This window comes from Conger conger, chromosome 10, assembly GCF_963514075.1.
Source record: "Conger conger chromosome 10, fConCon1.1, whole genome shotgun sequence".
NCBI classification, from domain to species: Eukaryota; Metazoa; Chordata; class Actinopteri; order Anguilliformes; family Congridae; genus Conger; species Conger conger.
In genome coordinates this window covers 25,513,358-25,584,456 of record NC_083769.1, presented here as the reverse complement: position 1 = coordinate 25,584,456, position 71,099 = coordinate 25,513,358, and the positions used below count along the sequence as shown (strand labels likewise).

The 71,099-nt window shown below is 42.4% G+C and overlaps 4 protein-coding genes across 8 annotated transcripts in view; 3 read left to right on the top strand and 1 right to left on the bottom strand.

The window, feature by feature from the left end:
- Positions 1-17,163, bottom strand: part of LOC133139296 (solute carrier family 26 member 9-like) — a 17,503-nt gene extending 340 nt beyond the window's left edge. The window contains exons 1-19 of the mRNA XM_061258734.1: positions 17,039-17,163; positions 16,576-16,715; positions 13,692-13,802; positions 13,130-13,305; positions 11,957-12,121; positions 11,564-11,716; positions 9,697-9,779; positions 9,122-9,269; positions 7,026-7,139; positions 6,218-6,295; positions 5,954-6,049; positions 5,467-5,573; positions 4,987-5,056; positions 4,707-4,799; positions 4,425-4,550; positions 3,552-3,788; positions 2,436-2,490; positions 1,745-1,876; positions 182-246 (exon numbers count right to left, since the gene is read on the bottom strand). Of these exons, the coding sequence (XP_061114718.1) occupies positions 182-246; positions 1,745-1,876; positions 2,436-2,490; positions 3,552-3,788; positions 4,425-4,550; positions 4,707-4,799; positions 4,987-5,056; positions 5,467-5,573; positions 5,954-6,049; positions 6,218-6,295; positions 7,026-7,139; positions 9,122-9,269; positions 9,697-9,779; positions 11,564-11,716; positions 11,957-12,121; positions 13,130-13,305; positions 13,692-13,802; positions 16,576-16,715; positions 17,039-17,163 (2,274 nt within the window). The remainder of the gene's footprint in view (positions 1-181; positions 247-1,744; positions 1,877-2,435; positions 2,491-3,551; positions 3,789-4,424; positions 4,551-4,706; positions 4,800-4,986; positions 5,057-5,466; positions 5,574-5,953; positions 6,050-6,217; positions 6,296-7,025; positions 7,140-9,121; positions 9,270-9,696; positions 9,780-11,563; positions 11,717-11,956; positions 12,122-13,129; positions 13,306-13,691; positions 13,803-16,575; positions 16,716-17,038) is intronic.
- Positions 17,164-21,721: 4,558 nt separating this feature from the next.
- Positions 21,722-45,154, top strand: LOC133138269 (6-phosphofructo-2-kinase/fructose-2,6-bisphosphatase 2-like). Of its 5 annotated transcripts, none has more exons than XM_061256875.1 (17): positions 21,722-21,875; positions 23,204-23,371; positions 26,066-26,191; positions 26,667-26,763; positions 28,731-28,797; positions 29,143-29,217; positions 29,761-29,817; positions 29,983-30,107; positions 30,663-30,870; positions 31,310-31,456; positions 31,584-31,688; positions 31,779-31,908; positions 35,041-35,103; positions 35,213-35,277; positions 37,024-37,215; positions 39,924-39,946; positions 41,156-45,154. In XM_061256875.1, the coding sequence occupies exons 2-17, from the start codon at positions 23,284-23,286 to the stop codon at positions 41,208-41,210; spliced, it is 1,623 nt and encodes a 540-aa protein (XP_061112859.1). In that variant the 5' UTR covers positions 21,722-21,875; positions 23,204-23,283; the 3' UTR covers positions 41,211-45,154. The 5 variants fall into 5 exon arrangements, with proteins under 5 accessions (XP_061112859.1, XP_061112860.1, XP_061112858.1 ...); XM_061256876.1 differs by lacking the exon at positions 21,722-21,875 and adding an exon at positions 22,095-22,456; XM_061256874.1 differs by lacking the exon at positions 21,722-21,875 and adding an exon at positions 22,101-22,428.
- A 1,249-nt stretch (positions 45,155-46,403) lies between these two features.
- On the top strand, positions 46,404-56,254 carry LOC133139143 (complement receptor type 1-like). Its single transcript, XM_061258482.1, has 8 exons — positions 46,404-46,816; positions 47,464-47,667; positions 48,158-48,346; positions 49,770-49,866; positions 52,046-52,119; positions 54,448-54,627; positions 54,776-54,952; positions 55,456-56,254. The coding sequence occupies exons 1-8, from the start codon at positions 46,759-46,761 to the stop codon at positions 55,521-55,523; spliced, it is 1,047 nt and encodes a 348-aa protein (XP_061114466.1). The 5' UTR covers positions 46,404-46,758; the 3' UTR covers positions 55,524-56,254.
- Positions 56,255-59,210: 2,956 nt separating this feature from the next.
- LOC133138822 (ubiquitin thioesterase OTU1-like) lies at positions 59,211-67,910 on the top strand. The gene is made up of 3 exons (XM_061257903.1): positions 59,211-59,285; positions 61,845-62,070; positions 63,271-67,910. The coding sequence occupies exons 2-3, from the start codon at positions 61,866-61,868 to the stop codon at positions 63,984-63,986; spliced, it is 921 nt and encodes a 306-aa protein (XP_061113887.1). The 5' UTR covers positions 59,211-59,285; positions 61,845-61,865; the 3' UTR covers positions 63,987-67,910.
- The last annotated feature ends 3,189 nt before the right edge of the window (positions 67,911-71,099 follow it).

The following is a 71,099-nucleotide window of genomic DNA, read 5'->3' as shown; positions in this document are numbered from 1 at the left end:
CATAAATTTGACTGGTGTCTTGAGTCTTGGCCAAAATACCTGACCCAAGTTATGAGGTCCTGGTGAACAGTTATTTCTTAACAAAAGAATCTACTTTTTGGAAACTGAACAATAAATATAAACTGCTTTAGGCAAAGTGTGTGCATCATTAGTGAGGGATTTCTGTCAGATGGAAAGATACCTGCTCCAGGTCCTTCTCCTCCTCCTGAATGTCGAAGGCCAGCTCCTGCTGCTCTCTCTCTGCCTGTGAACCACAGAGACCCAGGCTGTTCACTCCCATATGCACTCAGTAATGCTAGAACATTACTTCTGGGGCTTCATAAACCACATAATTGGCAGGGCAAGTTTACCTGGGTCTGTCAATCACTGTCTGTATGAACCAATCTAAAGACTGAAAAACACTATCAATCAATCAGTCTTGTTTTTGCAAAGCACCACAGACAAAGTGGTTTTCACACATCACTTCCCAGTGGACATTTTCCAGAAGGAAGAAAAAAAGAAATAAACCCCAAACTATAAAATTTGGCAAAAACTACAGAATTTTTTCCTGACCTCTTTAAATGTGATCAATCTGAACTCCTTGTTTTCTTTCCAGAAAATAGCAGACAGACAGTCCACAAAGTGACCTCTGCAGATGGCGGTTCTTCAGAAAAGCACATTTTCCTGCTGGTGCCAAATTTGGCTTTACCCAGGGTTCTATTCTGTGATTTCTCCTGGGAGCCGACTGTTTACTTCCCCAGATAAGACAGCAGAAGGTGAAGTGGGGAAGGCAAACAGAGGGAGGGAGAGGAAGAAAAACCTCAGCAGAAAAACATTCCCTGTTTCTGCTCTGCCCTCTCTCACTCTCTCATATTCTCCTCTCCCCTACCTCTGTAACTCTCTTATTCCCACTCACTGCCTATAACTCTCAGCCTGTCAGTCACTTTCCAATCTCAATGTCAAACATTGTGTATTGCTATGGGCTTATGGTTTATGGGTTTGTTTTGTTCATTTTCATAAGAAAAAACGGATCACAATTGCAAAAAAATGGAGTAGGTGTTTTTCAGAGTTCAGAGAAACATCTTAAATTCATGGGCAGTAGAGTATAGGATACACAAACCACCCTGCTTTCACAGGTAGACCAAACACCCCAGGAAGTGAAGACATATCAAAAGCTACTCAAATGTCTAGCTTTCTACGATGTGAAGGAGTGCTCCATTCATAATTTATAGTTTCATATGTTTATTCTTTCATGGAGGATACTCTGAGGAGGATTTTTTTCCTTAACAACCTGGTTAGCAGAAGGAAACAAAAACGAGAAACGAAAGTCTTGACAAGACCACACACTTGTAATGCTGTAAGACTTCACATCCATACCAATCCTCACACATTTTTTCCACACATAAGTTCAAGGTTCTGGTTTCTGTTCTTCTTGCGTCACTGAGAACCAGCACCAGTTCAGCCTGTTACTCATCACAATTCAAATAATTCTGTCCTATTTCAGTAAGGAGTGATAAAAGTAAGGAGTGTTGATTGATTTATGTAAAGGTGAGTTTAAATCATTAACAAGTGTTGTGTCGCCTCCACCAGTGACCTGCAACAAATGCGTAGACGGAAGGCAAACAGATAAAATGGCAAACCTAATCTTTCTCTTTGTTGGTATATTAACTTCATGTAGTTATTCTTGTACAGTTTAAGTACACACATGTATACGGTGAACCATGGGTAAGTCAAAAGGGCAGAAGTGGTGGGGTGCTTGCCTTATGCATGTCCTCAGTGCCCCTCGGTCTCTCCTGAGCGTAAAGGATGGCATCGTGTACAGAGGGGAAGAGGTCAGCGTGAGCGATGCCTCCTTCCTCAAACGCCCCTCCTACCTCCAGCTCCTCGTAAACCTGTGCTGCACACAGCAGGATGACAGGTACGTCTGAGTATGAGACCAGTTAAACACCCCTGCACTGAGACACAGGGAGAACAATGGAGTCCTGAACAACTCCTGCGGATCATTCCTGAAACTGGAACACCCCATCCTGGACACAGCAGGGTGTGTGTGCGCGTGTGTGCGCTATAAATATACTGCTTTGTGTTTCATTCATAGATATAGTAGGCATGGCAGCAATAATATTCACAATAAATAAAATACAAAAATAAAATATGAAACTAAGATCATGGAGAATCTAGCTCAATGAACCACTTCCTTGTTATGTTTGAAGCCATGATCCCAGAAGGAAGCAGGAAAATGAATGAAAAATACCCAGTTGCACAGAGGATTATCTAATTAACCGTTAACCACTCTGGCTTTCTTCTCTTTCATCTCCCCAAACTGTCCTTCACAGAGGGAGTGACTAAGCGTTGACCACTGCAGGTTTGGTTCAATCCTGTTACCTTGGCAACAGCTTAATCAGCCCTGAAGCAGATGTCACCCTTCAGAAAGAAGAACCGAGGTATTGGAGCCTTACCTTGAACATTGGCCAGATATAGACTTATCCCCAACATCTTATAACTGGAGCTCATCTGTACAGAGACAACAATAAGGGCTAACAGTAAAATTGAGTGTTTGGTGACAAAAAAGGCCATTCAGACAATCTAGACTCAATGTTTTAACTACTGCATGGAGCAAAGATGGCCAGATTTGCTTCCAGTGCCAGTGTCACAAAATGATTTAAGTAGCCAGGCTACGTTATACCAAATGACTATGAATGAAAAATTGCTCATGAATGACAGTTTTAAATTGTACTTGTGTCCTTAAATGAATCCTTTTACCATGCTCTACTCGATGAGGCGACCAGTATAGGTATAAAAAGTTAATTAGCTATTTGATCCAGGGTCATTGCTCGAAGTAAAAGCTTGTATTCTCACTGGCCCTGCAGATTACCTAACATTGTCAAGTATCTGTATCAGCATGAGCTTGTTAAAAGCCATTAGAGAACATAAAAGTAAATGCAGCAATGGTCCTAACCAGTTATCAGTTACTCTAATACATTGCTGTGCTATTAATGTGTGCATTAATTCAGAATGACAGGGGAAAAACTGAAATATGGAAAACAAAAGTATGTGCAAAACACCTACAGGTCTGAAGGTCATGTACATGTGTAATCTAAAATCTTCAGAGGTTAAGGCTAATGCCATGGTGTGAATTCACTGCTCTTATGTTTGGAGTGCAAACAGCACGGCTGCTCAATTCAAATATGCTCCCGTGTGATGAGCGAGACAGCTTGCTTACACGTCAGAGTCAACAATGTTGAGATCACAAACTTCGAGTGAGAGCAATAATGTCTAACTTAATCGAAACCTTCAGCTTTCATCACACACCAATCCACAGTTTTAAAAGGCTGTCGTTCTTCATAATAAGACTGGTTTTAGTTTAAAGATTGTGAATGAGTTATCCATATCAGGAATTTAGGGGATGTTACAATGCAAGAAGCTTTGACAAGACAAGAAGCTTTGACATATTCTACCCATCAATCTTTTGCTTGCTACTCAAGTGCTACAATGTACATGTTGTATTTTATAAAATATTGCATTCCTAAGGAAATTGTAAGGTCACAAAAGAGAGCGTGGTTCAGTAAACCCACCTTGGTCAGCACCTTTATGCCCATGAGGTCAACAAAGCAGACCCCTGCCAGGTCCAGAATGAGCGTGTGAAAGGGTGGGGGCCGGGGCTCCATGGCGACCGGGGCAGTACCGGCCTGGTTCTGCTCATGGCCGGGGTCGGCCTCATCACAGTGGTAGTTGGTGTAAGATGTGGGTGGGCTGGTCCCATTTTCACTAGTGATGTCGAAGTCATTCTGCAGCTCCAGCTTAGAAGTAGTCTGAGCATATGTGGGAAGGATTCAAACCATCAGCCAAACCAAAAGATATTCATCAGATTAATCAGGCTAGGCAGCCAAGGCAAATGTGTCCTTAGCTACCAGGAACATTACGATCAGGGAAGGCAAGTTCAAGGAGAGGGCATTGCTGCCTTTACTTTGTCATAGCTTAGTCTTCAGCTTAATTACTGTTAATTAAAGAATACATATGTACTATTATGGACATTATGTAAATAATGTAAAAGATAATGTACAGATATTAAAAATGCTTATGCAGAATGTTTTGGTAAAAAAGGGCATCATTATTTATGTAAAAAGGCAGCCTATTTGTGTCCCTAATAAAACAACCTACTGTGCCAAATTCAGGATATCATTTAGAGTCATGGTTCTATGGTTTTAAAAATATAATGCTGCATGTAAATTAAATTGCTTTAATAAAACTTAATGCAGTTATTAATAAATTAATTGAGCATTAAAAACGGCATGATACTTTTGTATTTATGTAATTTATGGCTTTCAAGCAAGGTTATAATCAAAATCATCACATTAAAGTACATCTTGAAAATGTATGTAAAAATAAAAATAACAGAATAACTGCTGCCACATTCATCATTTGACAGGGAATTATGTCTTACTGACCAAAGTATGGGGTATAATGCTAATCTGCCTCTTCCTGGTGACCTTCTTCTCCACCTCCTTTTCCTTTTGCTGTTTCTTCAGAAACTTCTTCCTGGCCAGCAGCAGCTTGCCTGGGTCCAACTCGGTCTGTGTAAACACATCAGAATGTCCTCAATATTGACCAAAGCCCCAGCAACACCCATATTAGCCTTGGTCCACCTATGCAGAAAGACCCATTCACTGAAGCCTCAGTGTCAGCAGCACTGCCATAGCTCAGCAGTCCATCCATCTCCTCTGGCATACCTTTTTGATGACTTTTCGGCGGAAAATCTCCACGTTGGCAAAATAGAGGGGGGAGCAGTAGTTGACAATTTTCACACCCTCGACAAACTTTACCTGGGGGTTTGAATACAGCACATCACAAGTGCCCAGTCAGGCAGTGGGCATGGTTTCCAGACATTTCAAATGAATAAAAAACAAACAATTACATCACAGTATTTGGAGGGAACATTTGCATCTTCAGTAACATTGCTGAATAGCTTGTTAGCCATACTGTCTGAACCTGTACACCGCAATCGTTTACCTTGCTGTACACCTTGGGGTTCCTGTAGAGGTTAGTGTCCATAATCTGGGCCATCTCTGAGCCATTGCGGCTGTGAGGAACACAGCAATAAATGGAAATGTGAGCACTGGTGCTGCACACTATCATATCCCCATTATTATAATGAACAGACATTGTAAAACAGTTTAAGGTCCTGAATCCTAATGAGTGAAATTCTCAGTCCTGACTATAGCCCTTTGGGAAATGTGTCTGCCTTGAGTGCACTTTGTTCACCCACAGTTCACTGCTCTCTTGAATAATGAATCAGCATGCAGTTTATTTGCCAATCAACACAAAAAAACAGTATTTCATGGTGTACTGTATACTGACATTCCACTTAAGGTTGAGCAGAAGTAGCAGTAAGTAAAAGTTTGGGGAATGACTTTCCAAGAACAACTTTTGGATGGGGATTATGTGCACCACAGAGGAAAAAGAGGAAAAAATAGTGTTAAGTCCACTCACAATTGTGTCTGGAAAATGACCACAAGGATGGAGAAGCCAACGCCAATGGCTACGCCATATGGCAAGCTGAGGAAGAATGTAGCCAGGAAAGACACCACCCACACGCACTGGGAATGGCGGGGGGTTTGTTAGAAAATTAAGAAATGTCCATTATTAAATCAACCAGTCCATTTTATCCACAATGGACTGGACTAAATTCTTAGATTATACTGTATCTAGCATTGGAGATTTTACTATGGGTTTATGATAACAAAACAAGGATGTCCATTTTGCTCTGGATAACTGAATAAAAAATGAAATAACATGTCAGGTTAATAGCAGGGTACACTGGAAGCACATATTGTAAGTGTCCGCCTCATAATGTATGTGTGCATTACATACATCCATGCAATCCAAAACAATTATGATTCTAATTCAAGTCTAATGTTACAAATTACAGTAATCTCTTTCAAATAGGTTTTCATTTGGTGCTCTGGGGCGGACTCACGCAGTCCAGCTTGTTCTTCTTCCACAGGTAGTAAGGATCAGAGAGCTGCAGCAACGTGTTTTTCAGGTTGACCGCAATAAGTGCTCCAAGCACAGACTGTGAAGGGTGGGGGACAAAGGCCATTGCAGCATGCAGTACATTTCAGTGCTACGAGACGCATGGTCTCAGCGCTATCCTTTATCAGGTCCAGACAGTCTCGGCTGAACTTAGCCGACGCTTGCATTCTGAACGCTGCTTTAGGTTGTGATAAGGAAGGTCTCCTACCTTGGGTAGTGGTTTGAGGTAAGCTCCCAAAGCCAGCATGGTGACCATCACCACCAGCATCACACACAGACTGGCAAACTAGGAAAGAGGAAGCAGGCTGTGGGCTCATTGTCACTGGCATTGTTATGGGAGTATGCGTATGTATTATGAAATCAACATACAAAGAATAGTTATTTTGTAACTATAATTACCATAATCACATATTGTCATTATGCTGGGTCCAGTACATGCATTAGCAAATAGTCCAAATTTTCAAAACCATTAGCAAAGAGCAGTCATTTGACAAAATGAGTTATTATTGTCAGTGGTGGTTCAATGGATCAGATGAAGTTCATATTATAATGTATTAGGGCATTTGGTCATACTGTACAATAAGGTACATTAATTGGTATTAACTAATGTAGTTGTTAACAAAGTATTACCAATATTTATACCACAGGATAAACTTATAATCAGCTAACCAATGACAAATACATTAACTTTAGATTTTTCAATCCAACATAAATTGGCAATAACTAATGTTATTCTTAACATGAATTAAGGATGTACAAACACTATGCATAAACAAAGATGTACTGATTGATTTCTCAGTAGATAGTTAGTTAACTAACATTAGTTATTGTAGATTCCTGTAACCTTATTTTAAAGCGTTATTCATATTTACAGAATGGATTAAGTATTATCATTCAGTTGTCCTGTGCAATGATGGATGACATTTCATATCTTTTTTACAGGATGTCTAGCAAGCCTATAAAAGTCGATACAAGGCTGGTGTCTGTACCCCAGAGGGGCATGGAGAGGGGATTACCTGTGAGGTGCCCCCAGCACTGTCCACAGCCAGAGTGACAGACAAGGCACAGCAGATGACATGGATCTTAAAAAAGGACCCAAGGAAGTTGCTGCAGCCGAGAGCCAGCATCTCCTGCAGTAGAACAATCACAGTGACATGGCCACAGCACACTGAGGCATTGGTCCCCATAGAAGTCAGACAGGCTTTGGCTGCTCATTCATGGCTCAAGTTCCCTTAATCTAGCAGTCTGACAACAAATATTGTTCCAGGGACTATTCAGTTGCGAATGAATGGACCTGCTCCAACCTGGTGCTCCCAAGGTGCTCTGTTCCTAGCTGAAATCTTACCCTTTGAGGAGCCAAGATGGAGGTATGACTTCATGCTACTGTGATATACGATTAATATGAATCATGTTAAGTTAAGTGGAATACATTTTCTAATTACAGGTGGTTCCAGCTGGCAACAGGAGTTTCCAGTGTTATATATTAGGGGACAAGGCATCCATTGCCACAGAATTTTACTCAGGGCCTGCCACTTGAATATTTATAAGGTCCATCAGACTGTAGTATTTCAGCTTCAATTGTAGGGACACCTCCGCCCCTCGCCACAGGAGTTCCCCAGGGCTCAGTCCTTGGCCCGCTTCTTTTTTCTCTTTACACTCGCTCCCTTGGCCCTGTGATCACTGCACATGGGCTATCCTACCACTGCTACGCGGACGATACCCAACTCTTCGTCTCGTTCCCGCCGTCTGATACGCAGGTTTCAGCCCGTATCTCTGCTTGCCTGAGGGACATCCAGAGCTGGATGGACAACCACCATCTAAAGCTCAACCCAGGTAAAACTGAAATGATATTCATCCCTGCTAATACCTCTCCCCATCTGGATCTCTCCATTTCCCTCGGGGATACCACACTCACGCCGTCACCCAGTGCAAGGAACCTCGGCGTGGTGATGGACAGCAGACTGTCCCTTTCCGAGAACATTGCGGCGGTGACCCGGTCTTGCAGGTTCTTCCTATACAACATACGGAGAATCCGCCCCTTTCTCACCCCCTACTCGACCCAGCTCCTGGTCCAAGCGATGGTTCTGTCCCGCCTGGACTACTGCAATTCCCTCTTGGCTGGCCTCCCAGCGTCCGCCATCAGACCCCTCCAACTCATCCAGAATGCAGCAGCTCGTCTGGTCTTCAACCTTCCCAAATACTCACACGTCACCCCCCTGCTTACTTCCCTCCACTGGCTGCCTGTCATGGCTCGCATCAAATTCAAAACATTGGTGCTAGCCTTCCAAGCAGTTAAAGGGTCTTCCCCATCTGCAAAAAATCATCAGACCCTACACCCCTGCCAGACCTCTTCGTTCAGCCTCCACAGGCCGCTTGGCACCTCCCCCTCTCAGAACCTCCACCTCACGCTCACGACTACTGTCTGTTCTGGCTCCACGGTGGTGGAACGAACTCCCCGTTGAGGTCAGAACTATAGAATCTCTCCCCACCTTCAAGCGCAAGCTGAAGACACACCTCTTCAAGCAGCACCTCTCCCCATCCCTCCCTACCTCCCTGTGAACCTTAATTGTTGTCTCTGTGACTTGCTTTGTGTATCGGTATTTTTAGTTGGCTAGGTAAGCAGTGTTTGGATAGTTTTGCTCTGTTTGTTTGTTTGTTCAAAAAAAAAAAAAAAGGCCCTTGTCCTTATCTTTGTTGTACAGGTAGCAGTTGAAATTGTACTTCCCTCTAGGGTCTTTCAGTGAACTTATCCCTGGTTATGGGTATGCACTTTGTTGTATGTCGCTCTGGATAAGAGCGTCTGCCAAATGCCAATAATGTAATGTAATGTAGGGAGTACAGTGTTTTCAGAGCAGCAGTGGAAAATCCAGGTCGTCCCCAGTACTTTGTTCCAAATCTTAATTAGCTAATTAGCACAATTCCTCAGCCAGGAGGTAGATCTTATGAGTGAACTAGTGAGACTATGGGTGGAAGAAACACATAGCAGGTCTTTTACTTTCTGACCCCTGGACTTTACAGCACACCTCTAGTTCAGGGTTGAAAAGATTAGGTGGGTCTATGAAACCTGGGGTCATGCCTTTCATGCCACTTTCCTTCCTCTTCCTTCTCATACCTGATTGGGGTCCACGTTGTAGCCATGCTTGGCTGCTAGGGTCCTGCCCATGGCCAAGTTGATGACGTATCCCACAATTGCCAGGGAAAAGGCTGTGCTCAGCATATCGTTCCACTGGCTCACCGTCGGTATGATGGGGGTTGGGAAACTGGTGGAGAGGGGAAAAATGGCAGTATGAGACAATGGTTAGGGAACTTGTTTCAAAGAGTTTCAAATCCCAGGCATGACAATGTTGCTGTACTATTAAGCAGGGTATTCATGAGTTGCTTCAGTAAAGTAGCCAGCTGTTTAAATGAATAGTGTGTAAAACTGTAAGTCAGATAAGACACTCTTCGGGTCTTCTGGTTTGAAAATCAACACTCTAATAATAACAGAGGAGGGGTTACTCCTGAGACATCTTCCCGCTGAGGACTTCACCTCGTGTTCTGGAGGGTCAGGCACAGTGTGGTCTATTTGTCCTATTTTTGTGTAAAGCATCTTGGTAATAGTGTCTGCAGAAAACATAAAAATAAAACTAGAGCAGCATAGTGCTCAGAAATTTAAACAAAACCCAAGGGGGGTTTTGGGTCTCTCACCCCAGGGGAATCATCCCAACAACATCCATGTGGTACTCTTTAGGCATGTCCAGGGGGCCAGAGATGGCTGTTGCCACTACAACCTGAGCAGGAGGAAAGCATGAATTCACTACTGGGAATGTAACAGTCATCATCAATTCACATTCAAGACTGTAGAGTAATACTAAAATGGCTACTGCTGCAAGGCATTTTTATGTTCTAATATGAATCTGCAATACAGAAACACAAGAGTAAGGCACTGGATTCTTACAGCAGAGAAGCCTCATCTAATGAAAATGTTGCAAGGTCAAACATTCCCAATATAAACAGATACAATGAGGATATATGAACCAGCATCAAATAAATTTACTCACATGTACAATAGCAATTAAGATATGCATAAATAAAAAAGGCAAAAATACACAAAATTAATTTACACAATAAATTGAAGGGCATAGTAAAGCTTGGGTTTCATAAACATATATATTTAAGAAACTGGAAAGGATCAATGCCAGTCAAAGCTAGATAAAAACATAATTAAAAATGAAGCATATACAGCACAAAGTAAAAACATAATTAAAAGAGGACAAACATTAAGGGAAAAACAAACATGGTTAAATATAACAAGAAAAAAAATTGGCATTTATAAAAGCAATCCTATAAAAATGAGATTTAAATGTGATTTAAAAGAGGACATTGACTCAGCAGATCAAACCATAGCAGGAAGGCTGTTCCAGAGCCTAGGGGCCCTAACAGAGAAGACACAATCACCTTTGGTTTTTAGCCTAGACCCTGGAACAGCCAGCAATGTCTGAGCAGATGACCTAAGACCCCTAAGTGGCTATTAGGGAACTAACAGTTCCATAATGTATTCGGGCGCCCGGCCATGCAAAGCTTCATAAGTAATTAGTCAACTTTAAAAACCAACTCGAAAAGTCACTGGAAGCCAGTGAAGTGAAGCCAAAACTGGGGTAATGTGTGAAGTCCATCTTATCCTAGTCAGTAGTCTTGCTGCTGAATTTTATATGACTTGAAGATGAGTCAGGGATTGGCGACCAAGACAAGTATACAGAACATTACAATAATCTAGTCTTGAAGAAATAAAAGCATGCAAGACTTTCTCAGTGTCCTCAAAACATACGGCAAATCTAATTATTGCAATATATTTTAGTTGGTGATTGTAAGTCTGGAATAGCTTTTTTGCGTGTTGCTGAAATCTGAGGTTTAAGTTGAAAATTATTCCTAAATTTCTAGATACGGATTTTATAATATGAGAAAAAGAAAAAGAGGGTTGGTTGGATTTTAGTAATGACCAGCTCAGAGCCAATAACTAGGGCCTCAGTCCTGAATTTAACTGGAGGAAATTTTGAGACATCCAATTTTGCAGTCATGCACTACAGTTAACCTGCTGGTTTGACTGACAAATACAACTGAGTACCATCAGCATAACAGTGAAACGATTATGCTGATGTACTATTTGACCCAAGGGTAACATACAAATTGAGAATAAGATCGGCCCAAGAATTAAGCCTTGGGGAACACCACACGTAATTAGTGTGATAGAGAAGGAGAACTTCCTGTTAGAGAGATTAACCAATTCAGCGCAGTCCCAGAGATCCCAATACAGAGATTTTGCACTTGCATTTTCAATATTGAGTTGGATATTCAAGCTTCAAGAGATGAGGCTGGTTTTTTGTATCAAAACTTTTATTTCCCCAGGCTGTTCTCCACAAAGACATATTTGGAAAACAGAAATAAATCAGCCAAAACAATCAATTAATCACATGATCTGGGCGGAAAAAAAGGGCAACACTGCCAGCTTCCTAGAGACCAGAATCTTTCTGTCAGTACGGTGGAGGGGGTGTGGGGGGGGGTACATGTCACTCACAATGATGATCTCCATGGGGATGGGGAACGGGAGCTTGTGTCGATAGCGCACGTTCAGCTCCTTCACCACGATGAGAACCACGCTGCTGACCACAGCAAAGACCAATGATGCCACATTAGTGTGGGGCAGGCCACTGAAAATGTCCACCAGAGTCTGAAACAGAGGCCACTATTTCATGTAATGTTGGATATTGATGTGTCAGGAAATATAATATTACAGATAAAGAGGCATATGTGGTGTATACTATAAATTGCTGTGTGCTGCACATTCTTGTGGAGGTCAATAACAATTGTATCAGTGTGTTCAACAAGACAAACATTAGCAAACAAGGAAACAGAAACTTTCTCCTGTTTGAATGAACAACAGGCAGGGTGATGAGAAAGTGGGACTCACATAGATGGTGGCCAGGGGTCCGCTGTAGGGGGGCACACTGATGCCAAAGATGTACTTCAGCACTGATATCAAAATCTGTAGCCCAGCTGCTGTCATGAAGCCCCGGACGAAGGACTCGGACAGATAGATGGCCACAAAGCCAAACTGCATCAGGCCCAGGCCCATCTGCCAAGAGTTTGAGAGGAGGGATGTTGGTGAGGAGAGACAGAGAGGAGAGATGTTGGTAAGGAGAGACAGAGGAGAGTTGCTGGTAAGGAGAGACAGAGGAGAGATGTTGGTAAGGAGAGACAGAGGAGAGATGTTGGTAAAGAGAGATAGAGAGAAGAGATGCTGGTAAGGGGAGGCAGCATGGATCATGAGATTGTTACACTGTTATATTATTGGTATATACTTGTCAAAAGTGTTTATGTCTGGCATTTCCTTGTGCTTATGACAGTTTCATGAAGTACCTGTCATGACAGCTGCCACAACACTTTGACTACAGCTAGCTAGTACCTAAATTTGACAAGTGACTTAATTTGACATAGTAATTGTCATAGCACTTAACAAAAAATGACAAGTGTTATGTCATTTGCCATGAGCTGTTATGTCATTTTGGGACAGCTGTTATGTCATGTGTATGACAGTGTAATGTCAGCCTTATGTCGAAAGGTTCAAGTAAAGTGTTACCAAATGTTTAAATTTAAATTATATAGTGCTATCCACAGTTCAAACCAAGGTGGCCCAGAGTATTGAACAGCTAAAAACACTTCCTCCTGAACTCCTGCTAATCTTGAGACGTTTCTTAGAAACATGTCACAAATCAAAATGTACAATCATGAATAAATCATACAATAATTTTTGCTCAGAATATTGGTGAAAAATATATATTCCTTTTGAAAAATGTCAGTACTTGGTAGGGATTTTACTGATGTCTGAAGGGTCAATGATGTTGTTTAGCATAATTATTTAATCAAGGACTCCTGTCATGTCAGAGCTTTGAGTTTGATGCGCATGGGAGTTGTCGATGTTCAGTTCTCAGAATAAGTGCGGAATTCAGATCTCAGGATATCCACATTATTATGGTAGATTGAGTTCACAGGATACAGCATGTCTAGTATCTGAATCATTTCACCTTAATGTTCAGGTCTCAGGACATTCTTAAACTGTTTGGCTCCATGATGGCTCCAGTACCTGTATGAGTGCAGTGAGGCAAGCCAGAGTGCCTGAGATGCCCAGCCTGACCTGGCCCATCCTCTCCTCATCCACCACGGTGGCATTGAGGGTGGCATTGAAGTGCATGAAGTCAGACGCAGGTGCCAGGTTTAGGCACACCATGCCAACCATAATGCTAAGCACAGCAAAGGTCCCTGAGTGGAGAGCACACTTTACACATGAAAAACTAATATGACAAAAACAATAACAGCAAAAATACATCAAATATACAACATAGCAGCAATATGTGTATTTTGTATGTATAAAACATGCATTAAGTTGCCTTGTACAACGGATAGGTCGGTCCATTGTCTCTATTGGTCAGTTCGTGTTCCAGCCGCGCCAATATTCACGATATACGCGCGGCTAAATGGAATGTACACACATCTTTGATTGTCGTGGATCGCCACGTCGTGCATAACGACCCCGCTAGCCGTGCCAATATCCACGATATAGCCTACCAAGGGTTCTCGTTCCATAACGCTTAATTCAGGCTGGTGTTATAGAGCTTAGTTGGAGCGATTCTCATCCTCAGACTTACCAGGTACCATCTGGTGGGCAGTGCCCATGAAGAAATAAGGGATAAGGGGGAAGAAGGAGGAGTACAGTCCATTGACTGGAGGTAGGTTGGCCAGCAGGGCGAAGGCCATGCCTAGGGCAGGACAAAAGAAGGGCCAACAACTGGTAAACCTACCCAACATCCACCAGAGCACAAACCTACTGCATGAAACTCCAAGCCTGAGCAAGCACATATCACAGAGTTCTGGGCTATCATTCATCCAACAGAGACAAAAACGTATTGTACCTTCCACACTGACACAATGGACCTCATGCACAAGACTTTTCTTAAATTCTTCATACTTTTGCTCTTAAGCAAAGATATTAAAAAAACAAAAAAAAACAAAGTGGGATTCATGAAGTGTGCAGAATTTTGTAAAAGTAAAAATACAAACTAGTGAAATAATGAGATATTGAGTGAAATTATTCAGATGCTAATAGTGAATGTAGTTAACAAATGAATAGCCTTTTTTAAGGTCTGTAACTCCTTAAATTGACTTTGCATGAATAGCAAAACATTCCAAATAGAAACCTCTTCTGCTTATTTGCCCTTACATACAGTGGTGTGAAAAAGTGTTTGCCCCCCCCTTCCTGATTTGATTTTTTTTTTTTTTTTTGCATGTTTGTCACACTTAAATGTTTCAGATCAAACTAATTTAAATATTAGTCAAAGACAACAAGTAAACACAAAATGCAGTTTTTAAATGAAGGTTTTTATTATTAAGGGAGAAAAAAAATCCAAACTTACATGGCCCTGTGTGAAAAAGTGATTGCCCCCTAAACCTAATAATTGGTTGGGCTACCCTTAGCAGCAACAACTGCAATCAAGCATTTGTGATAACTTGCAATGAGTCTCTTATAGCACTGTGGAGGAATGTTGGCCCACTCATCTTTGCAGAATTGTTATAATTCAGCCACATTGGAGTTTTCAAGCATGAACCACCTTTGTAAGGTCATGCCACATCATCTCAATAGGATTCAGGTCAGGACTAGGCCACTCCAAAGTCATCATTTTGTTTTTCTTCAGCCATTCAGAGGTGGACTTGCTGGTGTGTTTTGGATCATTGTCCTGCTGCAGAACCCAAGTTTGTTTCAGCTTGAGGTCACGAACAGACGGCCAGACATTCTCCTTCAGGATTTTTTGGTAGACAGCAGAATTCATGGTTCCATTTATCACAGCAAGTCTTCCAGGTCCTGAAGCAGCAAAACAGCCCAAGACCATCACACTACCACCACCATATTTTACTGTTGGTATGATGTTCCTTTTCTGAAATGCAGTGTTACTTTTAGGCCAGATGTAATGGGACACACACCTTCCAAAAAGTTCAACTTTTGTCTCGTCAGACCACAGAGTATTTTCCCAAAAGTCTTGGGAAACATCAAGATGTTTTCTAGCAAAATTGAGACGAGCCTTAATGTTTTTTGCTCAGCAGTGGTTTTCGTCTTGGAACTCTGCCATGCAGGCCATTTTTGCCCAGTCTCTTTCTTATGGTGGAGTCATGAACACTGACCTTAACTGAGGCAAGTTAGGCCTGCAGTTCTTTGGATGTTGTTGTGGGGTCTTTTGTGACCTCTTGGATGAGTCGTCGCTGCGCTCTTGGGGTAATTTTGGCCGGCCGGCCACTCCTGGGAAGGTTCACCACTGTTCCATGTTTTCGCCATTTGTGGATAATGGCTCTCACTGTGGTTCGCTGGAGTCCCAAAGCTTTAGAAATGGCTTTATAACCTTTTCCAGACTGATAGATCTCAATTACTTTCTTTCTCATTTGTTCCTGAATTTATTTAGATCTCAGCATGCCGTCTAGCTTTTGAGGATCATTTGGTCTACTTCACTTTGTCAGGCAGGTCCTATTTAAGTGATTTCTTGATTGAGAACAGGTGTGGCAATAATCAGGCCTGGGTGTGGCTTGAGAAATTGAACTCAGGTTTGATGAACCACAGTTAAGTTATGTTTTAACAGGGGGGGGCAATCACTTTTTCACACAGGGCCATGTAGGTTTGGATTTTTTTTCTCCCTTAATAATAAAAACCTTCATTTAAAAACTGCATTTTGTGTTTACTTGTGTTGTCTTTGACTAATATTTAAATTTGTTTGATGATCTGAAACATTTAAGTGTGACAAACATGCAAAAAAATAAGAAATCAGGAAGGGGGCAAACACTTTTTCACACCACTGTATGTGTCCAAAAACACATAGATTTTGATTGGACGAAATAACAAATTCAGATAAGAAAAAAAAGATGAATGTGGAAAGTTCTATAATCAAATCTGATCATACACATGTTTTGTGAATGAGGACCAATGACTGTGGAGTTCTCAAATACACTTATTAGGTACATGTGTACACCAGCCCTTTAATGCAAACATCTACTCAGCCAATTATCTGGCAGCAACACAATGCATAAAAGCATGCAGACATGGTTAAGAGGTTAAATTGTTCACACCAAACATCAGAATGGGGGAGAAAATGTGATCTATGTGACTTTGGCCATGGAATGATTGTTTGTGCCATACAGTTGAACTACAAACTGCTGATCACCTGCGATTTTCATGCATAACGGTCTCTAATGTTTACATTTTTTTTTTTTTGGTAAAAAAACAAAAATACCCATTTAGCAGAAGTTCTGTGGGTGAAATATGTCAGAGGAGAATAGCCCTGACTGGTTCAAGGTGACAGTAACTTAAATAACCATGCATTATAATGGTAGTATCAAGAATAGCATCTCTGAACACACGACTCGTCAAGCATTTAAGTGGGTTGGCTACAGCAGAAGACCAATAAGTCTAAGAAATAAGCACCCAATGAAGTATTCACTGACTGTATGAGCGATGCCCTAATGATCACAGATCGTAGGGAGGAAACAGACCTTGTGGAACCTGGATGGTTCCTGCGCTGATCCCACTGATGGCATCAAATAACAGGTTCTGCTTCACCTTGTACTTGGGAAGCCAGGTGAGCACAGGTAGATGTCTGAAGAGCAGTGACTTCAGACGGGCCTTGGAACACCTGATCCACACAAATGGTCAAATAAGCCATTCTTCGTCTGAACTGTTAAAATAATTCACCTCTTATTTTTAACAGTTAATTTCCTTCTGGTAAAGCCTGGTACAATACTATAAGAAGTGAGTACAAATGTGATGTGAAATAATTTGTTTAGTATATCTTATCCAGTCATCGTATAAGAATGTATGATTTTCCTGTTTGTAGTACATACAGGAAATTCTTACATTCTTACACAATGACCAGATAAGATATACTTAACAAATCTTTTTAAAAACCCCTGAAAAAAGCAGAGAAAACCAATGTCAGTTCCTGAACAGTGGCTGTACCGGAATAATTTCTTCACTTTCTCCCCCACTGGGAAGCTCCGGCTCTTCTTGTCAAACTCCTCATCAAAGATGGGTAAAGTGTAGGCTGGCCTGTCAATCACATAGCGAGGGTAGTTTTGATGCATGATGCCAGCCAATCAGGAGCCAGTCAGGGAGGCCTGGTGGTAGGACTGGCCACAAGAGTACACAGAAACACATGTATTAAGGCATTTAGACACTGTGAATGTGATTTGCAGGACTGTGACTGGGCAGTTGGTTGAATGAATCCTGTTCTTGAATTGGTTGGCAGTGTAACTCAATATAGATCAGAAAATAACTTCTGTTCTCATTTATTTACACAGCCAAGTCATTTGTTTATTTAGACCGACTTATAGAAGAATTTTATATTTTTTTAAAGTTGATAAACTATATGAAAACTGCTCTTTTATTCGTATATGAAATTCTGTGTTCTAATCTCCATGTGACATGGCAAGGTACAAACAGTACATGATACAACTCAGTATTTAGCTGAGCCAGGGTAATTGATGGAAACAAAAGCAGGAATGGAAATGCCCCCCCCCCCCCCCCCCCAACAAAGCCACTGATAAAAATAAAATAAAATAAAATAATGAAAACAAGAATTATCATGTTTTTCTTTGATATTCCTTAATTTCATTAGATAAGACTTTAAGCCCCTCTATTTCAGTGCCAGTTTCCTCTGTTGTCATCCATTGGTTCCTTATCTGACCTTGAAAGGCACTGGTACAGTATCACTCCAAGCAAACTGTGATAACCAAATGGTCTCAACGATACTGAAACACACACTAGATCCACTCACCTCAAATCCAAATTATAAAATGCACTAAATGAAATGCAGAACGCAATGACAATCACGACAGTGCTGAAAATGATTCAATTATCAGGACCATTGTGTCAGTTCACAGATTCCAATTATATTGTAGATTTTATAGACATAGTTAATTTTATGAAAGCATTTTTGTTTACTGCATTAACAATATACATATTACATGGTATTTCCATCTATGTATATGAAAAAGGGGATCATTAAACTATTTTATATATAAATAGTAAAAATAGAAAGCAATTCCACTATAGCTGACGGTCAAAATTATTCATAGCTCGCTGAATTTTACATGCTTATCATTTACACAAAACTTGAAAGCTGAAAGAAGGAAATCACAATTGCACTTTTCAAATCACATCACAAACCAGCTTCAAATTGACAGCAATAGTATAACTTACCTTATTGTGAGACTGAATTGCCAGAGGTCATTACCTATCTAATGGCCATACACAGCTCCTGACTATAGAGTTAATTATTGCTCTTATACCAGGGACTGGTTGACTCTATCACCCATGGGAGTGGCTTCCAGCAACAACCTTGCCAGTTCTTTCATTGAAGGAAAATCTGACAGAAGCCATTCGCCACACTTACAGTGTACTGAAACAGAGATAATGTAGATAATGAAACATTACAGAGACACAAGAACAGGTTAAATTGAGCTACTAATAATTGAATCCTTCTTTTGATAAAATTAGACAGGAACTGGGAACGAATAGCAACACAAGAAAGAGTAGTGTAGGTGGCTCCCTTAAGCTGCTATGACAAGCATAAATACCAGTGTGCAGCTGTGGTCAGGGTGGATATGTACAGTATGATGCCACATTCAAAAGGTGAAAGAATTACTTCTACCTCTACGTGACTGATAGACTATCAAGGGGTTCAAATTTCATAGTAATTGTTGTCACATAGGCCAAATGAACTCCTATGCCTCAAGAGGGAAACAGCTCAGAGGCCTCAAGGAAATAGAACTGGGATATGACTTCATCTTAGACACTCCAACTCAGCTATGAATGTGTCCCCCTAAGAGAATGTATTGAGCATCCCTGGAGGTCAACTGTTCTCAAAAGTGAGCAGGAGTGTCAGCCAAGCAGTCCTAATCAGTCAAACAGTGGTGTGCCTAAGGGCCAGATTGTATCTTAACTCTGACTGAGCTGACTGCAGGCAGGCACCTCCAAGGAAAATATACAGTCTGGTCTCAGATAACTGTCACTCAATCAACCACCCCATTTAATTTCACATGTTATATCTCTAGCCTTGCGTTGGGTGACAATTTTTCTATGTTTTTAAATAATAAAAAAAGAGGTCAGCAGCCTGCATGAATGTTGAGAATTTGCATGCTGTTGACCTAACACTAGGTGGTGTAATGGTGGGCATACAGTTCTGGCTCAGCTTTCAAAAATTCACATTCCAAAATTGTGGAATAAAATTGTCCAATTGCCGCAGAATCATAAAAAAATTCGAGAAACCATCATCCAACCGCATTCCAGGACCATACCCCGATGTGGTTCAGGACAAGATCTCTGTAAAGTTGTTTTCTCGCGACACTGTTTCTATGAATGTTGCCTATTGTCAAAGCACCACACATTTTCTACAAGCCAGCCTCTCAAAATATTAGCGCTAGCTTCAATGAGTTTCAGGCTGGAGAGGCCACATTTACAGTAACCTCTTCATTTTCTTGGATCATATACAGGTAGTATGTTGTCGAATATCACTTTAATATAAATTCCTCAAGCAGGAAACATGCATACTTTGCATTTATTGTTCATTGTCATTTTAGTTTTTTTTATACTGTTCCCTCCTGCATTTGCGTATTTATTATTTTTAATTGTTTGTGGCTATTCTTATACTGTCCTCTGGTCCCTGGGGTACTGTATTCTGTTCTTTTTCATATATCTGTCTGTAATGAGAAGAATGACAATAAACACAGGTTGAATAATATTTTCGTTTTAATTATGCAACTGTAGGACTGTAATTAAAATGATAGCGACATGCATTAACTGCATTAATCTCTGTATAGCGTTAAGTAGCCTAAAAATACAATAAAAGTTAATGGGTAAGTCAAGATCTTTACAGGAACTACAACTAGTTCCAATGAAACATTCAAGGTCTAACATTTCAATTCCACATAAGTCATGGGACAAAGGAATATCAAAGTGCCATTAGATCAATGTCCCTGAACTGTGCTACAATGCCATCAATAATGGTGTCTGAAAGACAGGACTCCCATCCAAAACATGATACCTGTACTGTAAATAGAACTGGATAATAGACATGCCCTCTGTCTGAACAGAGGAGGATCAGATTGCTTAGATTATTGATAGAACAGTCTTTCTGAAACGGGTGAGCCAGAAATGGGCCAGTTTCAAGGCACAGCCAATAGCACAAGGATTAGTCAGTAGAATTCCCCCCTCTTTTACCGTTGTTATTAACCCTTTCAATTCTAAGCCCAATATCAAGTGGCTCCACCCAAATCTCATGGGGTTTTGGCATTGGTTGAGAAAATTTAGTAGGGTTTTAATAGGGGCTCAAAACAATAGTATAGCAGTCATTTTGATTGGTTGAAAAGGTATTGGTCGAGGGTGCTCAATAATGTGCAGCTAATACTGAAATTGCACATGTATTTAATTAGGGAATGGGTTTTATCTTATTTTATTACTCATGGATGCATTCCATTTGGGATATTCCTCAGTATTCCTGAGTATTTTCCTTAGTATTTTCTCTATTATCTGCATGCATTGCTAACAAAGACAGTAGCCATACCACGCTGTACCCTCTCATATAAAACTGCTGGAGGAAAACAGATTTGGTCTTGGTTAGGACTAGATGGGAGACGTGGGGGGAAACCAGGTTGCTGCACAAGGAAATGTTTGTAGGCAATAGGGGAACTCTATCTTCTTGACCATGTAGAAATGTGTAGTAGAAAGTACTTTCTTTCAATGGAGATGTTAAATCAAGGTCCCGAGTCCTTTTTTTGCATCTGCATTCTGTACCACCGACTATATGTGATTGAATGGCTAGTCAAAGTTTATTTATTTTACACTATCTTGTCTTTGTTGCCTGGTAGTTGAGATCTTTCATGGTCAGTTGCAACATGTAGTGCAACGTGTTTTTGTTTTCTAAGGCTAGTGGACAAGAAATTGACCATTTAGAAAAGAAGAGGCCAAGGCGCTTAGTAATGACCCATAATATCCACTAGATGGAAATACAGACCATGAATTATACTCAAATCTCAGCTCCCCTGGTTCTGGTTTTATTCAGGAGCTTCAGGCCACTTCTATCGCACATCGTCTTTTTTAAAGCAGTTTGCACAACTTCTGCACACTTGATGTTGTATTTCAATAAATGTTTCAGCAGTTTGTACATTGCACTAAATTATCGTGACTTCAATCGTTCTATATTTTTTATCATTCACGTTGGCTGGGGTTTTAAAGAAATCCTTCTTCTGCATTATAAAAAATATGGGCAAGGGTTGTTGATGTTATTTCAGAATCCCAAACTAATGTTAAGTAGCTTTTCAGGCAACAAAAACAATAACTGTTGACGTTTCCACGTTCGTTTTGTATGCATTCTGCTCATGAACAGGCCAAAACATTATGCTATTGCTTACAACATAATTACATTACATGTACCATAAAAAAGTGCAAAATGCAACCTATAAAATGTAAATGTAATTTTTAAACACGCTCAGTGTTGAACAATATGTTTTCTCCTACCGGTGTGCAACGTTTTACAACAGGCTTTGAGGTATGTTTGCTCTCACGTGGTGGGTGTGTCGGGGGTGTACCCCTAATCAAAGGTCTATGGCGGAGAACGCCTTCTCAGACGCCATTGGAGCAAACTGTACTATGTCAGTCAGTCCGCTCAGGGTTTGCAACAGGATGTTCAGCGCGCCACCGTTTAAGTTTAAATAAACGTTTTGCTATGTTTTGTCGGGGTTGGACGTGGCCCTAGTAATGCTATCTATAAAATGTTGCGTCATTGTCACAGTTAAAGGTACAGTTCCTTTTTGTTTTGGAGCGTGCTACTCTTATTAGCATACGATATTTTGCACCAGTGGGATCGAGGATCCAACAGGAGTGATACATGTATAAATATAATTTTATTGTTGCATTGCACGCAATCAGACTATTTATTAAAACCATGCATACAGACAATAAGTTAGGCTACGGTATATGAAGCGGGTGGGTGAGTCTGTTGCCAATTTCCAACTAAGCAAGTTCCTGTGTTTGCTGTGGTACACTTAGCAAATCTACATATTCGCTGGTTTACGGTAAAAAGTAATATTTCAATCCAAAGGCACATCGTCCTAAACTCGGAAGGTCAGGTGTGCGTGCGTAAATTTTACAATTTTCCATAGCAACCGCTATACCTGCAGCTTGAGGCAACGCCTCGTTGCGCATAGGCTAGGCTACTTCCTTGTCGATATATAGAATCGGCTAAGCCAAGAAGCATTTGTGGCTAACTCAGGTTTTGGTTTTTGAATCTGAAAAATACAACGAACACAGATGTCGCAGACGTGAACAGAAGAAACTGCTCTTTGCGGCTGGTACGAACACTATTCGTCGGTTCGAACGGTATTTTATGTTGATTCTAACGTCGATTTTAAACGTTAGCGAGCTACAGTAGCTAGGCATAACTAGCCGGCTCTGTGGGTGCATCTGTCATCTATAGATACTCTCTCTTAACGACTTGAAGTTAGTATATGGGACCGGCTTCACCAAAAAGGTGGCTAGCTAATAAGTTTATTTCATGTTTTGCCAATGTGTCCTCTGGTGAATTTTAATAACGTTAGCTACAAAGGTGTGCTTGTGTGGTTGAAACCTCGATAAATGCACCCCATCACACCTGCTGTGCTTTCGACGTCGAGAGCACATAAAACTGTTAGCATTAGCAAGTTGTCCTGGCCGTAGTATACGTGTTACCACCACTTCAAGCATTGCGTGCATGTTATGGCCTGAAACGGCGAATCGTTTGAATCAGTCCATTGTCGTTAATGATATAAATTCTTGGCCGAATTTCAGGCAATGCAAGAAGTAATAATCTGATTAGCACAATGCAAATGAATCTTACTATTAACTGTCAAGCTATTGTATACATTTCAAACAGACCAGCAACTCAATCGTGTAAGTTAAGTGCTATTGCGTTTGCTATAGGAGCTATAGCTTGTGGATGTTGCCATTGCAGATAACTAGGTAAACCCTGTGTGCGTGTAACATGCAGTCAAGGCAAAAAGTAAAAGATAAGCGGCGTCAGATTCAATGAAAGTTGTCGAGCGAACTAGCTATCGTAAGGATATATGCTTCTGGTCCATTTTCTCACAGATGGAGACAGCATCCCGCTAGACCTTGCACCTGCAAGACGGACCCAGCGGTGACCACACAGCGCCTTCGAGTCTTGTGCTATGGCTGCAGACCCGCCCAGAAACGGCGGACTGGCAAATTCTGCAGACACCAAAAAGTCGGAACCCAGAGTCAACGAGAAGAAATGCTGTAAGTAATTTAAAATGCGTGAGATTATTACCTAATTAGTAATTGAACGCGTGAGGACTCTTAGAACCGTAGGCTAGCCTTTTGTGGCTGAGATCTTAATGAGAACACCGTTGTTACTTTCAGCTCCAACAACACTGCTTTTAAGAGTTTCCTTATGGCGGGCATCTGCATCTGGTTTAAGATTATGCCATGCTGCAACAAAGATGCAACTCTTGGTAGAGACTTGTTAACTAACAGTTACTTCAGCTTTAGTAATAAACTGGCTTTCCTAGCATGGGGGTGCTTGTCAAAAATCTTAATATTATGTCCTTCCCACTTAGTGAGACAGCACTACCATCTTGATTGTTACAAATGGACATGTCGACGTATTGTCAAAGTGTAATTCACAGACAGGGTGGTACCTGTTTTCTTTCTTTTATTAAGATTGAACAAGTGTCACTTAACTTGGTGAGTCACCTTAAAAAGACATATAGTCAATGGTTGAATATACAATTCTGTCATTATTTCACAATGCAATAACAACTTCTGGATCTAGAAATATTTTTTTTGCACAAAAAGAGCATGAGGCAGTGTGAGAGTCAAAGGGGACATGTGTCCATTCTTATGAAAAAGGGTTATTCAAGTGTTTAAATTATATTAAATTATCAAATTAATTAAAGAAGGAAAAGAGGTGTCTGCGTGTGTAAAAATATACGTTGACAATATGTTGAAACGTGTCAGTTTGTAACAATAAAGTGTGTATATTTGAAAATCTAATGTTGCAGTTCAGTCAGACTTGTTAATGTTCGGACATTGGGAGAGAAAGTATGTGTATCTGCTGTCTGGAAAATGTCTTGGTACAGTGTGTTAGTGAGAATGGGTAGTAGTTCCCTACAACCCATGAAATTTACCCTCATAAAGATCTAGTACAGAATATACAGGCTGTTCCTTAGTAGATCAGTCATCTGAGCCCCAGTGAAACTAGCTTGGTTTTAACTTACGGTTCTGCATCAGTGAACTCCAAACTGTGTGAGTCCTCCAGACACTCACACGTGTGCTTACACCATCAATTTAATTTCCACTGCAGTCTTTGATTATGAAACTGAAAGTTTTGGAGTACATGAAAAGACAAGTGCATTTGTGCTTAGGCTCCAGTCAGTGTCTTTACTGAAACATGTTATTCCCTGAAGACTTCATGTTATTGTGGACATGTGATATCTTGTTCAGTCTTTGAAGGAGTTGTGTGGAGCGGTTGGGTGAACCCAAATGACCTGTAACAGTCATGCAGAGACGTAAAATAATGTTTTTCAAGGTTCAACATTTTAGCTGGAGGCACAGGAAATATTGTGGAAGGAAGAATGGATTCCAACAAATATGAAGATATTCTAGAGGCTAATGTTCAAAGGTCAGTCTGGACATTGAAGTTGAAGAGAGGTTTGGTATGGACAATGATCCCAAGCATATCTCAAAATCAAGCATGAAGTACCTCCAGGAAAGATGGATTTTGGGGCGGCCTGTAGCATAGTGGTTAAGGTAAATGACTGGGACACGGAAAGTCGGTGGTTCTAATCCTGGTGTAGCCACAATAAGATCCGCACAGCCATTGGGCCCTTGAGCATGCCCCTAACCCTGCATTGTCCCCAGACTTAAATATCATTGAAAATCTGTGGACAGATCTCAAACATTCCATACATGCAAGGAGGCCGAAGGGAAAATTCCAAAATTGAAAGACTCTTAGCTGGCGACAGGAAGTGTTTGCAAGCTGTTTGCCCGAGGAGGAGTTGCAAAGTACTAACTGACAGGGTTCCCAAACTTTTGCACAGGGCTTTTCCCTTTTTTATTATTATATTGAACTTTAATAAATTGAATTATTGAATTTTAATAAAGTTATCTTGCTTTAAAATTTGAAGAAATGTGTCACGTTGAACTTTTAGAGGTCAGGTTCTGTTCACCAAGATATTCATTGTAAAAGGCTTTTTGACCAGGGGTGCCAAAATGTTTGCATACGACTATTTGCACTCGTGATTTATTATTTTTCTGTTTTTTTATGTCTCGCCAAGGCCCCTCGATATTCTTAACCTTTGCTAGCCACGGTGCTTTGGCAGAGGCCTGGTGACTGACTAGCCGTGTTTCCACATGTGATGGAGAGGGTCAGCACGCCTCAACTTCCTTCAAAGATAGGCTTTTCAGTAACCAAAAAAGCAAAAACGACCAATAGCCTCTAGCATGTGGTCTTGTGCTTGCATAAGAAACTTTCGTAAGCCAGTTTTGAGCAGAACATTGCACACTGAGAGCGGATTTGTCTCGGTGCCCCTCAAACCAGTGCTGACTAGCTATTATAACACAGACTAAGAAACACAAAGAGCTTTGTCTCTTCCACAGAGAGAAATGTTGAGGTTTCTTCTTTGAAAAGATTTGAAATGCAAGGCATATTTTTTCCCAGTTATTGAGCAGGACACTGTGCTCCACACTGTGCCCACCAAGCACAGTGTTATGGTGGTGGATGCACTTCAGACACACCATCAAGCAGAATATTCCTGTAGTCCGCATTCAGCTTCATTATGTCACTTTCTGTTTGTTTGTTTGTTAATGAACGTATATGTCTGCTGTGTGGTCCTGGGATTTTGAGTGGCTGTGGAAACCTGTTAAATCAGTTTTTTTCTGTGTGTGTGTGTGTGTGTGTGTGTGTGTGCGCGCGCGCGTCTGTGTTCTTAGCATGGGCTTCTTACATGACAAACTCGCCCACGGTGATTGTGATGATCGGCCTGCCGGCGAGAGGGAAGACCTACATGTCCAAGAAGCTGACGCGCTACCTCAACTGGATAGGAGTTCCTACCAAGGGTGAGACAATTACACCAAACCTCCCTCCTCTCAGAATATAGGCCTACAGCCCAATCCTCCAGAGCCAGGCCTGGAATGCGTAGCTGGTCTTCTCTGGGTCTTTATGTAAGTATCTTTTGTAGGCTAGTGACTCGCATGGAAGATAGACTAATATGGTGCTCAGTCAGATGACATCTGAGCTGGACAGAAAGCCGACCCAAATTCTTTTTGCAGTCTGCCATTTATATACAAAGATCAATCCTCTGTAAATCCCGCTCCCTGTACTGCATCTAGCAAGCAGCTTCAGGCCTGTGGCTGTAATTGGTCTTTGGGGCGTAGAGACACTTTCTGTGCTATCGGATCATCAGGCGGTGGAACCTGTTTGTCTGCCATCTTCATTTAATCAGTTGCATGCCAAGTAGGCGCACAGATGGCGGGCGCCCATGTCAGGCAGGCACTGCAGCTGCAGAACCTGATCCCTGTATTCTCCCGGCAGTGTTCAACCTCGGCGTGTATCGACGGGAGGCCGTCAAGACCTACAAGTCTTATGACTTCTTCAGACATGACAACAAGGAGGCCATGACGATAAGAAAGTGAGTTTCAGGTTTGACACAGTGCCCCCTGCTGTCTGTCCCCCACTGTGGCAGGCATGGCTTGTGACCGAACAGATGTGGCCTAGTTCTATGCAGGATTACGACAGGAGACATTGCACTTCTCAATATAGTGTTGTAGGAATTTGGTCCTTTGTGACGTAGAACTTGTAGTCCGATATTCAAGTCAACAACAATTTTTTAATATAGCAAAAATTGTCTTTAATTACAGTATGAAGCATACCAGGTAAAAGCAAGGCAGGGCAATTGCAAAATCATTTTAGAAAAGAATGAGCTTTTATGCCCCAAACCTCCTGAAATAAAATGCAGGTGCCTGTCCCTGATTGGGTGGCAGGCAGACGAATACACATTATTTTGTATGCATGTGATGTGATCAAGGAAACCAAATTGTCCTTGTCAGCAAAGCAGACAGTAAACCCCCTTGATAATTCAGTGTAGGCTTCCTAACCCCCCTTGATTATTCAGTATGATTGAGGTGTTAGGTGACCATCTAAGAACTCTGAAGCAGGAAATGTATTCTTCCCTACAGTGTCCACAATAAAAAGACTGTAGATGTATTCTATTCTGCATTTTACTGGATTTGTTGTGCAGTTGAAAGCAGTAGTGGGTTTTACCCACCATGACACAGAAGCTATGTACACTCTTTTGATAACGTGTTATTATTTATCTCAAATTACACGGCAACTATATGCCCATTTTGCCCTTGTGAAAAGAACTACCTGCATGGCCATCTGTGCCTTGCCTTATAATCTGTTTGGCTGTGGTGACAAAAATAAGTTGCACATTCTTGTTCCTGGAAATAATTATCTTGAGCCTTTTCAGTGCAAGTTGTGATGTTTTGCAGCATTTTCCAGAGACTAGCTGAACCCAAGTTTTTCCTTATTTAGTTTTTTTTGTGGTTTAATAATTTCAGTTCTGACATGACCAGGGCCTCTTGACAGACCTGGAGCACAACATTTTGCTTGAACTAAAAGGTGAATCGTGAGTCTGTAAAATAAATAAACAACAGACTATCTCAGACTCAGTAAGCTAACAGCTGCTACTGCAGAGGCACAGTACCACAGGCAGTAAAACATTGACCAGAAGGAACTGCTGTTCTAGACCAGCTTATTCTGTAACGGCTCTCCAGTGTCCGAATGTTCAAATGAGGTAAATCTATGCACAGCGCAGTTTTGTTTTTCCAAAGCAAGTGCATATGAGGGCACCAGATGTTTTCCTTGTCCCTCTTTTGCGGTGGCTGGTAAAGATGCTACCGTGCTCTCTCACATTATGCTGATGTGCCCAAACTCAGAATTAGCATTTAGACTCCCTCGGGGAGACTGTCAGTCACTGTTTTTATGTTAGTGGAAACCATCTTACCGAGGGTGCCAACCTTCTTCCATCTGGTACCATACTGGCTGTGTTGCATTTTGGGCACCTGAGTACAGAAGGGATTTTCTACAGGAAACCTGACACAGATTGTATTTTTAAAAGCAAAATATACGTTATTCAGCATGTATTCATTTGCTGGATGAAAGGTCATACACATGCTGATTTTAGACACAATTTTATCTCCCTTAATAAGCAGGAAAAGGCCCTTGATGTGATTGAGGCCAGCCTGAGAAGGAGCCATTGGCACACACTGCATCTCTGTGTGGAATCGTATGGTTTTTATTAGAAACTCGCCATCCCCCTACTTTCCCCTTCTCACCAGATACCCTGGTGATGCTGGCCTCCACTCCCCTCCCCTCTTTATCGCTTCATTAAGAGGACTGTGTTCATTAGCTGCTAATAATACTGAGGCGGGAGCGGTACTTTTCCCTCACACGTTGCGGTGTCTATAAGTGCAGATGATAAGATGGTTTAAACTGTTAAATCAGTGATAATGGTGTGGGGATGAGGGGTGATGACATGCTGTGTGCGTTTGTGCGCATTTGGCGGCTCACTCCACTTGTCTCTCGTTCCCTCAGGCAGTGTGCCTTAGTGGCACTGCACGATGTGAAGTCCTACCTGAATGAGGAAGGAGGCCAGATTGCCGTAAGAACCACATTTTTCACCTTCCTCTTTTTCCTTCTGCTTCCTCTTCTTGGGCTGAAAGACGCTGTGTGGTTAGCGTGTGATATCAGGCTGTGGTGCGGGCTGCAGGGCTCCAGATGGGTTCTGCTGAAAGGGGACAGGTGTGCAGGTCTGCTTTATTCACCCTGTTCCCTGCGAGCCGGGCTGCACCTGTGTTTGTGTCTGAGAACGTGGAGCCCTGAGAATGATTCATAATGGCGCTCACAGTAGGCCAGGTGCAGTTATCGCCCCCTCCTCTATCTGCTGCATTATGTATTTATTCTTCCAAGAGAAACACCTGTGAGTGTGTATGTGTGGGTTGTCTAGGTTTTTGATGCCACAAACACCACCAGAGAGAGAAGAGACCTCATCCTCAGCTTTGCGATGGAGAATGCTTATAAGGTAAACCTGCAGGTGCACGTGTATTCCCCAGTTTCTCGAACACTGCCCTGGTTACGTCACCTGAGGAGCTGGGCTAATTTGCCACTTCTTTAAGGTTCTGTTTCACTGAAAGAATCTAATTCAATCGAAAGTCACCTTTATCTGTCCACTGCTGCAAATCATCAATCAACTATTCAACTATTCCCAGCAGTGTTCAAGATAATACCACCTTCTGAATGATAACACCATGTCTATGGTGAAATTAGTATCATTATTAACCACTTCTTTCTTTGGAGTCAATTTTCTCAGAACCTGAAGGCGGAAGGGCTCAAAACAATCTTCAAATATGTCTTATTTGGAATCTGAAAGATTGATAATAAGATTTTACTTGATTCAGATTAAAGACTGCGACAAACCTTTTGCACCACCATCTTGAATAAACAAAAATTTAAAATTTACATATTTTTTTGGAATTCATCTTTTCAAGTCTATTCCTCATGATAATTGAGGATGATCTGGAAAAGCATTGGTGGAATTAGTGTGTTGGTGACTCTTTTCTCCCAGGTGTTTTTTGTGGAGTCGGTGTGTGACGATCCCGAGGTCATTGCTGCTAATATTCTGGTAAGCTCTAATGTCCAGTGAAGTTATTTGACCCTCTAATGAATCACATTGAGATTCAATTGGTATTTCCTCAAGGATTGTTATGGATGCTTTACATTGAAGATGTACCCCTATGTTTACTGTATTTGTTTATGCTGTGCCAGTGATTACTATTTTCTCTCACAGGAAGTGAAGGTCTCCAGTCCAGATTATCCAGAGAGAAACAGGGAGAGGGTGATGGATGACTTCCTGAAAAGAATCGAGTGCTACAAAGTTACATATCAACCACTGGATCCAGACGACTACGACAAGTGAGAGAGTGATTTTATTTCACTTTAATCATTGACATGGATAGATGAGCATTTATAGTCTCTTGGAACTTTTTTCTCTCAGAAATGTAAACTTCCTTTCAACAAAGTATTCTGTTGTAGTAACAGAAAGAATGCACTAGGTGGACCCATTGTTCTTTGAGCTAATAGCTGGAAAACCACGCCTGCCATGACTAGGGTCAAATACATTATCTATGAGTATTTCAAATGCAGTTTCTGTGTATTTCAGTATTCAAATAAAATGCCCCAAATAAGTACCTGTTAGATGAAAATACATTTTAAATACCCTCAAATACTATGCCCTACACAGGTCTATTTGAATAGATTATCAGATGTTACATTGTTCTTTTAGTATGTATTTTGTGGAAGTTATAATACAAAAATAACACATTTCTGAACTCTGGCATAGTTATGGGATATAAATGGATGCAGTGAGAGGGTTTAACAGTGGGTAATGACTGACAGACTGTAAGGGAATCTCGGGGAGGCCGTGCACGTGGTGGTGTCACTGCCCTGTGTTCATTCTACCCTGTCCAGGGACATGTCCTTCATCAAGGTGATCAACGTGGGCCAGCGTTTCCTGGTAAACCGGGTGCAGGACTACATCCAGAGCAAGATCGTGTACTACCTCATGAACATCCAGGTGCACTCTCACTCCATCTACCTGTGCCGTCACGGAGAGAGCGACCACAACACGCAGGGCCGCATTGGGGGCGACGCAGAGCTCTCTGTCCGGGGGAAGGAGGTACGCCCCCCACCCCTTCCCCTCAGGAGGGAACACACAGCCTGCACTAACCACAGTCAGCGCTTACACCTTTAGTTACACTTTCCCACTGTAACTGTGCCTGTGCATCTCTCTCTTGCTCTCTCTCTCGCTCTCTCTCGCTCTCTCTCTCGTTCTCCCTCGCTCTCTCTCTTGCTCTCTCGTTCTCCCTCGCTCTCTCTCTCACTCTCTTGCTTGCAATCTCTCTCGCTCTCTCTTGCTCTCTCTCGTTCTCCCTCGCTCTCTCTCTCGCTCTCTCTCTCTCTTGCTCTCTCTCGTTCTCCCTCGCTCTCTCTCTCTTGCTCACAATCTCTCCCTCGCTCTCTCCCTCACTCTCCCTCCCTCGCTCTGTCTCTCTCTCTCTTGCTCTCTCTCTCTCTCTCTCTCTCTCTCTCTCTCTCTCTCTCTCTCTCTCTCTCAGTTTGCCCATGCTCTCCGTGGCTTCCTTGAAAAGCAGCACCTCCCAGACCTGAAGGTGTGGACCAGCCAACTGAGGAGGACCATCCAGACGGCCGAGGAGCTGACTGTGCCCTACGAGCAGTGGAAGATCCTCAACGAGATCGATGCTGTCAGTACCGACCTTTGGCCCCTACACCGTTATCCACGTTCATATTTCACATGATGAACATGAGACCATGAGAACATTGTGTGTGCACTTCTGTGTGCAGTTTAATTTGTGCTGGTTTGTCTCCCAGGGGGTGTGTGAAGAGATGACCTATGAGATGATCCAGGACTCGCACCCAGAGGAATTTGCTCTGAGGGACCAGGACAAGTATCACTACCGCTACCCTGGAGGAGAGGTAGCCCCTGAGACTCCCTGTCTGTGACGCACAGCATGTCCGCTGTCTCCGGGGCCCGCTGCTCAGTTTGTCCCTGCTCTCTCTCCGTAGTCCTATCAGGACCTGGTGCAGCGGCTGGAGCCCGTGATCATGGAGCTGGAGAGACAGGGAAACGTGCTGGTCATCTGCCACCAGGCCGTCATGCGCTGCCTGCTCGCATACTTCCTGGATAAGAGCGCAGGTATGAGCGAATGTAATGACACACAGGTTTCTTTTTTCAGGCTCATTTCCTGGTCATGCTGCGAGACGATGGTCCCGATTGTACAATTGCGGTCAAAGTACAAAAAGTATTTTATTGTATTTTTTTCACAAGAAAATTTTGTTGCAGCATTTCATCTTTATCTAAGGTCTCCCTGTGTGGTATTTTTTTTAAGTTATTGTGTTTCTAGGTCGATACAGCAATTCTTTGTGGACGAATCAGGGACAGATTACGTCACTCTTACGTGCTTAGTAGAGGAGCCGCATCAGCTTCCCTACTGCACAGTCTCTGGCTCCAAATTGTACAACATGGCAGCGCCGATAAACTCAAGTTCTGCGGCTTCAAAACGTTTTTCACAAGCCCATGGATAGTCCGTGGGTGACATAACAGGCATTTGGCACTATATGTTTTATACAGTCTATGGTGAAAACACACATTCATGTCATCTCTGTACTCATACACCGAAACGATAAACAAACACACACACATGCAGAGACACACTGTTTCCATGCTCTTTTGTTCTGTTGAGTGAACAGCTTGTCCTTGGAGGATAAGATGAAGCAGTGGGTTTGATTTTCAGAGCCATGTGCCTGTGCCCCAGCTGTGCCTGTGCCCCAGTCCTCCAGAGCAAAGATGCTCAAAAGATGCAACCGTGCATGGTGCATGCACCAGGGGACATCTAAAATGTCCTCCGTAATGTTAGGGACAAAGACCCATCATTTATTATTTGCCTCTGTACTCCACAATTTGAGATTTGTAATAATTTTTTTAAATCACATTGTTAATGTGCAGACGTCAGGTTTTAATAATTTTTATACATTTTGGTTTCACCATGTAGAAATTACAGCAGTGTTTATACATAGTCCACCACAGTGCATGGCACCATAATGTTTACAAACCAGCAATATTATATAAATGAAAGTCATGTTTACTGACCTATCAACAGTCAAGATCAAGGTGGCAATCTTATTTTCAGGTTATCAGCGATTCTAAAACTCTTTGAATTTGAATGGATCTCAATGGGAATTGGGGGGGTGAGACTAGATTCAGCTGTAAATTATGCTGATAGAGTATGCATGGACAAATTTTCCTGTTGAACTCAATGGAAGAAAAATATTCCGGAGAAACTATTCTTTCCGTATCTACTGTGCACTTTAACCACGTGATTATTTTTATTACAAATTTCAAAGTGTGGAGTACAGAGGCAAACAAATAAATGATGCGTCTTTGTCCCAACATTATGGATGGCACTGTATGCAGGTCCACTCACTCAGATTTATGAAAGTTGTACTGATGGGACAGCCAGGAAAGTATGATGTGGCTTTCCAGAGTGAATAAGAAAAATGCTTGCTTTAGTAGTTTTTGTCTTTTAATGATTTTTCTCTTAGAAATGAAAAACACTGCAGCTATTTCCTTTTATCCTTGGAACCAGCAGCATACAGCAAACCAGCAGATGTTTGGCACAGCAATCGGGCTAGATGAGTGAAAAATAGAAGTGGTTCCCACTGGCCCAGGGCCACCATGAGACTGGTTTGGGCCAATCTTGTTTGATTGACCCAAGTTGATTGATCTTTCACTTGCCCAATCGGCTTGAATAGATGGAGATTTACTGTTTACTCGTTTACTGTACCAACACTTGCTTAACAATAACGACTTACTTTCAAAACTAATCTCAGTGCCATTTTGCTGGTCTACTACAATGGCAACGGCTTACCAACTACTGATTTTGGTATTGCTACGTTGCGCCATTTCTGTGTTATGGATACCCCTAAAAAGGTATCATAAAACATGATCAGATGTTATTTTGATGTACAGTAGACATTGCACATGGGTAATGTTATCAGAGATCTGTGCTGATACCTTGATGGAGAGCAGGCTGATGTTCGGGTTAGGGCTGATCAATTCTCAAGTTCTCAATCATTTTGACATATTTACTTGCCAGATAAAACCGCTCTTTACTGAAGTAGCATTGCAGAGATAACAGCCTTCTAGCCAACTCGTCTCCTTTATTTATTGCTGGAGAATAAACTAACTAGCTGACTATATTACTGATATAATTGCTTTATTCTCTGTTAAACTGCAAGCATCTTGCCTCTAAATTCAACTGACAATGGAAGTCATGGTGAGGTGAGTTAAATCACATTAATGCTGCAGTAGAAAAGAAGACCAGAGGCACTATTGGCCTTGAGGGCCAGATTTCAGTATCCCTCCTTTAGACTAAACAAATATTTGGAGGTGCCATCGCCCAAATAAGATATTAGACCAAGGTCCTGACCAATAACATTTTTCCCAAAGCCTTATCTTAGAGAACAAGGATTGTGCACTCCAGTCTCATGTTTATCAAAACATAGCCCAAAACATTAAAGGGGCTATATCTAAATTTAACATTGACAAATAATTTTTTAAAAGGCCATCCACAGTAAAAGTAAAGTAAAAAGCATTGTTTCTCCACAAAAACATGTATTTTGACTATTTGTATGAATGTATTTTCCAGTCTGTAAGTTGTATTGTGATCATGTCTTTCTGAGACATTGGATACGTGGGTCATGGCCATTTTGTTTTCTCAACAATCAAATACAGAGCTGGTTGCCAGTTAGTTATAGTGAGGAAATTGCTGATTTACTATGGCTGTAACTCCACCAGTGCCAGCTAAGCACAATTAGCTGTAAACCAAAGAAACCGTACTATCCATCTCAAAAGTTGAATGATGAAAGTTGTGGGAACAACAATATTTGTCTGGCTTTTAAAGAATGCTAACTTTAGCTGTCAAGCTATCGTTCTAATATAGCTAATGTTTATCTACATGCATATAACACTGCACACAGCTAGCCCAAATAAGACAAATTACGCTGTTAGCAATATGTGTAGCTAATGCATTGCTATGTTATATTGCACAGTTGCTATATAAATATATTATTAATTAATTGTCTGAATAATTTTCTGAATAGTTGTGTGACGAGGGATGTCTTCACTTGCTTGGTTTCTGTTGATTGAGGTCTGGTTTTTGCCCAGTTTTCCTTTTTTTTCCCTCAGTAAAGCATCTTTGTGACTGTGTCTCTTTAAGGGCCTATAGACCTAAAATGTTGTCCTGCTGTCACATGCCTGCCTCCTCAGACAATCTGCCCTACCTGAAGTGCCCCCTCCACACCGTGCTCAAGCTCACTCCTGTGGCCTACGGTAAGATAAACACATGCCCTGTGCCGCGCAAGGTCTAAAACAGGATCTCTATTCTCTCTGCACAAAATGGACTCATCGTATTATTCCCTTGTCAACCTTTCCCTGACAGGATGTAAGGTGGATACGTTCGACTTGAACGTTGCCGCTGTTAACACTCACCGGGACAAGCCGTTGGTAAGTGAATGTCCTCCCCCAGGTCCGTTATTTTATAACTGAACCATAAAAGTAAGAGAAGGATAAAACTGTCAATGAAATGATGGAAAAGCCCACATGAGATGCACTTTCGGCAATAACATTTGCATCAAATAGGCACGTTTGTGTTCAGCAATGCCAGGCTGCTACAACTGTCCAGAACTTTCTCTTATTGATAGTGTTAGTAAGTGTTTAGCTCAAACCCAGTTTTAGTTTAGTGAGGTCAATGGAGCCTGTGATTGCTCTCTGAATGTGACCAAGGATGCTCATAAATGTAACCACGACGCCGGATTAAGGGTTTGACACCTACTCAGTGGTGAGGCCAGACGGAACAAAACAGTCTGGTTTGGGTATGGTCACTAGTGTTCATTTAGAGTTTTTCCACGCGCCTCCTCCTTCCTGCCATTGTTGCCTGTATCACCCAGGTTCCCGTCATGCTGACACCCACACATGCAGGCCTGTTTTGAGGTTACGACCAACTAAAATATGTCTTGGAGTAGCCTGTCAACATTGCCTAAAATGTTTGTTTTGTTCATTTTAGCTGTATTTTATAGGCATAATGAAGTCATTGTATTGGCTTATTGCACTTGTCTGGTCACTGAGTGTTTTGTAAATGCATTCCATGTTAGCCTTGTTAGCATGCCATCCAAAGGCCATAATATCATGGAGGCCCATTCAGGCTGTTTTGAGTCTCTTCTCATGCCATCACAGCAGGTGTGACTCCAGGCCTGGAGTGCCGCAGTGTCTACTGGGTAATTAAAATGATTAATTTAAGTTATTGATTGGCTTAAAGAGTCTGCACTACAGTGAGTACACTGGCTACTGATTGAAATAACAAACCCTGACACTGTGGCCCTGCAAGACTTGAGTTTGACACTCCTGCACAGAGCTCAATTTTCTGAGTGCTTCTTTTGGATTCACTGTTTAAAGTAGTCTTCGGTTTCTTATTTTCTTTGGAGTTACCATGTGTTCTCTCAAGTATTGGTTAAAAGCTGTCGATCAGCATCTCCCTGTCACAGCATACCTGTATCTGCCCCATACCTGTATCTCTATTGTCCCCGAATCAGTTAAACATGGGATCTTTTTTCCACCATACTTGGTTCATTCACTGTATGATGACTGTAAAGCAGATCCTCTGTTTTTGCTTTTATTTGTTATTTATCTGACATAAAAAGCAGGTTGATTACAGTTGATTAGCAGGGACCCCTCTGGAGCAATGTGGGGTTCAGGGCCTTCCTCAAGGGTCCAACAGCTGTTCAGATCGTATCGTGGAACCACCAAACTTATCGATTGAATCGCCAACCTCCTGGGTCCTTCAGGGTTGAATTTTCAGGCTAGTAACAGCAGAAGCTGACCCAACGGCCAACTGATAATACCAGGAAGCAAAGATGCCTACACACCTGTGGGACTGTTTTGGTCATAATATGACCTCTGAAGTGCACCAATCACCTTTGAGCTTTCTTACCTCACCGGTGATACTCAACCCTGCTTAGTCCTGTCTTTGTTGGTGGTTTCTGTCTGGTTCAGCTGCAGTGGCGGTTTCGTGGTGGTTGGTCCTTGAGAAAGGTATGATGCATCTCTCCCTCTCTTCCCTCCCTCTCCCCCCCTTCCCTTTTTCTCCCACTCTTCCCCCTCCCTCTCTCCCTCCGACCTCCCTCTCTCTTCCCCCTCCTCCGTCCCTTTCTTCCCCACTTTCTAACACTTCTGGTATCTCCCATCTCTGATCAGGATAAAGTGGGGAAGGAGCCTGCCCCCTTCCCAATGAGGCGGAATAGTTACACCCCCCTGTCCAGTCATGACCAAGTCAAGCGGCCCCGCCTCTACAGCGCTGGCAACCGGCCCTCGGTGCCCCTCGCCCCCTCTCCCGCTGCCCTGCTATTCCCAGAGGCACCAGAGGGGGCAGTGTCGGAGCAGAGCCAAGTTAGTGTCTTTAGTCCCCCTGGTGTTGACTTGCCAATCAGCTTGTGATCACCATAATTTAAACTCAGTCAACCCCCACCCACTGCCCCAAGCACACTCCTCACCCAAAACCCCCGTTATACCCCTGGTGATTGGTTGATTTTTGTGATTTTGAGTGTCAGTGTGGCTTTGTCTCACAATCATTGCATTTTTCGCTCTGACTCACTTCCCCGCTGCCTCCTGTCCTGCTTGCCTGACCCTCTACCTGTCTCTTATGTCATGCCTGAACAGTCACCAGGTGTGTCGCTGCTTTACCTGCATAACCTCTAAATCCAGCATTGTCATAATTGGTACATAACACCACAAGCATGTAATGCATGAGCTGCATGAAAATTTGTATATGGACTGTACAAACAAATCTAAAGAATTTGATGGCTAAATTATAGTAATTTTGTTTATATTCAGAATATTCAGAAATATGTATTCATCCAGATGTATAAAGTTTGGATCAGCAAGTGAAAAGTAAGGAATAATCCAACATGAGGTATGCCTTAAAGGGATGAGGAGGTGAAGAACCACCCAACCTCCTGGCTAACCCTTTAACACGCCCCCGAGTGGATTATTCTGCTTATACCATGGTCTTTTGCCAAAGATTAAAATATAGGGGGGAGCGGGGTCCTTAATATTTTGGGGGCAATTTGCTCTCAAAGTACAAACTTTTGATGGCACCAACTTCTTGAAGCCTGGGAGGTGGCAGCGGCTGCCTTCTATAGGCTAGTCACCGAGGGAAAGAAACTGCCTTCTGCCTGCAGAATAACATTAGCTTGGCTACAATACCATTTTCTCATTGCTGTGAAGATTATCCAACATGTAGCTAGCAAACCTGAAAAATAAGAGTATTCGCTCATTTTATTGAAGGTACTGAAGGTTGCCATATATATTTTTAAACTGATAATAAAATCAAATAGATTTAATATTCCACATATAAACACCAAAAGACTGTTTGTACACATTACAGCCAATCTTATTTGACTATTCGCCCAGATCATGGTATAAAGCACAGTAATGAAGTCAGTTGAAATTGTTGCACACTCATTGTCTAAACATGGCCTGTACCGAGTTAACATTTCTCATGAAAATGAATTGAAGTTCGGGGAACATTGCACATGTTTGTGATACCTGTGAATCTCCTCTGCTCCTCTGGGAGAATTGCCCCTGAATGCAGGGGATGGCCTTGCCCATCCCAGGTCAGTCCATGTTCAATGGCATCGAACTCCATACGCAAGCTGCAGTTGCAGTGTTTTTTACCAGGAATGGGGTCAGTTTAATTCAGTCAAGTTGAATTCCATTCAGTCTGTTCAGGAAATGACTTTCCGTTTCATTAATGAATTGGAAAAATCCCCATAGTGATATCATGAATTTAATTGGCATTGATTTGCTAAATTTAATTGAAATGGAGTTGATTTTTAATCACTTTTTTTCGTACCATATACACAGATGAGCCAAAACATGACCATTCACAGATGATTCTCATACAAACGGCACATGTCGAGGTCTGGGATATATTAAACAGGAAGCGAACAGTTGGTTCTCGTAGTTGACGTTTGATGCGGGAGGATTGGGCAGGCGTAAAGGGGCCAAATTGTTGCGGCCAGATGCCTGGGTCGGAGCATCTCTGAAATGACCAGGCTTGTGAGGTGCTCTGGCTCAGTAGTGGTGACTACCAAGAGTGGTCTGAGGAGGGGCACACCACGATCCGGCGACAGGGTGTTAGTCTCTCAAGACTCATCGATGTGCAAGGGATTAATGAGGTTATGGGAGAACTGTGTGTCCTGCTGCGTATGAGTGCCCATGCTAACCCCTGCCACCGTCAAAAAGGTCTACAATGGGCATGTGAGTGTTCGAACTGGATCTTGGAGCAATGGAAGAAGGTCACTCGGCCCGAAAAGTCACGTTTTCTTTTACATCAAGTGGACAGCCGGGTATGTGTTTGCCATTTACCTGGGGAAGTCCTGGCACCAGGATGCACTGTGGGAAGAAGACAAGCCGGTGGAGGGAGTATGATGGTCTGGGCAATGTTCTGCTGGGCAACCCTGGATCCGGGCATTCATGTGGACGTCAATTTGACATGTGCCACCTACTTAAACATTGCCAGGTACGCTCCTGCATGGCAATGGTACTCAGTAATAGCAGTAGCCTCTTTCAGCAGGATAATGTGCCCTGCCACACTGGACAAATTGTTCAGGAATGATTGTTTTGAGGAACATGATGGAGAGTTAAGTGTTGCCCTGGCCTCCAAATTCCCCAGATCTCAATCCGATCAAGCATCTGTGGGATGTGCTGGAACAACAAGTCCAATTCACGGCTGTGCCATCTCGCAACTTACAGGACTTATAGGATCTGCTGCTTATGTCTTGGTGCCGAATACCACAGGGCACTGTCAGATTTTCTAGAGTCCATGCCTCGGCGGGTGGACCATCAGTATATTAGGCGGGTGGTTATAATGTTTTGTCTCATCGGTGTACTTTCCTTGAACTATTCTTGTGTGTTGTCTGTTGAAAGAGTGTAAAATACTTAAATTGAAGACATGGAAGCAACTATCTGGTGCGTTTTATAGTTAAGGTAATAAACAAGTGTTTTACGTGTCAAGCCTGTAGCAGTGACACCCTCTATCTGCTTGGGTATGTGATGCTCACATTTGAGTTTTCTTTTTCCGTCTGTCCTCACAGCCTGTGCTGGGATTCGGCTGTCTGTGAGTACCTGAGAGTGCTCGCTTGTGCTGTAGCTTCTCACCCGGAACATTTACATAAGCCTTAAGCCTGCCAAGTGTCATTTTATAATGCCTTTGAAACTTATTCAGATCTGTCAAATGAGGCATGCACTCTTTACGCTTCCTGTTTTATACTTGGATGCTAAAGCTTTTGTCTGACAACAGGTCATAGCTTTTAAGAATGTGTCATATGGACACTGGTTGACTGGTTTCCAGATTTGTCTCTTAAGCCTGCAATGAGCCATTGTTCTATATAACATGGTGTGATGTCATCCAGGGCCATTAACAAGATCATCGTCATTAAACAAAAAAACATGTTCACCTTTAAAGCCTCACTAAGAGTGGTGCAACCAAATTACTGCAATTTTCCTAAAAGGTTTTCAGGATTTACTCTTTCTCTTGATGGTGACCAGAGCTGTTTGTAATGTACGAGATTGGATGGTTCGTGCACAGTGTTGTGTCCTCGTGTGTGGGAGGCTGATCAGAAATGAGTCTGGAGGCTGCTTGTGAGATTCCTTTGTTTGTGGGATTCTCTCCAGAGGGCCACCTGCCATCAGTCCTCCCTTTGGTTTTGAGCCAGCCAGGAAGCGTGTTACAAACTGTCTCAAAATAAGGGTTTGTGGGCTTAAGGGATAACTTTGGCATCCACTCGCTGACTCACTGCGTGTCTCACTCTGCAGTGAGGGGCGCAGTAGCAAAGCATTTTTTGACCATAGAGGTCAAGATGCTGACAGCCGAACAGACTTAGTTGCTATTTTTTTTCCCTTTCCTGTTTTTCTGATGGCTTATCTTCTTGTAATTCCCATCATTTTAACTTAGTGGGAATCTCATTGGTTCTGTTTTGCATCGCTTTGGCATAGCAGTAGCATGCTGTTCTGCTGTAATTTCTCATTGCGCAAGTGGAATTTCTTAGAGTAGCAACAGAAAGGCTTGATCATCTGAACCGTTCTGAACCAACCTTGTGTGTGGCCTTTTTGCAGGCGGTTTGGTTTCATGATGGATTCACTGGGATGGTCAACACCCTCCGCTTTAAACTGCTATGAATGCCGTCTGGCCGCTGTTTGTAGCACAGATATGAATGAACGCATCGTCTAGCCGTGATGTTATAGCATCAGTGCGTAAGACTGGCCTATGGGAGTGCTGACAGAGAGGCACAACAGGTAGCCATGTTTGTGTCTCTTTCTCCTGAAGGAATCGTTCGGCCTCCGCCCAGGACACTCTGGTGACCGTGTCAGCATCTGAATAGCGGGGAGTTCGTTTCTCCTCTGCTTCCACTACGCCCACCTGCTCCTCCATCACCTGGGACACGCCTCCTCTGCTCCTCTACACCTGGTCCCAGGGCCCACTGCGTTAGGGAGACAGCTCTGCACTCCTATTTTAGCTCATAAAGGCAGCTTGTAGAAGCTAATGATGCACGTGGGCTGTAGGTCACATTGATGCTTTTTGGAAAAGTAACTGCTAATTCTGTTCTCATTCATCTTCTTGGTGAACAAAGAGAACAACTAATGCCTTATATTAATGAATGTACACTTGGCCACAATCCATCAGTAAATGGAAGGCTTTGGGGATCAGGGAAATGGAGATTGTCTGGTTTGTGTTACTCATTGCCGATTTGGCAATTGGTGTGTATCCGTTTGAGTCTGTTTGTCAGTTGGGAGGAATGGGAGGAATGAGATAATAAATGTGTTTGTTACAGTGTACTGATCTAATCATGAATCCACGATTCCGTTTTGGAATTTTGTTTGACCAAAAGCCTTGGATTTCCGATAAGCTTTGAATCTAGAGTCTTAACAACATTCTGTATTTAAAATAGTCCCACGGAATGTTTATGGTGGATGTGGGTTAGTTTTTTCAGTGCTGTGTGGTCATGGTGATGGAGATTAGTTTAGTGTATTTGTTTGTATGTGGAATGATAAAATAGTGCATCACTACCCTATCAGCTCTGTTATGTTTATAGATATGTATTCAGCTTGGCAAGCAACCTTCGCCTTGATATGAGCATAATCCAAACGGTCATAGTTTAATTTGTGTTTGCTGTTCTGTCTGAATATATTTTATCATACCTCATAACTAATGTAAAATGGGGCATTATATATATACCTTTGGATTTACCTCTGGGCTCTAAAAGCCTGCTGAAAAATAACTCTTTAATATGTGCCTTACCTTTAAAGAGTTGCTATTTATATTCCTACCTTTCCTGTCTTGAAGTAGACCCTGTAATCCACAATTGAATCATGTATTTGAGGTGCATCTGCCCAGTGTGTATTCAGCAGCCATTTTAACAGGAGGAACTGAGAGCAGGCCCAGATTATCAGATCAACCATGTAGATCCTTTGATGGGTTTAAAACATCTTGCTGCTGTTTGTAAGAATTGGCAACAATGTTAAAAGTAAGGAGCAATTGCTGAGAGTTGTTTGGATTTACTACATAGATTATTGTTGTTGTTTGTTTATTTATTTAAGAATGTCAATTTGTCCATCATCGGGGAAATTTAATTTGTGCCCAAGAAACAACACATTCAATAGAGGCTCAGGGATGATGCTGGTGCAATTCACAAGAAGTCTTCAGGCATGTCTGTTGAAAACGATACCTTGTGTAGCATTTTGAACTGTTCTACGGTCATGTACAAACATCTGGTCTGTTAGGATTTGCACAACGATTCCCCTCACTATAACTGGATTTCAGCCACCTAATTACCCCTCTGCAGCAATCATATTTCTGGTACTCAGTCTTATGCAGAAACTAATCAAACTCCTCAAAAATGAGTAGCCCTCTTTTGGAGTATGAAGCACTCGTACTTTGCTAATTAAATTAACGCTTTACTATTATGTAAACCCATTATGGGTAATCCTGTTGAGTCACCTGATTAGCCAGTACTTGCTGTTCAGTATGCTTGTTGATGTTCTCAAATATGTTTATTAATTTCTGCTGTGGGGAAAAACGGGTTTGTTTTTGTTGGGAAACGGGTGGAGGGGAGTGGCTCGTGCTGGATTTGTTTTGCCTTGGGAACAGACAAGCAGGAAGTTGTGAAAGTCTGCCTGCTGTGTGCATGTAGTTAGAGCCTGCACTGTTAAAGAGCGTGGTTCTGTGTCTGCTTGTGCTGAAATCACACGGTGGCTGTGTTCATGTTTCATTGGGAAATCCAGCTTAACGCTCAGGCCTGCCTGTAACAGTGCCTACTAACCAGCTGCTCTATAGCTCCTCACATCAAGCTGGTGCAATGTCATCTGATTACGGCCATGCACAATAAATTACATTAAATGATTTGTGAGGTCTCTGAGCATTATTATGCAACCTCAGGAACATGCTTGCCTGGGCTTCACTTCAAGGCCCTATGATGTTTGTTATTTTTTTCTTTTTTTTCTTTTTTTTCTTTTTTGCATGATGGAAAACATCTGAGCTTTTTGCAGATTTAAAGTAACCTTTCTTACTGAATGCAGAATCGTGTATGCATGAGTTCATATGGGTGTTGTACCCAAAGGAGTTTTGAGTAAGTGCTCCTGAGAAAGTGATCCCATAGAAATGAGCGGTTTGACTGTAAGTGCTGCATGTTTTTTTTCAGGTTTAGCTACAGTGCCTGACTTTCATTCTGCTTCCTCACACGCGCACACACACACATCACACACAAACATACACATACACAAATACACACGCACACACACCACACATACACATGCACGCACACAGACACACGCACACACACACACGCCTCACTTTATCAGCAGCTTAGATATTGCCTGGCGCTAACTTTTTTTCTTTTTTTTTTTTTGTCCGTTTCCTCCAGACGACAGACGTCGCCCGATCCCGGAGCCAGGCACTGGAGACTGTCCCAGAACACCCAAAATAACAGTAGGGTGTTCCCAAAATGGCAAAACTGTTAAGGCTGCCTGCCAGGTCCCTGCCCAGTGGATCTGGAAGAGTGTGGAGAGGAGCTGCTGTCTACCTGCAGACCGCACGCTCAAGTTCTGTTTGAGACTGGCCTGTCTTACTGCGTCATGTTTCCGTCTCTATGCCCCATCCCCTCCCCCCCATATCACGGTACATTTAGCCATCACATGACACGGCACTTAACTTTTTCCCATTATATTAAAATGCGCAGTCTGTCAATGAGACTTTTAACACTGCTGTACTGTATTTTTCTATATTGCTGTACTGTCTGTATTTAGGAATAACTTGCTTGTGGTTACGGGAAATGGATTATCACTGCTATTGGTATTCCTTAGGGATTTACCTGTCAGCGGGTTTCTAAGCCGTTTATCTGTATTGCAGTTTTTTGTGGTCAGACTTCCTGTTTGCTAATAATATGTGACCCAAGACTAAAGCCACCGATTGTAGAAATGCACAGCTGACGCAGACGCAGACGCATGTAAAGTCACGTTCCTGTACCTGTGCGTGGGTGAATGGACACTGCCTCTGACTCAGGAACTGTTGTTTTCAGCATGCGCTTCATGAATATGCACAGATGCTGCCATAAACAGACGTCCACTGTGGCCAGGGTGGTCGTCGTCTTGTGACTATGATTTATTTTTTATCAAACAAAGAGTTTGTGCTTTTAATGCTTTATAATAAATAGCTTGTGTTTGGAAGTATTGGCATTCCATATGTTATAAAACATTTTGTTTTGGTAACTCACAGGTGCTGTCTCTCTTCTCTGTTTCGCTTGTGGTGATGTTGAGCTTATATGCACAAGGTTACAGATTTGATACTCTAGGAAAAGGCTGTTTAACTGAACCAGGTGTGGGGGTTGCAAGGAATGTGATGTTGTCTGGGGTGATATTTTGGCCAGGGAATATTAAATGCTGGTCATTTATATTTGTGGCATATGACTGAATATCATAGCTTGAGGTATGGTACAAATGGTGTCATGTATGAGACAAATTATTTTTCCCTGAAATATGAGACTCACACAATGGCAAGTGTCACTTTGCAAAACAATTAGAATTGCTTCAGGACATATCCAGTTGAATTGATAGACATTATCATAAATATAAATTGCACCAGTTGCCTTTGTCTATTATACAATTGTATAATAACAATTGTAACCATAAGTGATAACAATAACTTTTTTGTATCTCATGGTTTTTGATACCATCTGAGCTACTGTAAATTGATTGCTTTATTCAATTTCCACAAATGATTTTATTTGAAAGAAAATAATTGAAGATGGTTTAAATAAAAATTGAGATTGTACTGCCAAGTGTTTTATTCTGTGCATGCCCTGTGGTGATATTTTTGCACATTGTACAGTAAGCACATTTTTAGCTGGCCAATTACAGGTTTCCCCCCAAATTCATTGTCCGTAATGTTGTTCTTATATTTTCTAATTACTTGCTGGCTTTAATTCTTTTCCGGATATTATTTATATTTTGCTACTATATATTACTACCCAGCAATTGCCTTGTGTCAATTTCTAGACACTTGATGTCTAGAACTGCTGGGCTTTTGTTGCATGAATTTGCTGTAATCTGATTGGTGGTGACCGATATCCGCAGCTCTATTTGGTTGGCTGAGGTGATTTATCGTTTCAAGCACCTGGCCCAGAGACTTCAAGCCAACCCTTCTCCCTTAGTCTTCTCCATTGCTACTGATCACTACCCACCCCCTCTTAGCACATATTGCTTCATTGGATTACAATGGATTACAAGCAGCAAGGATTTTCACATTGTGAAATGGCATTACTATTCTGGGATTAACTATGGTCAACAGTGATGTGGCCAAACACACACGCACACGCACACACACACGCACAGTTTGCATTATTGGCGGCTACTCCATATGAAGGTATCAATGGGAGCCTGTGGCCAGACGTTTCATAGCCACTGACTTCATAGTGCCATGTGTGTTTTCCTCTGGGAAATGTTTTTACAAGAGTTTAGCTTTTTCCAGTCAGACTGTTTATAGCTGTGTTTGTCAGAGTGTGGCTTAGGGTGGAGGTTTGTGGCAGGTCTGTCACCATCACAGTATCATCCTGAGGTCACACTAGGTTTATACTATACTAGTATTAGCTCAGCTCCTGCAGATTAGATCCAGTCCTGGAATCCGATCAAAGGGATGGTTTACAAAAAAAAAAGAATAAAATAGTTATTTCTGCGTAAGACATTAATTATTGAGAACACAATTATTTATTTTTGAATAAAATTACATGTTTTCCACTTAGATTTGTCCTTGCTGCTATTTTCATAGGCTTGACGTTTATGCATGAACGAAGTCTAGAAACGTGAAAGACGTTTCCTCTCAATCTGAGGTAAAATTAATCTGGTGGAAATCAGGTGTTTAGATATTTAAAAGAGCAACGATGTGCCGCCCTGGCTGTGTTGGTTGCATTGTTGATATCATTCTGAAATATGGGGTTCATGGGGACCCGAGTCAAATGCAAAACAACCATTACTTGCTGCATTTGGAACAAGATTGAAGAGAGGTGTTTTCCTCGTTGCTTTATGAATACACATATCCCAGCATTACGGGACATAGCCGATAGACAGCCGCATAGACTCCAATTTTACGACATTACTTCTACAGCAAGGCGGAGCAGATTAAGGACTATCGTTCAGACATATTCAGACGGCCCGACTGTACGTCATCTCTTGCTCAATAAAGACTAATGCCAGATCACAAGGCATCATTCAAGACCGAATACTACAAGCTAACTTTAGACTGCATTGGCAACGTAAAATATTTGCGCCTTTGCTTGAGATTTTAACACGTACATACAGTAAACGGTAGTCGTCTTCGTTTGCTTCTTGTTTTCTTCTTGAAACCGAAGTAGTAAAAATAAATATCTTAGCTACGCGACTATGTTGAACTTGCGCGAAAAACTATTGCTTTTTTTTGTATTTTTCATACAGCTTTCCGGTAAGATATTTCCACTTATTTTGCATTTAATTGTAAACAAATTGTAGCAGAACACAATCTAGTTCATGGCGTGTTGTGGATGTATCTGTGCATCTTTCTGTAAACATTTCAAACATGTGTTGAGGGTTCTTGAAATGTAGAGTGGTTTAAATGTCTGTTACAATGAATCTGTAAGCAAACCTGAACTCTAAATGCCACAGTTTCTGCAAATTTAAAGGAATTGCATTGCTTTTGTTACTTTTAAAATAGATGTTTACTTTTAAAACATTTTTGTATTTAATTAAAAGTAATATTACTGTAAGCAATTGACTACTTTTTCTGCAGTCTGCAGAAGAACTGTGGCAAGTTCTCCAGCATGCTTGCAAGAACCTCCCTGCTGATTGCTGAGCGTTGGCTATCTCAGAGAACACTAAAGTTTTAACACCGAAGGGTGGTCACAAAAAATATTGATTTGATTCAGTTTTTAACTATTCTGCCAAATTACTAAAATGTAATGTTAAATGTATAGTATGTTTATTTAGGACTTTTATTGAATTATTTTTGAAAGAATCTTATCTATACAGAATGTTATACATGTGCCTAAGACTTTTGCACAGTACTGTAGCTTAACATTCAACTTGATTGGCATGACAACCTGCTCGACGCAGAAGGTGCAGAAATCACCTGCCCCAGTCCATCTGTGGCCCATGGTGTGATGATCAAAGGAGATGCTGCAGTGTACAACACAGGAAACAAGGTGATCTTCAACTGTGCTAATGGATTCGTTCTGAGGGGGACCCGGAAAATCACCTGTGGATCAGATAGCCAGTGGCAGCCCAAAGCCCCCACATGTGTGCCCTCCAAAATTATTAGTAAGTAGCTGTTACACTCTTTCTCTTCTCTCCTCTCTTCCCATCTACTTCTATTTTTGTGTGCTGTATATAAGTTTACAGTGTATTCACTCCATGCAAAGTTGATCTTAGTTATCAATATTTATGATTACCATGCCCAGCGTTAGGCAAGGTGGAAGCAATGATCTCTGATGCAACACATTTATTTTTCCCTTCGTTTAGTGCCCTCTGCCTGGAATGATGACAATTCAGATGACTGAGTTGGCCACCTCTTAAAGTGGCAATCTATGATATTTAATATGAACATTTACCATATCCGAGACATATTCCCGCTGGCATTTCTCTTGCGATGACCATTAAGGCCATTTGACTTTAAATATTTTTTTATATACTGCACATAGTCCCCCCATTTTAGGGACCAAAATTGATCCAAGAAAGGCAGTCATTATTGTGTTATTCTGTTGGAATCACGTTTCCTAATCTTAATCCATTTTTTCCTCTCAATTTTCAGATGGCTGCAGGGCACCACGCACCTTCCCCAATATGGTCTTAACTGACCATTACCTGTTACAGAAAGACTTTCCACCAAATTCTGAAGTCCGCTACACGTGTACCTTGGGATACAGAAGGTCAGGGGGGCTCAGAGCCATTAGTCGCTGTGTAAACAAAAGGTGGACACCTCCTAATCTGAAGTGCGAACGTAAGTAGCATATACGTACATACAAATGCAGTCCCTCCAGATGGGCCTGTCTGCTGAATGCTGAAAATAAAGCTCTATTTAAATAACCAGCCTATTGTACAATGCCAGGTCCAGAAAGAATGAAATTGTGAAATAAAATTGGTATGACACATGGCAGCACATGATTGGCTATAGTGATGCCAGGTGGTTTCATCAGTGGGGAGTTCACCACCTCACAACCCTCTGCTGCCCTGTGTCTGTGGTGTCCCTGTACCAGCTGGGTGAGCAGTGACTTGGGGCTTGATGAGAAGTGCTTGGGGCTGGGTGAGCAGTGACTTGGGGCTGGGTGAGCAGTGCTTGCGGCTGAGTGAGCAGTGCTTGGGGCTGGGTGAGCAGTGACTTGGGGCTTGATGAGCAGTGCTTGGGGCTGGGTGAGCAGTGCTTGCGGCTGAGTGAGCAGTGCTTGGGGCTTGGGGCTGAGTGAGCAGTGCTTGGGGCTGTGACTGCACACTTCAGCTGGTTAAATGCTAAGTTTAAAAACTTGCTTCTTAAGCTGTAAATGTGCAAAATGTACACGGGGGGAGATGCTATATATTACATAAAGCTACCATGTAGCCTGTTGAATACATTACATTACATTACATTATTGGCATTTGGCAGACGCTCTTATCCAGAGCGACGTACAACAAAGTGCATACCCATAACCAAGGATAAGTGCGCTGAAAGACCCTAGAGGGAAGTACAATTTCAATTGCTACCCGTACAACAAAGATAAGGACTTATCTTTTCTTTTTTTTTTTAAACAAACAAATATAAACAAACAACAAAGCTTAGCTATCTAAATACTGCTTACCTAGCCAACTAAAAATACCGAAACACAAAGTAAATCACAAAGACAACAATTAAGGTTCACAAGGAGGTAGGGAGGGATGGGGAGAGGTGCTGCTTGAAGAGGTGCGTCTTCAGTTTGCGCTTGAAGGTGGGGAGAGATTCTACAGTTCTGAACTCAAAGGGGAGTTCGTTCCACCACCGTGGAGCCAGAACAGACAGTAGTCATGAGCGTGAGGTGGTGGTTCGGAGAGGGGGAGGTGCCAAGCGGCCTGTGGAGGCTGAATGAAGAGGTCTGGCAGGGGTGTAGGGTCTGATGATTTTTTGTAGGTAAGCTGGGGAAGACCCCTTAACTGCTTGGAAGGCTAGCACCAATGTTTTCAATTTGATGCGAGCCATGACAGGCAGCCAGTGGAGGGAAGTAAGCAGGGGGGTGACGTGTGAGTATTACACTGTCACCCCCCTGTCATCAAATACACTGACCAGGGCTGTCAAACCCTGTTGCTGGTGATCTATCAACTTGTTGACTTAGCCCTGACTTAGACATACCAAAGAGGAGCTGGCTCTTTACATTATTCTGTGATTATTTGTAATTTATTGTGTTTTTTCCATCCAGGGAAATCATGTGGATCTGCAGGGGAAATTTTGAATGGCCATTATGAATACGCTGGTGCCTTGTATGGAGATACAGTTTCTGCTGTTTGCAGCGAGGGGTAAGAAATATGCAGTGTATGCAAAATGACACCAGTGGATTGTCAGAGTCGTATGTCTAGCCTACATATTACTTTGCAGGCAGCTTTTCTTTAATACATTTTTTATGAAATGAATCTGTATCATGTCAATTTTGTTCAGCTCACATTTGATAAATGGGGCCCAATGTGTTTATATAGCTAGGTATTATTCACTAAAGTGATTTTCTTTATGCAAGGGTACAAGTAGATGCCATTCGCAATTCCTTCTCCCCACCCTCTCCTCCTGCTGACCCTCCTACCTTCCCCAACTCCCTGTCCTCCTTTTCTCCCCTCTCTGACTCCGACACTTTGAAACTCCTCACATCCCACTGCCCAACCACCTGTCCTCTTGACCCCATCCCCTCTCCCCTTCTACAATCCATCTCTAATGACATTCTCCCTTTTCTCTCCTGTCTAATCAACACCTCCCTCTCTTCTGGCACCATGCCCTCTTCCCTGAAGAGGGCCAGAGTTACTCCCCTGCTTAAAAAGCCTACTCTTGACCCCTCTGCTCTGAACAACTACCAGTCTGTCTCTTTTCTTCCCTTTCTATCTAAAACTCTGGAACGGGCGGTCTGCTCCCAACTGTCCACTTATCTTCTCCAGAACAATCTCCACAATCCCAACGAGTCCGGCTTCAAGAGTGGCCACTCCACTGAGACTGCCCTGCTCGCAGTCACTGAGGCACTCCACTCTGCTAAAGCCAAATCCCTCTCCTCTGTCCTCATCTTCCTCGACATGTCGGCCGCCTTCGATACAGTCAACCATGAGATTTTGCTCTCATCGCTGACTGGGATGGGTGTCACATGATCTGCACTGGCATGGTTTTCCTCCTACCTCTCTGGTCTTTCCTACCAGGTAACTTGGAGGGACTCAGTCTCTGACCCTCACCCCCTACAAACTGGAGTCCCTCAGGGCTCAGTTCTTGGTCCTTTCCTCTTCTCTATATACACCATGTCTCTTGGTTCTGTTATCTCTTCCCATGGCTTTTCTTACCATTCTTACGCCGATGAGTCAACTCTTTCTTTCCTTACCCCCAATACCCAGGTTACCACACAGATCTCTGCCTTCTTGGCTGATAACTCTGTGTGGATGACTTCCCACCACCTGAAGCTTAACCTTGCCAAGACTGAGCTTCTCTCCATCCCTGCCAAGTCCTCTCCGACAATCGACCTCTCACTGACTGTTGAGGACTTTGTAGTATCCTCCTCCCATACGGCCAAGAATCTTGGCGTGACTCTTGATAACAGCCTCACCCTTGTTCCACATGTATCCTCCACTGCCAGAACCTGCAGGTTCTTCCTTTACAATATACACCGTATCTGTCATCTCCTGACGGAGAAAGCCACCCAGCTCCTAGTCCAGGCGCTCGTCATTTCCCGTAGGGATTACCGCAACTCCCTCCTAGCCGGTTTCCCAGCTTGTGCCATCAAGCCCCTCCAACTGGTCCAGAATGCTACAGCCCGCGTGATCACCAGTCAGCCCAGGTCGGCTCATGTCACCCCGCTTCTCATTGGCCTCCACTGGCTTCCTATTGCCGCACGCATCCGATTCAAGGCCCTCGTGTTGGCATTTCAGACTTCCCCACCTTACATACCATCCTTGATCACTCCCTACTCCCCGGCTAGACCACTCCGGTCTGCCAGCTCTGGTCGCCTTATGGTTCCCTCTCTACGTGCACCTGGCGCTTGAGCTGCACATTCACGCCTGTTTTCCGTTCTGGTTCCTCAGTGGTGGAATGACTTGCCTACCACTGTCAGGACAGCAGAATCCCTCCCCCTATTTCGACGCAGACTAAAAACACACCTTTTCAAACTGTACCTTAGTCCTCCCTCCTGATTCCCCTGCCCCCCCTTTCCGATATCCCTCTTGTCTAGCCCAAAACCTTTTTTTTTTTATTGCACTTACGATGACTGCATTTTTGGTTTGGAACAGCACTTCATGTGTACTTTACGAGTTATGGATGTGATGCTTTAACTTGTGGAAGAACCTATGTACTTGTAAGTCGCTTTGGATTAAAAGCGTCTGCCAAATGACTAAAATGTAAATGTAAACTGTCACTGCCCCTGGGAATAGAACCTGTATCCAGCTCCCTCACTGTTGTAATGTAGTTGTTGTAATGGCTTGTTATTTTTGTTAATATGACTCTTCTGTTTGGTAGGTACACACTGATAGGGCGTGATTACAGACAGTGCCAGGACCAAGGCTGGGATGGAAAAGCTCCTCTATGTGAGGGTAAGCTCTCTGATTTCAACAGCTTTAACAGTCAGGGCTGTTTCTTAACTAAACTAGTACCATTCAGTCACAGATCAAATACATATACTGGCATTGTCTAATGGGGGAAGGAGAGAAAGAGTTGGGTGTCATCGGCATAACAATGATAGGAGATGCCATGAGCAGAGATAACGGGGCCAAGGGATCTCGTGTAGATGGAGAAGAGGAGGGGTCCGAGGACTGAGCCCTGGGGAACTCCTGTAACAAGGGGGCGAGGGGTTGACACTCCTCCAGCCCAGGACACCTGGGAGGAGCGGCCAGAGAGATAATATTTAATCCATTCTAAGGCTGTGCCACAGATCCCTGTATATGCCAGGGAGGCTAAGAGGATGGAGTGGTTGACCATGTCGAACGCCGCAGAGAGGTCAAGAAGGATCAGGACAGAGGAGAGAGAGGTTGCTCGTGCAGCCTGAAGGGACTCATTGACAGAGAGGAGTGCGGTCTCCGTTGAGTGGCCAGGTCTGAAGCCGGACTGGTGGGGGTCCAGCAGGTTATTCTGTGAGAGGAAGGAAGAGAGTTGGTTGGAGGCGGCTCGTTCGATGGATTTGGATAGGAAAGGAAGGAGAGATACCGGACGGTAGTTTTGAGTGCAGGAAGGGTCTAGAGTGGGTTTCTTTAGGAGCGGGGTGATGTAGGCCCTCTTAAATGATGAGGGAAAGCAGCCAGAGGACAGAGAGGAGTTAACAAGGGAGGTGACAAACAGGAGGATGTCAGGCGTGATTGCCTGAAAGAGGTTTGAGGGGATGGAGTCCAGGGCACAAGTAGTAGGGCGGTGGGAGAGCAGGAGGTGAGACACATCAGCATCTGTAAGGGGACAGAAAGAGGAGAAACAGGGGGCAGACACAGAAATGGAGGCAGGCATAGAAGTGGCGGTGGTCGCGAAGGTGCTGCGGATATCTGCAACCTTCTCGTCAAAAAATACCGCAAACTCATCAGCAGTGAGCGAGGACTGAGATGTTGGGGGAGGTGTGCTCAGAAGAGAGGAGAAAATGGAGAACAGTTGACGAGGGTTAGAAGTGGAATTCTGGATTTTTGTTTGGAAGTCATTTATTTTGGCAGTGGTGATAGCGGAGGAGAATTCCGCCAGGAGAGAATGGTAGGAAGACAGGTCCGATGGGTCTTTTGATTTCCTCCACTTCCTCTCAGCTGCACGTAGGCTGGGCCTGGAGGAACGTAGAAGGTCAGAAACCCATGGGCTGGGAGGGGAGGATCGAGCAGGCCGGGAGACAAGAGGACAGAGAGAGTCAAGGGCTGAGGAGAGAGAGGAAAGCAGCATGGAAGATGCCGAATCAGTGGGTAGTTTGGAGAAGGATTTAAGAGGAGGGAGGGAAGCGGTGACTCTGGGGGCAAGGGAGGAGGGTGATAGAGAGCGGAGGTTACATCGGACAGAAACAGTGGGGGTGAGAGAAGGGGAGGGAGGCAGAGGGGCTAGGGGGATGGAGAAGGAAATGAAGTGGTGATCGGACTTGTGTAAAGGGGTAACAGTGGAGTTAGAAGAGGAGCAGTTTCTCAGGAAGATCAGGTCGAGAAGGTTTCCAGCCTTGTGAGTTGGGGGAGAGTGCTGCAGAGAGAGGTCAAAGGAGTGAAGTAGTGGTAAGAAGGCAGCAGACTGGGAGGCTTCCAGGTGGATGTTGAAATCTCCCAGGAGGATAAGTGGGGTGCCATCCTCAGGGAATGCGCTGAGTAGAGTGTCAAGCTCATCAAAGGAAACTTCCCAGGGCACCTGGAGGATGATAAACAACAACAATATAAAGTTTAACAGGGTGAGTAATTGAGACAGCGTGGCATTCAAAGGTGGATAGGGATAGGTCAGTGAGGGAAAACGCAGAGAATTTCCACGAAGGGGAGATCAGCAAGCCAGTGCCACCTCCACGGCCAGAGGGCCGGGGGGTGTGTGAGAAGGAGAAGGAGGATGAGAGGGCAGCGGGGGTGGCGGTGTTCTCTGGTATTATTCATTAATATGCTTATCTAAATATGTGAGTTGTCCTGCCTGAAAGTTATTTGTATTCCGGTCACTTTCGGTGCGTACATATTTGCCAAACTCCATCTTAAAATCAGGTTTGCTATGTCTGTTAGCACTGCAGGGCTGTTTGTGTGTGTCCTATGCTTGTAAGGCTAACATGCCAAAGTCGTATGAAGAGAAAGATTTTTGTGACTCTATAGTAGAAATATAATATACTGACATGGTTTTTCAGAAACATAATATAATATTATTTAATATAATGAAGAAATATAATAGACATTCCGTTGTTTTGATGATAAGTTGTGTATGTGTATGTGTCTCCCCAGCTGTGAAGTGTGCTGTCCCTCCTGAAGTGGTTAATGCAGAGAGGACGGGTGACCCGGACGGGCCCTTTGTGTACAGCACTGCCATTCACTACCGATGTCGCCAAGGGCAGCTGATTGGCCAAAGAGAGATATACTGTACCAAAAATGGGACGTGGAGCGCCCCTCCCCCAGAGTGTATTGGTATGGAGCCTGGTAACCAAGTGTGCCAGTATCAACAAAATACTTGATTAAGATTGTAATAATTAAGATTGTAAATTAATCTATTATGCTATAGTCATTATATTGTTAAATGTACCATAAACTAAAGCAATAATTCTATTCCATACAGATGTTACGTGCCCTTCTCCCTCCGTGCGATTTGGAAGAATGACCAATAGACGTCACCGTCAGTATAAGTACGGAGATTACGTGTCTTTCCAATGCACTGAAGGTTATCTTCTGATGGGAGAAAGCCAGGTTATGTGTGGACGGACAAGTCAATGGATTCCCCAGCTCCCACAATGTGGTACGTAGCTAAAATGTCAGTTCATAGTTTGTTTTGTTTTATGAAGCTAGCCTGTGAACTGTCATACTCCAGCAGGTGAGGGAGGGAAGCATTGAATAAAGTGCTCACAGAGTGTATGTGTATAAGCAGCAGAATTATAAGACACCTTGCGTCTTAAACTCTTGAGGGTGCCATTGTGAAGATGAAGCAATATTTTAGCAATTAGCTAGGGTACTTGCTCTTAGCATCAGGCTGTCCCAGAGATTTTTGGTCTCTGTACAAATGTAAAGACAGGATGTAGTATAATGCATTTGCACTTTCAAATCAGGCATTTTAGTTGCTAGCTAGTTACATTACAACATAAAAAAGGAAGAGTGCAAATTCCAAAACATATTCTAAAAGCTATGATTGCTGTCCGCAGTGACTGTTGACATCACAGTGCTAATTATCCAATGTGTTGTAACCATATTCATCAAATTGTGCACCTTCTGAAAATATATATCCCTATCTCTTTCTTCTTTCAGAGAGAACTCCCAACTTTGTATACCATCCAATGGTATACAAGACTAGGTCCCAGAGGTATTATAAATAAATATGTGCAACAAATGCTGTAAACAAAAAAATAGTTATTGACATAAGCTTTATTTCCCAGCATGCATAAAGTAGTGTGCTTTATTAATGATCCAATGAAATCAACCAAAGTCAATTTACACATAAAAAAAATATTTCCCCACAATTCCACAATTATTGGCACCCCCTGGTTTAATACTTTGTGCAAACACCCCTGGCAATGACAGCTATAATTTGGGATAAGTTTAGAGACATTGGGAACAATTTTTGACCGTTCCTCCATACAGACCTTTTCAGAATCATTGATATCCTTGGAATACCCCCCTCTTCATTTTAGACCCTACGTTTTTCATGGAATTTATGTCTGGAGACTGAGATGGCCATTGCAGAACATGGTTTTTGTTTTTACTTAACTATTTCTGTGTGGATTTTGATGTATGTTAGAGTCGTTGTCCTGCTGGACAATTTACCTATGACTAAGTCTCAGCTTCCTAGCAGAGGAAGCCAGATTTTCTGCCAAGATTTCCTGGTACTTTGTTGAATTCATTGTGCCATTGATCTTAAATAGTGCCCTTGACTGGCAGTAAAACATCTCCAAAACATCAATGGCCCACAGGCATATTTGACTGTAGGTATGAGGTACTTCTCCTTGTATGATTTCATATTGGTTGTGATTTATGCTCTATTACATCTGTTCACATGACTATCCATTTCCTTACACTATAATAAAACCTTTTTAATATTGACTTTTAACTTGTTTCCACCCCTCGAATCTCTCGGTGTTTTGTTTTTGTGACAAATACTGTGAAGAAAGTTCAGTTAGCTAAATATGGGTTTGTAGGATAGATTGCTAACTAAACCAAAGTATCTTTTTTGCCAGACATCCACTATCTACTTGGGGAAAATGTACCAAGTAGTATAGTATGTTTTTGTGGTTTCTGTGCTGTCTGACTATGTGGCAAATTGGCTACACTTACCGTCTTTCTATTAAATTTTATAATTAAAAATGTCAGTTTGAAACATCTGTTATTCTTATCTTTATTTTGATGGATCAACTGCATTTTGCTGCCATCTACTGTAAAAGGGGGGTAACATTATAATCGCTGAATAACAGAAACGTTTTCTGTATACTTCAGGTAGGTGCTGCCTGGGAACCTGCTATAATCTCATACCCATAAAAATACTGGACCATTCTTTTAGAAGGAAAGGCTCCAATTAATTGAGATAACAAGGAGGTACAAATCAACTCTTGTGTTCTGCACTCTAGATTTTCCATACAGCTTCAGTGATGTATAGAGCTGATCCACATTTGGCTTCTTCCCAGGGTTTATGAAATTGCTGTTGTGTTTGTTTGTGTTTATGGGACCATTACCATCTTGGAATGTGGGGACATGATTCTTCATGAGGGAGAGTGGTTTGCATGGTAAAGTTGGACCCAATGAGTCCCATGAGATGGCCATAAATACCATTACAGATCTACTGCCATGTTAAAAGGATGGCAATAGACATTGTGGGTCCAAACATAAACCTAACCATTCATTCATTCATTCATTATCCTAACCCGCTTATCCTGAACAGGGTTGCAGGGGGGCTGGAGCCTATCCCAGCATACATTAGGCGAAATACACCCTATACACCCTGGACACCCTGGACAGGTCACCAGTCCATCACAGGGCACCCTCATCATTCACTCACACATTCATACCTACGGGCAATTTAGACTCTCCAATCAGCCTAACATGTCTTTGGACTGTGGGTGGAAACCGGAGTACTCGGAGGAAACCCACGCGAACACGGGGAGAACATGTAAACTCCACACAGAGAGGCCCCAGCCGACGGGGATTCGAACCCAGGACCTCTTTGCTGTGAGGCGGCAGTGCTACCCACTGCACCATCCATGCCACCAATAAACCTAACCAGATATTGAACAATTAGTGAAAGCCTTCTCATCAGACCATATTTTTTTCCACTGCCTCAAAACTGGGATCCCAATGTGGCATGAAAGGCTTTCACAGGCTGTGCCCCATTTATGTCCAAAATTACTGAATGAAAGTAAGGGGGGAAATTATTTGGATACATTTAAGTCAGAACTTAAAATATATTCAAAGGCATGCAGGTTCGGGACTACAGATGAAAATTAGCTCATTAGCTAACTGGCACATTTGCATTGATGTGGAAACTGAACATGGGCATTAATGTGCACTGCATACAACAAATACACTTTTTGGTTAAAGTGACTGTAATGGGCCTGGAAATGCCACAAAATCACCACCGATTATCATTACACATCAAACTAATGTAAATAACTATAATAACACACATTTCAAGTCAGACTTATAATCTGTATTGAAAATAAGTGTATGGGTGTAGTCTGGACTGCCTCACCATTCCACCTCCCTACTCAACTCCTCCCAAAATCTAATTGTATTAGAGAAGGAGGGAGACTGGGAGATGGACAAGGTTAGTAGATGGATTAAGAGCTGGAAAATAGCAACCACACCCCACACAGAAAGCACCCAGTTTGGATTTGAACCTAGGGCATTTTAGCTGTGAGGCAACATTGTTATCCACTGAGCCACAGTGTCACCACACAGTTAATGCTACACATCTCTATAAAAAATAGCTCGATACAAATCTCATGATCTCAACTATGGGATGAGATATGCAATGAGACTTAAAATATGAATTGGCCATTAGGTCAAAAACTGTATAGTTCTGAAACAAACTATTATGGGAAAATAAGATAAGTATGAACTTATACTAAAGTAATAGAAAAACTGGACAACAAAAGGAACTTCTCATGATCCAAAGTATACCATCTGCTAAACGTGGTGCAGGATAAATTCTGAAGTCTCAGAAACCTCTGCTCAGATCCAACCAAATGCCTCAAAACTCATTTGACAATGCAACAATATTTCATGGAATGTTTTTCTTGGCCCATGTCAACACCCAAACTGAACCAATTGCAAGTGTGTTTCGCTGAAGGCTGAAGACTGAAATCCCCAAAAACAAATGACAATACTACACTCAGTGGCCACTTTATTGGGTAGATCTGTACACCAGCTCATAATGTATATCTAGTCAGCCAATTATGTGGCAGCAACTAAATGCATAAAAGCATGCAGACATGGATAAGAGGTTCATCTGTTTTTCAGACCAAATGTCAGAATGGAGAATAAATGTGATCTAAGTGAATTTAACATGGCATGATTGTTGGTGCCAGACTGGGTGATTTGAGTAGAAACTGCTGATCTTCTGGGATTTTCACATTGTTAATGAGAGAGGTCAGAGGACAAGGGCCTAAAGTCTAAAAAAATAAGTCTAAATATATACCCAACATAGTGATCACTGAGTGTACATGACAACATTATTTAAGATTATATGAATTTATTCAATTGTTTTTGGTCCACTAAAATGGGGGGGACAATAAAAAGCATTGTGACTCCTGCATGGATCACTATCCAGTTTATGGATATATGTAAATACCCTTGAAGCTGCATTTTAACCTCTCATTCATCGTTCAATTTCATATCCAATGTGCTGGAGTGGGCTGTCTGTCACCATACAGGACTTCTCTGTATGGTGGGAGGCAGTGCCGATTGGTGGTTGAGGAGGTGGCCAGGACACAATTACCTAAATGTGCGCCACGAGCAAATCCTAAAAAGAAAATTGTGCATACGTCATACATTTGTGTATTGACGGTTTGTTTGTGACGTTTTACGCGTGCAGGTCTCAGGCGAAGTGTTCATTGTTGTAAAGGGAGTCGGTCTTGCTGAAAATACAGGTAAAAATACAGCGGGCTGGCAAAGTATTAAAGCAAGTGTACTCAAATGCATAAAACGAACTTCCATGAGGGAGAAATTATTTTGCAATGTGTATGTTTAGGCGAATACGTGTAGCTATCTGTATTAGTTACTCATGACATTGCTAACCTCAGCTTCATTTTCTATTCACATTAATGTAAGTCAGCTAGCGAGCTCGAGCTGCCGCTCGTGAGTCAGTAAAAATATGCTACTGGTATGAGTTAGCTAGCTAGTATAGTCAGGCCATATTGTTAAGTTAACACTATTCAATGTGGCTTCCTAGTCGTACAGTCAGTTGGGCAGTCGCTTTGTGTTGCAGCCAGTGACCTGTTGGCTAACAGAAGCTAACCTCTGCCTGCTAGTAGCGAGATAGCTAGCCAGCTATATTGAGTTAACTAGCTAAGAAATGAGGCGGTTGTTTACATGAAATCAACCCCCTTGCTTGCTTGTTAATTGTATTTGGAGTGAATTCGATTTCTATCAGGTGTTATTGCTTTACTAGGGAGGGCAAAGTGGAGCTTTATAATGTAGACCGCTGTGTGCACGTGCGTTCGCCAATACATTTCTCACAGAAAACGTAATTTGTCCACTTTTTTACTTCACAGTAGAGGTGATCAAACTTACAATAACTAAGTGCTAGCGTGTTCTAAGCCTTTGTTGGTTCCTGTACGAGGTTAGCGTGATGTAGCTAGCATACGCGAAAAGCACAAAGCCATACAATTTGCTTTTTAACGGCACTTATCGAACGATAAATAAAAGCATTCGATTACGTTCAACGGCACCGACAATTTCTGTCGCACCGTCCATAAATGGCAAAAGTCCCACCATAGGATTGTTTTAAACCTTTAAAAGTTATACATTTTCTGAATCGTCATTAATTTCTCTTGGCCGCTATCGGTGATTCCGCGTGACCTGACAGTTCAGTTGCGATGTAAATTACGTTAGAAGGATACAACACGGTTATTTGCTACTTAAACGTAGACGCACGCTCAAGAGCGTTAACATGATTGAAGTCTGACATGTCTATTGTCAAAATCCATTGAAACTATTCAAAAGTAACCAGGGACTTTGGACTTATACGGCTGGACATACCGAGTATCCAGCGAATATACAGTCACAATTTTGACAGTTCAAACTGCCACCAACTGCCATGTATGAGCGCGTGAAGTAAACCAGTAAAAGCAATTGTTGCGTCACCATTTTCGAGCTCCATAAATGAAAACAATGGAATGGTCAGTGAAATCTGCCTGTTTTTCAGTGCCGTAGGGGTCCAGCATTTAACATTGATGGAATGCTGGTAAAATTAGCCCTTAAAAGCCACAAAAACAGTCATTTCATCACATTAAAATTCCACCTAAGCAGAAGTATTGTCCACAACACGTTAATTTAAGGTTAAACTGAGATTTAAAATCATAATATTCATGTTGATTTCCGGAAAAACATTTTTCGGTTGTCCTCCCTAGTTTACGCATATCTAATACTACACCGTCTGAATCAACTAGCTAGCTAGCTAGCTAACTGGCTTCGTGCATCGAACTTCACACAAATACTTGCGGGCTATCCAATCCTGTTCCTGGGGATCTACCGTCCTGTAGGTTTTCACTCTAACCCCAACAAAGCACACACCATTTAACAGTTAGTGATCTCCGTGAGCTGCGAACGTTAGCTAATTAACTTATTAGAATCATGTGTGTCAAATTAGGGTTTAAATTAAAACCTACAGGACTGCATATCTCCAGCAACACTGTTGGGGAGCCTTGCCTTGTCAGTAATATAATGTAACTTACTGTATATACAAGATGAGAGTATGGCACACTGACATTGGTTGCAGGGGTTTTCAACATACTGCAAACAAATAGGTGTTAAGTTTTAAGTTTCGTTTAAATTACATTATTCTACCACGTAAATACATATAAATGAATGCAAGAAAGCAGCAATTACCAGGGTCCAAACACTTTGAGCTAAAGCAAAAAACATTAACGGCTGGACTCAGTTGGCAAAAGGAATAGCTGTCAACTGTAGTCCATTGGGATAAAGCACGTGCTTTCTTTAAAAAAAATGTCTGGAATTAGCCTACTGGAAGTGATTTATATGCCATATTTTGACATTGATAGCAGACGGAGTTCAAGTAATATACCAAGTTCCATGATCAGAATTATGCAATATATTTTAAAAAAAGCTGAAATCTAATATGGTGAAATTTGATGGTATTGATTCAATCGTTATTCATCGGGAGTTGAGAAACTTGTGTGAAAAAGTTCAGTGTCTCATTCAGTGTCAAATTGGTAGTATCAGTTGACAAATTCAGGGACCTATGTGTTGGCCTATTGTTAGCTGATTTGTATGGGTGACCATTTATTTTTCTGCCAAATAAAAAAAAAAGGTTTAAAAACATAACTATTATTATTATTATTATTATTATTACTAACATTTGGGTTCCAGCTCTTCCAGTGCTAGCGCCCATAAAAATAGTAGATAGTTGCATATATGTAAAAAGTATGGAGTAGCTAATAGTAAGTTTGGGTACGTGGGCCTTGCAGGAAGGGAAAGCCTGGTGGAAGATGCTCCGTCTGCGCTGCAAGGCCAAGAATGGGACTCACATGATGCAGGGCCTGACCCTCCAGTCCTGCGTGGAGGAGCTAAAGAGCAAGGTGGAGGAGCTGACGGGCATTCCCTGCGACGTGCAGAAGATCATGGTGGGATTCCCCCCCTCCAGCCTGGATCTCCGCAGCGGGGACTCCCTCCAGGACTACCCCATCAAGTCAGGTGAGGGAGTTACACCTGGGGGGGTGTAGTCACCAATGCGGGGTTAAGGGCCTTGCTCAAGGGCCCAACAGCGGTGCGGATCTTATAGGGGGGACACTGGGGCTTGAACCAGTCATGTACGTTAGCCGCTAGGCTACAGGCTGCCCGACGAAATGAAACTTCCATAGGAGTGAGCTTTTTCCACTCTCAGCACCCTGCCATGTTGCTCAGGCAGTACACTGTTGCTGCAAAGAGTCATTGCCCTCACTGTTTCAACCTGGCTCCGCCTACTACACAGTAGAAAAATGTGTTCTGGGTTGGGTGGAGTGGCTGTGTTTGCATAAAGTGTTCTGTAGCCGGCATCAGGTGCCAAGAGTGTTCTGTGTAGTACTGATCCCTAGCAGCTGGGCTTCAGACTGTGAAAATGTGCGTTAAAAAGTAAATGGACAAATTGTGGGTGTCAACAATGTTCCCAGTTGACATCTTGATTGACATCTATAGTGGCACCTCCAAAGAGTTACTCTGACATCATGAATGGGGTGGGGCCAGAGTCGAATGCAGAAAGTATTTTTCCAACATTAGAGGGCAGTAGAACATGCTTTTCTACCAGATTTTTTCTACAAAATGATTATTATTTCAGAAACGCTGAAATAATTGCATGGTTTACTATGAATGAGGTAAACAAACACCATAACATTAAATGATCTAGAGTGTAATTACCCTTTGAAATCTGAAGTGTCCCCGTGGTTGCTGTAAAAATTAACCTTTGCAATTTTTGGGAAAAACAGCAATGCAATCAAAACAAACTGTAATTTTATAAATAGTAAGTACTAGCTATAGTAATAGTACTGTTGTGATTACGTACCATACATGCATATGATACAGGTATATATATAAGATATTTATTTATTCTGACCTGGAATTTCCTACTACTTATTGATTGTATTGCTGGTCTAATATACATCTGTTGCGTAGTTAGATTATTATTTATCTGTGTTCAGCCACAAAAATCAGCTGAATTTGGGAAAAATTGAAAATTCTAATGCAGTCTGAGTGCTTAGTAAAGTATAGGAATTAACATTAAATGTAGTCAATTTTGCGTCGTCTCAGCCTAGATTCCAGTCCAAGTTATACACAACTGCAGCCTCCACTGGACTCAAACCAAGCTTTCTGGGCCTACATTCCACTTTCTCCCTTACTGACTGACTAACCTTGTTTCAGGAGACACCCTTATAGTGGAGGAGGAGAAGAACAAACCGCGGCCCCAGGCCAAAGCGGCGGTGCCCAGGGCTGGAGCGCCCCCGGCCAAGCCCCATCTGGAGCCCGGGCCCACTCTGGCCCGACGGGTGGTCCCCGCCGACAACTCCTGCCTGTTCACCAGCGTGTTCTACGCCATAGAGGGCGGGGTCTATGACCCGGCCTGCGCCCCCGAGATGAGGGGCCTCATCGCCCAGATCGTGGCCAGCGACCCGGCCTCGTACTCCGAGGCGGTCCTGGGCAAGAGCAACGAGGAGTACTGCGCCTGGATTCGCCGGGACGACACCTGGGGCGGGGCCATCGAGGTGTCCATCCTGTCCAAGTTCTACCGCTGCGAGATCTGCGTGGTGGACACGCAGACGGTGCGCGTGGACCGCTTCGGGGAGGACGCGGGGTACCGCAAGCGCGTGCTGCTGATCTACGACGGCATCCACTACGACCCCCTGCAGAGGGAGGCGCCCGGCTCCCACGCCCCGCCCCAGACCATCTTCCCCGCAGCCGACGACATCATCCTGGCGCAGGCTCTGGAGCTGGCGGACGAGGCGCGCAGGAAGCGGCAGTTCACGGACGTCAACCGCTTCGCGCTGCGCTGCATGGTGTGCCAGACGGGCCTGGTGGGGCAGGCGGAGGCCCGCGAACACGCCAAGGAGACGGGGCACACTAACTTTGGAGAGGTGTGACGGTCCCCCCCCCCCCCCCCCTTTCCCCTTTACGACTCCATCTGCTGTATGTGCACCTGCACACATACACCCGTATATACATGCACACACACACACACATACACACGCATAGAATTCAGACCCATCAGTCATCTGCCACAGAAAGTGTCCATCTGTACTGGAGGCTCAGTAATAGTTCGATAAGTTCACTTGGCTGTGCACCTTTGGTCTTCAGCACAACAGGCTAATTGTGTGCAGTGTGGCCAGCAAGTGACAGCAGGCCTTTACCCTCATTAAAATAACAGACCATCTCCACCTCTCTCTCACACACACGCACGCAAACTAACCCCCTCACTCTCACACACACACACACACACACACACACATCGTCCCTGTCCCTCTCTGTCTGAACTCAGAGGTGTGTTTCTACCTCACCCCTTCTTGGATTCACTAGTTGGATGTTGTCTTCAGACACCACTGCCCAGCCTCACTGTTACCAACCCTTCAGTGTTAACAGTTGCAGTTTCCACTTTCAGCTTCATCCACAATCCCATATAACATATTTATTCTGTATCCTGGATCATTTGCTGTCCTTTGTGCTTTGTTTTGCATCTAGGCAAGTGATCTCTATTCCTGGTCCTGGAGAGTCACAGGGTCTGCTGGTCCTAGCTGGTACCCTGCATTCAATTGTTCAGTCAGTTACACAGTTGACACAGCTGCGGCTCTCCAGGACCAGGAATGAAGATCTTGGTCATATCCTGTTATGTATGAGGTGTTTTTCAGGTTTGTGCTCATCTGAAAAATCAGTTATACCATAACTGACCTTATGGATCTGAAAGATCAGTTGTACCATAACTGACCTTATGGATCTGAAAGATCAGTTGTACCATAACTGACCTTATGGATCTGAAAGATCAGTTGTACCATGGCTGACCTAATGGATCTGAAAGATCAGTTGTACCATAACTGACCTTATGGATCTGAAAGATCAGTTGTACCATAACTGACCTTATGGATCTGAAAGATCAGGTGTACCATGGCTGACCTTTTGGATCTGAAAGATCAGTTGTACCATGGCTGACCTTATGGATCTGAAAGATCAGTTGTACCATGGCGACATGATGGATCTGAAAGATCAGGTGTACCATGGCTGACCTTATGGATCTGAAAGATCAGTTGTACCATGGCTGACCTGATGGATCTGAAAGATCAGTTGTACCATGGCTGACCTGATGGATCTGCAAGATCAGGTGTACCACGGCTGACCTTATGGATCTGAAAGATCAGGTGTACCACGGCTGACCTTATGGATCTGAAAGATCAGTTGTACCAGTTGTATGGAAGCGAGCGATCCTGCTCAAAGTTCTCAATACCAAGTGCAATAATAGTATCACCATGGCAATGCAGTGTGCCAACAAACTAATGTTTTTTGTTTCATTAGTACTGTACTTTAATTTTACCTCGCCTCCCACATCAGCAAACTATTGATGCATCACATGATAAAATATACTTAAGAGGCTTAATACGCAACATATATAGACACATCATTCTTTTATTTAAAAGGAAAAAAACTTGAAAATAGCATTCAGTAGCATGATAAGCTCAATGTTTTGATACAGCCTCATCGTGTGTTTGAGTCACCATTCACCCTGTTATTAGTACTACTTAGAGGGGGGTACAAATGTGTAAGCTGCTCCCAAAAATTCCCCTCTGAAGTAAAAGTGCACAACTACAGTATGGTCATGTGCTTTTTTCATTTTACACACACCGATTTTAGCCTTTGAAACCACAAGTGAATGGATGAAATCCTCAGCTGTACACATTTGTCTCCATTTGTGAAATAAGTTGTAGCTTTTAAGAGTATAAAATAACAAGAAGTATAAGATCCAATCTTATTACAATAGATAGAGGGGCAGAATCGTTTTGTAAAAGTTTGCAGAGTGGTGTTAATTATGCAACCCATGCATTTAGTCCACTTATATCCCGCGCTGAGTATTCTGTATTCTGTGTCATGGGCTTTCTTTGAGCAACAGACATGTAATGGATTTTGTACAGCTCATGTGGAAGGGTGCAGACTTTTGGCACATACCGTATGTGTTGACTTGATGCAGAACAGTACCTGTTGGGCAGCATATCTAACCCGGATGCTAAGGCATTTCAACACAAGCTGGACTGCTGTGCTGAAGACACACAACACAGGGCAAATTTTCATTGTTGGAACACTCAGGTGAAAAATATGTGAAATGCGGAAGCCAAATGAATTTGGTAAGTAACTTAAGGCCTTTCCATATCTTAGGCTGAAGTTAATAGTAAGACTGTACTTGCTAGAAATGCTAGTGTCCTTCACTGACAGACTGGCTGATTGAGTGACTGAGTGACTCCCCTCGGCAGCAAATAAGAGTACCTCATTTCACTCCTGTATGTCCAAAAGACTGACAGTGCTGCTGGAGTCCCTGAACTGGTTATTCATATTTTTCTGTCATCATAGATTGGAAGGATGATGGTATGATGAAATATGCCCATTGTTTGCCAAATGGGAGCAAAAACTTTAGACAGTGTAGTATGTTTTACCATTGTTCTGGAACGAACAGTTTACAAGTGTGTGTACTTTTCTTCTTGTTAGTATGCTATTGTACAGGGACAGTGTGTTGTAGTATTGCAACATTCTATTTTCAGCTGCACCGTCACCTTTCATGCCTTCAAGGAAGTTTCAAATGGAAATTTTAACCCAAGCCCCAGTGTTACAGTACAAAGACCGGGAGCATTTCAAAGAAATACATTTGATTGAAATTTGATTAAATGTTGATTATTGTCAGTGTTCCCGCTTTTTTGCCTATCATTACGTGTGATCTTAGATAAACCAGTGTTTGTTCCTTTTCAAGGTACAATATTATAATCATAGTGGTTGCCATGATTCCAGTGTTTATGTATCAAGGTGTCAGATCCATCAGCATCATATGCATGCTTGCATATATCTTTTGGTGGGCAGTTTAATACGTTCAGCAGCAGGTACAGTATGCCATTTAACTGTCATCCGCTTGTTACGTAGCGCCAATGAAATGAAAATGATGGTGATTTTAAATGCATGGATATATGAGTGCAGATACCTGTTCAGAGATGGTTGCACACAGCTAATGAATGTTGCATGTGAGACACTATACAGATTGTACTTGATTCCCAATATGCTGTCACAAAAAAAAATGATTAAGCTTCGTTCTTTGTGCAAAACGTCGTCGTCATTGTTGGTTTCTTGGCCGATCACCTATGATTCTTACAAGTATGTTGTTCTGTAATGTGGTATATGTTGCATATTGGTGCTGAATGCATTGCCTCATTACTATGCTGCAAGTTCAACTTTTGACATGTGTTATCCTCAGACTACCCTTATCATGTGAGCATACATAGGACCCACCTCATAAAGCTTTTTCCTGTCTGTTGTAAACACTTGATGTGGAGTTGTATCGCTCAGGACATTCTCGAACGGAGCTGACACAGTGGATGTGTGATGGACACACGCCAGCCTGAACGGGAGAGACCGCACTAGTTCTGTAGGAACACCTGTTCGTTTAAGGTGGAAACGAATCGATTACTTACAAATATGTACTGCTTATGCAAGAGTGAACTGTAGAGGATGGTTGTTTTTTTGTTGTTGAGGTGTGAGCATTATTCTTTGGAAAAGGTTGAAATAGTTTGGAAAAGGGAAATAGCCAGAAAAATTGCTTTTGAGAATTGCAGTAGTGGACATTTTAGAATGGGTAGGTTTATGGGTTCAATTCACTTTTTTTGTTTTGGTGAGAAATGCAAGCCCCTGTTGTCATAACCTGGTGCTTTGTACTGCCCTTGGGACATAACTGTAATGAGTATTATTTTATATTTGCTGGAAATTAATACAGGTGCAGTGCAAATCAGGGCAAAATGGCCCATCAATAAAATATTCTGAAATTATACTCTGTTTTGCAGTCATTTAAACACTAGTTGTTGACCTGTTCAAAGCACAGTGGCAGGGAGGGGTAAAAGTGCCTTTGTGTTTATTATTTCTGGATGTTATAAGGTTCTGGAGGTTATAAAGAGACTCATTTAAACAAAATATACAATATAAAAGTTTAGTTTCTAGGCAACCATTTTAATTAGTTTTAATTCTGTGCCCTTGAAAGAAAACGATGAAACGAACAATGAGTGTATTTTCCAACAGGCACAGCATTCCTATTTCAGGACGCACAGCTGGGCCACTGTCATCACTGCCTGTTCACCATTAGACAATTGTTCTGTTCTCCATTCATTCAGTGATATTGTTCTGCCGCATGAATCTGAGTGAGCGAAAGGTATAATGCTATTATTACGTCCATTTCCAACGTAAGCACAATGTTTGCATTAAAGTGGAGAATATGAATTATTTACCTGCGCATACTGCGAGTTTGTTTTTTATTGTTCCTTGTGTTTGATGTTTTGAAGAATCCCTTTTTCTACCATTGAATTGACTCTTCTGCCATCATGGGCTTTGTTAGAGGGGCAGGGCGTGGTCTGGCAGTCTCACTCCAGTTCACTTTTAGCAGGGCAGCGCTGCAGGATGAGCACTGAGTCATGCAGCTGATGCCTGGTCTGGACAGCGCTGAGTTTTAGCTGCGGGTCACATGAGTCCCAGCACCTGCCGTCTATCCTGTCAGCATATTACTTCATGCTACCAAATGGAGTGATTTTAGCCATAATTTGACCCCTAAAAAATGCCCTAAACATACTGAGCCATAATTTGACCCCTAAAAAATGCCCTAAACATACTGACCTTGTCTTTACTGCATTCATAAAATATAAATAATAATATCGATGAAATACTTATATTCAAATGGAAATATTCTTCCGGTGTTTAACATTTATGCGCAATGAGTCATAATCATTGAATTTGCATTGCATTGTAGCTGTGCTCTGATTGTAGGGTGAGGTAGGTGACCATGTTTCCATTTCCGCCTCTATAATTATGTATCTATTTTGAGCATGTAGTGCTGAACACATGCACACCCTTTGGAATCTTCATGTAAGAGGAATTCAACAGCCCCATCCTCCCTCCACAATAATAATAGTTATTCTAGTCTTTACGTTCAGTCTTTGTACCTCCAAATAGTAGTGTGTCAGTAGCGTGCCTGGTCAGACTTCAAAGTATTTGACTCTTTTTAAAGATATAATCTTTTACATCAATAGGACATTTCTGATTGATAATCATCTTAGGCTGTGCTTGATGCATGCTATCGAATCCATGACCAGTGCATGCCAATACAAACAACCGTATAAGGCCACTCCCAGTTTACCTTGATTAGACAGTTGCCTAATCCTTAACCTCATAATAGAATTGGAAAAGGAAGTACAGGACCATTTTGCTCCACCTGGAGAGTTCATATCTTTTCAGGACAACCACCTAAACATTTGTGATCAAAGCTTTTGCTAGTTTCCTTACTCGTTTTTCAAGAGTGGACCAGTTGGCCCTGCCAGTGTTTCATCCTGGTGTTTGCTACTCTTTTTTTGCAGATCTTTGGCAGTTATGTGTGGGTTCTTCTGAGCATTTCTCACCAGGTCTCAGGCCATTCTATCTGAAATATTTATTGGTCTTCCAGACCTTGCCTTGACTTCCAACTGTTCCATTTATCTTCCATTTTCAGTGGCAATAAGTAGTTTGAAACATTGAGATAGTTTTTGTAGCCTCCTCCTTCTTGGTGGAAATGAACCAGAATCAGAATAAAAAGTTCAGCCCTGGAATTATACTCAACTGACTCATTGAAGCCCTAACAAGTAAATCACCTGAGTCTCCAGTAATCAAAGAATAATCCAAAATGGTTCCCAGACTTTTGCACAGGGCCCTTATAAACAGTAAGAAATGAAAATCTTGCTTTAAACATTGCGGAGAGGCCTCATGTTTCACTCTGTGCGTTTCAGGTTTTCTTGCAATCATTGTAACAGACATTTAAACCAGGGGTGCTCAAATTATTGCAGCCCACTGTAATCCCCAGCGTTACACCCACTCTTCAGTATCTGGAAAATCTTAGCGCTCTGTGTCACCATTTACATTATTACCAGGAAGTATATGCCAATAGTCTTTATTTGTGTTTTACTCAGTAGGATATTTCAGAGAGGTAATTTAAGGTGTTAAAGGGTATGCAGTGTGTAACGGCACTGCCAATTCAACTAAACCAAGTTGAAAGCTGGAATGGATGGCTCATTTTGGGGTTTTATGTGCTATTGTTGTAATGTGTACAGTAGAATAATGCAAAGAATGTGTTGTATAAACACAAATGTTGCTGTTTCAATATGCTCTTTGCTCCAGCAGCACAAATGATTAACATCCATTTGGGGCCTTTTCATGCCATGACAATTGTGCATTATCTGCTGTAATACTTGTTGAGCTAAATGTATTAGGCATGTTACAGTAAGATTTTAAGACTTTATCCACTAGATTTCATGTTTGAAGCATGTGCAAACAATGCTCAGTCTAATTAATAATTGGCTTGTCTATCAGCTTTAAGGCCAATGGCATTTTACAGTTTTGTTTCTGATTTTGATGACTGACTTTGAAATTCACAAAATTTGACCCATTAACTTATGTAGACACCATTTGTTGTCTTTGTTATCCTGTTTACATGTATATTGCACGTGTTTAACTGCCCGTAATGAGTGTCAACATACTGTTAACTCTTACTGTAGGTGATCCTATCTTCCTTTTTTTTTTTTATCTGACATGTGGGGGAAGCACAATCTTTGGGCTTTCACTCCTAAATTGTTGTCATATTTACTTCTGGATATGAACCGGAAGTTATCCATCAATTTGAAGTAGTTTGTAATTCAGCTGCACATGCAGGACAATATGTTTTCAAATTAGACCGCACCTAAGGTGTGACTATAGTCTCCCAAAAACTGTAGGGGAGATAGCTCAGTTTGGCCTGCCAGCACAGGAAATTAAAACCGGGTTAAAAATATGCTGTTGTTATATTATTGTATATTTTCGATTGAGTCTATTTTGCTATATTTATTTTTATGTTTTAAAGATGCATGTATCTCAGCAGAAATACAGAGGTTCTGTATGGGTCTTTATTACCTGGATCTTGGTTTGGGGGGTGGGGTGGGAACTGATCAAGGGTTTCTCTCAGGATT

Coding starts and splice junctions, on each gene's coding strand:
- LOC133138269 (XM_061256875.1), top strand. CDS start 23,284: ATGGCTGCAGACCCGCCCAGAAACGGCGGACTGGCAAATTCTGCAGAC. Junction 30,108..30,662: donor GATCCAGACGACTACGACAA/GTGAGAGAGTGA, acceptor TACCCTGTCCAG/GGACATGTCCTTCATCAAGG. Junction 35,278..37,023: donor CTCACCGGGACAAGCCGTTG/GTAAGTGAATGT, acceptor ATCTCTGATCAG/GATAAAGTGGGGAAGGAGCC.
- LOC133139143 (XM_061258482.1), top strand. CDS start 46,759: ATGTTGAACTTGCGCGAAAAACTATTGCTTTTTTTTGTATTTTTCATA. Junction 47,668..48,157: donor TGTGCCCTCCAAAATTATTA/GTAAGTAGCTGT, acceptor CTCAATTTTCAG/ATGGCTGCAGGGCACCACGC. Junction 52,120..54,447: donor AAAAGCTCCTCTATGTGAGG/GTAAGCTCTCTG, acceptor GTGTCTCCCCAG/CTGTGAAGTGTGCTGTCCCT.
- LOC133138822 (XM_061257903.1), top strand. CDS start 61,866: ATGCTCCGTCTGCGCTGCAAGGCCAAGAATGGGACTCACATGATGCAG. Junction 62,071..63,270: donor GGACTACCCCATCAAGTCAG/GTGAGGGAGTTA, acceptor ACCTTGTTTCAG/GAGACACCCTTATAGTGGAG.